Source organism: Triplophysa rosa, linkage group LG9 (genome assembly GCF_024868665.1).
Source record: "Triplophysa rosa linkage group LG9, Trosa_1v2, whole genome shotgun sequence".
Lineage (NCBI taxonomy): Eukaryota > Metazoa > Chordata > Actinopteri > Cypriniformes > Nemacheilidae > Triplophysa > Triplophysa rosa.
This window is the reverse complement of record NC_079898.1, coordinates 23,981,210-24,053,298: the sequence shown is the minus strand read 5'-3', so window position 1 is coordinate 24,053,298 and position 72,089 is coordinate 23,981,210. Positions and strand designations below refer to the sequence as shown.

The following is a 72,089-nucleotide window of genomic DNA, read 5'->3' as shown; positions in this document are numbered from 1 at the left end:
TAGTTGTGGAAGAGCTTTAATCCCCCGACCGGCGGATACCAATTGGAGCTTTACTGCATTAGCATAGCGGCCAAAGTCAGAAGATTAGATTACCGGAGCGTCTTCGCTTCTCTTTGTGGAAGATTACGGCACGCTGTTATTTGTACAATACAATTAGACGCTAATGATCCGGGATGAAAAGGTGCTGTGTAAAAACTTTGTCGGGATTAATTATCCTCAGCGTCTGTTTGAAGCGCGCCCGCCTCTTCGCTTTTAAGAAGTGCGCTCTTTGAAATCCAAAAAAAGGCATTTAATCTGCATTTTGGTAATGAGAGATCAAGTCCGGGTTCCTCGCTCCTCAAAGAGTCAGTTCTCACAAGATCAGTACAGAACGGATATTATTAGCTACTGCTTGAGTCTGTTCTCTATAGATAGTCAAAAGTATTGATTATCTAACAGTACAATATCAGTTACAAAGTCCACCCAAAAATACTTTCATCATTGACTTGACATTGACCCTTATGTCATTCCAAACCTGTATGACTTTCTTTCGCCTGCAGAACACAGAACATGATCTTTAAAGGACATTGATAACCAAACAACACTGGACCTCACTAACTGAAAAAAACAGACATTTCTCAAAGTATCTTATGTGTTACACACAAAAAAGGCACATTTACGGGTTTTAAATCACATGAGGGTGAATACATTTAGTTTTTTTTTTTTTTGCTTAACTGTCCCATTAACGAAACTATGTTGTTTTTGTCAAGAATAAAACTAATTTTAAAAAGCCACATGAAATTCACTTGCAAAAAAAACACATCTGGATATGTGAAACAAGTGCTTTAAGAACATGTGATCTGAAAGCAAGTCCTCCAACTCATACAACCACATTGGTCGTTTTCAACGTTCCCCAATTACGACCCAGTGGAGCGTTTCCTAAAGTAGCGCCTCTACCGGCAGCAGGAGAAGCTTTTGTCTACCGTCATTATAAAAGTGTTATATAGCGCTATCATTTTGCAATGATGACACGTATTGGAGTGTGATTTTCACTTTAAACTGTCAAGATGAACTGTATTTACATTACATATGACACCATTCACGCATTTTGAGCAAGCAACGTAACCCATTTATTTATTGTATAACATAAAACACAGCATATAAAACAGTCACAATTGTTTTTCAAAACGAACAAATAGTCCAAGTGTACCGAGGTCAAACGATCGATTTTATGAGAAAAAGACACTGAAATGAGCGCCAGCTGAAGTTAATCTTCACGTCCTGTGAACATCCGGGTTTAACACACATTTAAAATTACCGCCAGACAAAGTGATAGGTCAGCTGTGATTGTGAAAAAGCATTGGTTCTCGTGTATCTTGAGACCGATTGCATCATTACGTCTGCACTGAATGTGAAGTCTTATTGGCTCTCGATTGCGTCATGACGTCAGTCTGAACGAGCTCTGCCTACATGCGTTGCATACATGGATAATCTTAGTCTAAATTTATTTCTGCCTTCAATTCAGAAGGTTTGCAACGCGATTTGTTTTGTAATAAACTGTTTGTTTGTTAATTTATGCAATAAATACCTGTGACTGTGACTCGTGCGTTTTTTATGGTTGAGTAGTATTTAGGTTTAGGGTGGGGGTTGGGTTAGGGATTCAAAAATATCTTTAAAACTATAAATATTGATGAAATGATTGATACTATAACAAATACGAAGAATTAAATTAAAAAGTGAACAAGCTAAAGCAATGGAATGACTGTACTTCACAACAGCTACGTATCATCCTTAATACGTAACTGTTGGTCATAATAAGGTGCTTGTACAAACGACCGACTGGGTCGTTTTTTTTGGGGAGGACAGTCTGCAAAGAAAACATGAAATATATGTGTTGTTTTTAAGGGCTTTATTTTGAAAATGTACTGAATTGAAAATTTATGTTTATTCATATATCTGAAGTTTCCAGTGTGGCTTGTAATTAGGTTTTAAAACCTGAAATATTCTTGATATAAATAAATTTAAGCTGCACATAAAATTCTTTCATTCCAAAGTGTGTATATTTTCTAAAGTATCTAAGGGTTTGGGCGAAAAGGACAGCTTTAAAATATTACAATCAATAAACTCCTCTGTCTGCGTTGCCACTGAATTTAAGAGCTTGTTAATTCACTTCAGATTCTCCTTGGATCATTATTGGATAAATGTAATAATGTTTAAATTAGGTAATCAGTCCTTTTGTGAAAAATGGTTTTAATTATCTTATTAAACAAAACTGGCTTTCAGCAGTAACACTGAATTATCTCTCTTGTATTCATCATTATCTCTATTTTAAATGCACCACCTTAAAGGTAATATTCATATTTTTATTCAAACACTTTAGAGCATGCTGATAAAGGATTATACATTATTTCTAAAGTGAACTCCAGAATTGATTCTGCTTTTAAAAAGGTGACTCAATCAGTGCAGCTTTTTACTGAAGGCTACATATTGACCTTACAGCTTATCATTTTAAACATGTCCTAAATAAAATACTAAAGTATTTAAAGGGTATCTATACCAGATACAGGAATATTTCCTCATAAATAAGGTTTAGAATCACCTGAAATATGGACATTTCTTGTAATAAAAAAAACTACATTTCTAAATACAGTATACTAAAATGACTATTTCAGTTTTACTAAAAAACTGACGAACATAGATTTAAGCAAAACCTTCACATGGGTTTCTCTTGCTACACAGGTACACATCAGACATGGAAATCTCCAGGTCTGATAAAATCCTCTTCAGATGAAAAGGCTCCGAGCGGAACTTATTGGTTGGATCTTAGTTTGATTCGAGAGGATGGAGACAGAGATATGCATCAATATGAGAAACCATTCAATATCAATATCAACAAACATTCATATCAGAGACTTCAACCTTAGCAGGTGTGTTTGTGGCGCAATCATTATAAAAGTTTACGCTTGGGACAGTGAAAATAACCTGAAGGAAGAAAAAGAAAATCACAGGAGATCTCTTTAATATCTCAATTGTGGGAGTAAGTATCTCCTCGGGAGTTTCAGAGGACAAATGTGCAGGTTAGTGTTTGATGGCTTGCTGTGAAGTTTGGTCAGTTATTAAATGTAAATCTATACAGAATAAGAACAGACTGTTGAGTTTACAGCTTGACAGCTATAGGGGGCGCTACAGTCACTAGTGATGTTTTACGAGATTTAGAGAAATGTCTCAGTGGTTTTGTGTCCATACAATTGAAGTCAAAGGGGTCCAAAGTTGTTTTATCATCAACCTTCTTCAAAATTACTTCTTCTTTGTTCAGAAGACAAAAGAAGGTCATACAGATTTAAAATGAAATGAGGGTGAGTAAATGATGAAAGAATTTTCTTTTTCTGGGTGAAAAATTCCTTTAAAGCTTTCAGAAAAAATGGTGGTCTGAAATTTTGGTCTCAGGTTTGGGATTTTAAGAAAACTCCAAAAAAATGCTTAATGTTATAATAAAAAAAATCGTTGATATGCTCCCGTACTTCAGTATTTCAGCATGGTTTTGTATACCAGTAAAGAGTCTGTGTGGTAATTACAACAGCTCTTTTCATCCTTCAACCTTTCCTTTATGTTCTCTTATACACCTTGGTCAGGGCATCCCTCTGCGTTTGTGATTTTTAAATGATTTTGTAAGCTTGGCTTTCCATTTGTCACTTTAAACAGCTTATTTCATTTGGCTTTTCTATTTGAAATGTGCCTGAAGGAGCTTTGAGGACTGAACAGAAACCTACAGCTGATCAAACTCCTTACAGGAAGTTGTCACAGAAAAAAATCACTGACTGATCGTGTACTGATTTGTTAATATATTGAACATATAAGTTTAAAAGAAAGAGTACAAAAAGAGTAAGCAGTAAGCATACTATAGGTCAAGTAGTCATACTTAGAAAGATAAGTCATGTATACTAGAAAAACTGAGAAGAATATAAGTCACATACAGTATACTATTCTGTTAGTAAGTCAAGCATACCAAAGTGTCATTTTAGATAAAAGTAGACTTAAAGTGTACATTCTTTTTAAAGATAAAGTATACCGGTCGCACATTTGAATGTACAGCACACTGTTTTGTAAAAGTGAACTTTTGTGTCCAAGAATCTCAGGTCATGTTACTGGTGACTGATCAATGTTTATATTTGAACACGGCAGGTGAATGCACTTAATAAAAACTTTCACTGGTATTTACACTGGCAGACTGATGGCTTTGTGTGATATTCTGTACCCACTTGACATCTCTCATTTGGCATCAGTACTTGTGGGCTTTCAAGGCTGTCAAGACTAGATTTTGGAGAGCCCACATGGATGTGCTGTCATGGCAACATTCTTTTGTGCCAGGTGAGTAATGAATATTTACATTTTGATGGATCGTTATTCGCTCTGGAAGTCTGACTGTAGTCCAGAGAGATTACTTCAGAGAACTCACATTCACTTTCAACTTTAAACTAAACGTTTTTCTAAACTTTTACAAGTATTATTGTTATTCACCACAACATAAAAAAACACCAAAAAACCTCTAAAGCAGGGCTTCTCAACCCGCTCACAAAAACTCAATTGATATTAAGTCTTTATTCAATATAAAAATGGACAAATAATAAGAAATATCTTGATATTTAGTTGTTTTAAAATGTATTTCAAAGTCATCCTGAAGCCCCCTTGGAAGTCATCCCTTAAATAAAAGCCACATGAAATTCAAATACGGAAAAACACCAATTGGAAATCAATGGGATCACGTGTCAAAAACATGAAATTGTTGTGGTCGTTCTGTAGGAGATGCTAATCTGTCTCGTTAAATATGACATTATTGAACAACATGGCACGGGTTTTTACTTTATAACCAAAAGAATTGGCGGTGACGGATTGTGGTACCTAGCTTAAAAAAGTTTTAGAACTATTGCAATACTGATGCAAACAGTCCACAGTGTATTTCCAAAGACACCTGAAAACCTTTTATTAAAACAGATCCGACCGGTGAACGGTCTCTGTTCTTCCTCAGACCAGCAGAAGTGTCTCCAGGTGAGAGTCACTGTAGATTGGATCAAACTCATGGAGACACTTTTGAGAAATGCTGTGGGAGCGAGCGGCAAAGAGCCTTATTATTTCGTTCTCAACTCTAATTTACTCCCTTCCATTCAAATCGTTGTCTCTTTAAGAACCTGTGTAATGGAGAACAGTTACGTTGATGCATGTTGAAGAAAGGCATCGACTCGCTCAGAAAAGGTGTGAAATTAGTACGATTTCTCAGAGGGGCCGGGGACCAAGTCGCGTAAATTGCTCAGCTTCCAATGGACGGAAACCAATTTCCAGCATTCCGTGCGGCGCGAGGCCTACAGAGACTCTACCGGGGCACTTTTCATAGCCGGAGAACTGCGAGGGCTGGCAGATTACGTCTGGAGAGCTCTCTGTTGGCATGGAGAGGAAGAAAGAGGTGAAGATTGGCTATCACATGTTGTGTGTCGTCTCAATAGCAGATTACAGTCGGTATAGCAACGGCTTAAATCCGAGACAATTTTCTTGAGGATGCCAAGAACAGAAAGATGCCAAAGCACATAATAAATTCCTTCTGGGTTATTTTTGCTTGGTGGTCAAATGATTTGTTAATGTCTAAAACGATTTTTTGGGAGAAGCAGTTGTTAAAATTTTTACATTTTTATAGTCCGTGTTTATCGCACAATCTCCTTTGTACGTTTAACGCCAATGACGACTAGGTTTAGGGGTGGGGCTTTAGTATTGCTTTTTCAAAAAATTGTACACTTCTGTACAATTCACGTTGAATTTGTATAAGCCAAATTGTTTAATAGCTACAAAAACCGCCATGACATTGGTGTCTCCTAACGGTGTGCCATAAAGAAAAAAATCAGTAGGAGACACAAAAACACAATTTCACGGCAAAAACGTAACTATTTTACGATGTGGCTAATTTGGGCTATTTTGTACGAATTTGTGCGATCTCATTCATACATTTTATTATGATTTGCTTTCATGCCAGTGACGTTAGGTTTAGGATCGGGGTTAGGGGTGGGGCTTCAGTATAACTTTTTTCTAGTAATCGTACGCTTATGAATGATGCACAACGTACGAATTCATACAAAGTAGACACCTCGTAAAATAGTTACGACTTCCTGTGAGATCAGGTACTTATTTTACAAAGTGGCAAATTCGTATGATTTCGTTTGTATGTTTTAGTGTGATCTGCTGTCGTGCCAGCATGGTTAATATACAGTAGTTTACTAAAACCACAACTAATAAAAGACATTTGTAAATTGAAATCAAATAAAATATCAGCCTAAACATAATTAGAAAAAAACATTCGAATTGTATGAATTTGTAAAAACTAGCCACTTAGTAAAATAAAAAAAAATGACACGAGATCAGACCACTGAGTCACATTGTAATGGCTTACCTTAATCTGATTTTGCACATTATAAACTCTGAAAAGATGTAGCATATTACCGTGGAAACAAAATCACACACATCAGTGTTAAAGCGCTGTTCGCAAAGTCCTGTACTCAATTTCACAGTTAATGTCTTTAAAAGTGTCGTAAAACCTTTAGGCCTGTAATTTTCCTGTTAACCAGCTGAATACGCACTCATTTTCCCCATTCATGTTAAATTGAATCTAATGTGTAGCACCCACAGCAATGAATTTTAAACAGTTACAGTACACAACCATTAGACGCCTCTCACAACACGCAGTGTTTACTCGAAACACGTCTGAGTCAGTTCTCCGAGGCATCTGATTCGATCAGGGAAACTCAACCTCAGTCAGAACCGCTGTAACGGTGGTCAAAATGAAGAAAAGTTGCTGTGATATTGCCTGTAATTCAGTGCAAGCACAACATCGATTAGGATATATCGAGCCCTCGGGAAAACAGAGATAGCAGAGGGGTCAGAATGTGTCACGTTCCCCGTCTCTGCTAAATTTGCGGGCAGAACGTTCTGGATTCACTCAGGGAGATTAAAAGGAGAGTTCGGAGAGACCACGAGAAAGAAAGAGAGGCCACGCGAATCAACGTAGCCTCCGTTGACTTTACAAATGCGATTGGATCTGCGGCGAAATTGGATTACAGGGTTCTTATTTCATTTGGCATTCTCCTCTTTATTGTATTATTTCAGAAGGAGTTGGAAACAAGTCTAATAGCTTTTTAAACCGGTTCCTGTCGGTGACGCTTTAAGCTGCTGTTATTTACCATGAGCGTCACCGCTGAGCCAATCGATCAGACGCCTTCATTTCAGCGTTCTGCTGTCACTCTCAGATGAGGCTGTGAAAGAGGTTGAGGACAGGAGGCTGGAAAACAGAACGAAGGTTCGCTGGACACAAGGTAGCGTGCGGTTCTGTTTGAGGCACGTGCCTTCCCTTTGAATAGAAGTGACGGATGCAATAAAGATGTTCTTATTATTTGAAATTCAAAGAGCTGTGAAAAACATAGACTTTAGCTTTCTAATCTAAAACGTGTGCTGCGTTCCTGAACGCTCTGGCAGGTAATGTGTCACTTTCTAAAGTGAGATCTGCAAAGAGTTGTGTATGATCAGTGAACACTGAACACTAAAAATAGCATCATTCATGAATTATGTCATATAATGTAAAGAATGCATTAATATAAAAAAGAAAACAAATAAAGCCATACCTAGGTAGTATTTCAATCCAAAATCAAGTAGGAAAAAGTATTGCAAATCTAAAAAACAATAAATGAAGTCCAACTAGCTTGTTAACCCAAATTTCTCATTTATATTTGTAAAACAGTAGAAAGTATTTTAAATCAGCGTTTAATTCAGTAATACTAAACAACTGTTTATATTGGTTTACATAAAAGGTATACCATTTGTGAGATCACAGACTAACCTCTTTCCTACCTCGGCCCCTCCCCGATGATTGATGAGTGACAAGCAGCTCTTCCTCTTGCATCACAAAGACTGAAGAGAGAGAGTTTGTGTGTGCGTTTCAGATGATGCTGACAGTGATGGAGTTCTCCCAGGAGATGCTCGTGCTTTTGCATTTGAGTTGATGATGAGCTTTTGCTTCGACACAGACTTTCGAACCAGGAAACTTTGAATGTTAATTTGACAGGGTCTGGCCAATAGAGGTTCACAACAGTTCAAATTCTGAAGGTTTGATGCCTTCTGTAACGTGAACACTTAGTAGAGATTTGAAGTTTTGGAGTTACTGTATATACGCAAGCCTTAAGTAGTCCCAAGACGGAAAAGGTGTTTGTTGTGGTTTCCAGTTGATAAGTTGACATGTATACTGAGTGATACTGTAAGCAGAGTTTGATGGACAGGTAGACTTACAATAAGGGACTTTTGGGGTATTTGATCATGCAATATGGAAAACCTACAGTAACTCTCTGCAGTTAGAAAAATGCTATGTGACGGGCTGAAGAATTTGTAACAGCACATCCTGTTATTAATATATTTATCAGAATTTAAGAATTCTTAAAGGGATAGTTTACCCAAAAATAAAAATGATGTCATCATTTATTCACACCTTATGCTGTTCAAAACCTGTATATGACTCTTTTTTCCGTGGAACACAAAAGAAGATATTTTGAGAAATGTCTCATGTGGTTTTCTGTGCATACAATGGAAGTCAAAAGGGTCCAGTGTTGTTCGGTTATCAGCATTCTTCAAAATATCTTCTTTTGTGCTCTGCGCCAAAAGAAAGTCAAACAGGTTTGGAATGATGGGGAAAAATTTTGTTTTTTCATTTAAAGACCCTGTTTCTATGGTTACAGTCTCCATGCTTTATATCCAGCGGTTTAACCCTGCAAAATCACCTGTTGAAAGCATTTCACAAAACCACGAAACATGTCCTTATAAAGAAAAAGAAGGCATTTTTTGGATAAAGAAGATGGAGCCGATTGTAAGAGAAGGCGAACATAATCACAATGCACAAATATTGTATCTGGAGAGAAAAACGTGACCTGTACGTCTGTATAAATGTCTCTCGCCATCTTAACTTCCCGCAGAGTAAAAATAGAGCAGGACACAAACAGGACATGATTTGCAGATTGGCTAGACTGCCGTAAGGAATTCATAATGAACGCCTAGACAGAGAAGATGAGAAACAACAGGGGAGAGCCATTAAACAGGGAACCATCACTGTCATTACACTCATTATAATCAGCGAGTGCATTTAAAAATTGATAAACATCTTTTATCATCATCCTATACCGCTGAGATAATGTCGTGTTAGTAAAAAAGGCAGGTGGTGGACAGACAATAACCAAATTACAGGACTCAATCATTTAAAATCAAACGCTGGCGAGGCTTCGCTGCAAAAGAAGGGTAGTGTTGAACAATAATTGAAAAAAAACGTCATGAAAAACTTCCTTGAAAAAATACTATGCTTGCTTGCAGACATGGAAAGAAACTTGTGGTTGGGGAAACCACTTCAGGTGCATGTAATCATCAAGGCCCATCAGTAATATCTACTGCACGGATCCTTGCATCTCATCTTTATCTTGTTCCTAATAAAAGCACAATCACGAAATCCTCATGCGACAGGGTGGGCGGCCCTCTAACCCCTAAAATGCCTGCTTGTGAATAGACACTTGCGTCTAATTAAAGACTTTATTGCACACAGATTGAATATTGCATGCAGTAATTACGAATAAACTCCCGTTATGAATGCGTTTCACGCCTTAATTTAATTACATTTATTAATCAGAGCGAAAGAGCCGAGCGAGAGAGGCGCACACAGACCGAGAGAGAGAGAGAGAGAAGGGGGAATGGAAAGAGAATGCGATGGCTTGATGGGTTGTTTATTTGCTCTGTCTTAGGTAGAAGGATATTGCATTGTGCTTTGCTGCCCATAATTGGATCTGATAATGATGAATTATGGAACATTTCCAGGAGATAAAACATCACCCAGGCGCTTATTTGAAGCAGAGGCAATATACATCAAGACGAGAGGCGCGGGATAGCCGTCCTCCCTCACCGAGCAGAGGTGGGGGGCCTTGGTGGCCTTTCACCATCAATTTCGTTTATTTCTTCCGAGCAGACAAGGAATTATGTCTATAAACAATACAGCAGTACCTGCAGAAAGCCAGATTAGGGAAGAAATGTGGACTAGATGTGTTTAAAGTAATGAGAGGAAAGGCTGTTAAGTAGATTTAGTGCACAGTCAGCCTATTAGCTCTCTCCTAAAGGCCCTTTCACACCCGACGCATATATCTGATGCACGTGTTCACTACAAACAAGATTTTAAAGAAACAGTGCATTTATATGCGAGTTACCTGACGTTGTTTTAATTCAGTTTGATTTCCAGGAAACACACACACTGATGAAAAACGTATACTTTCATCATCTCATTGCTATGTGACTTTCTGCTGCAGAACACAAGATATTGTCAAGACCAAACGACATCAATTATGTGAACACAAAACTATTTCTCCAAATATCTTCTTTTGTGTTCCACAGAAGCAAGAGTCAGGTTTTGAATGACATGAGGATGAATAAATGATGACAGAATATTTCAGGGGGAACTATCCCTTTAATCAACAGTGTGACTGATTAAAAAAAAGCACTTTCCACAAAAAGCCAAGTGTTAAATCATTAGGCTACGTCAATATTCATATACCCTTGAGGCTCTTCGGGAACTATAGATAGAGAAGATAACGTATGATCTCTGTTGTGTGTGGTTATAAACAAGTTGCTGGTTTAAAGTTCTTGTGAGTTTATATGTGTGTTTGTTTTACTTCTTGCCCTAACATTAAGCGAAGGCTTCACCACGGGAATCTAGCGATAATGAGAGATCACAATGGTTTTAACAGGAGCTATAAAACTGTGTTTGCTAATAAGATCCCTAGAGTAACAAAGGGCCAAATGCAAAGAATGAGAGAGAGAGAGAGAGAGAGAGAGAGTGAGAGAGAGAGAGAGAGAGAGTGAGAGAGAGAGAGAGAGAGAGAGAGTGAGAGAGTGAGAGAGAGTGAGAGAGAGAGGAATAATGGCAGAAAGAGGCATATAGGGATTTTCCTTTCCTAAGGAAAACTGGTAGATATTAGTTTCTTTTAATTTGAAGATAAGTGTTTAAATGCATTTTTATAGGATAGTTTGTGTGGTTTTTATTATTGAGTTTTGTCGATGTAATCCCTCAATAATCCTCAAGAGGGAAGCAGAGAGACACAGAGCTCTTACTGCACAGTGCACACTGCTGGATTTTTCATGGAGCTAGACTCTCCTCTACTGTCCATTTAAAAAACAACTGGATTTGATCCAAAACAGTTTGAGATAAAAAATGAATTTGTTGGTATGTACACCCATGTTTTATGTTAAGAAGACAATGCAGTCAATAGAATGCATAATCATATTTTAGTTTGCCCTTTACACCTAGGTTACAGCATTTAATTTTGCAGTCAGTGTAATACATTGGCTGTGTTCATAATGGAATTCAGCTAAACAATGAATAAAGGCAGGACATAATAATAACATAATGAAAGCTCATTTGTAAAACTTCCTTCTCACAGTCTGAAACTTTGTAATATGTTTATATCAATCCCTTCAAATGGATGACTCTCTTCCCCAGTTCTGGTCCTTCTAAGAAATTTCCACACCTACAGCTAAATAAAATCCTATTTTACATCCCCAAAACCTCACTGGTGTTAAAATGATTACGGCAAGACTATCTCATAATCAGCAATTTAGAGTTTATATCATGTAGACAAACTCAATAAGCGCGGATGGAGAACTGTAGAGAGTCATAGAATTGACATCCATAAACAGCTCAAATCATCCCAAACTCAAAAATTTAGTCTGCAATAACAAGCACACAAAGCACACCATAATGTTCCTCTGTTGGTTCATTTAAACGAATACAAAAAACTAAACTGAAATTACAACATGTACTTATTTATCAGAATTTTTGTGCATGTATTTGCAGTCGCATTAAATAATGAAATGAGAAAAAACGATTACTTTGAATATATTTAGTCCATTGTTTTATTAAAGTCTATTCTGATCGATTATCTTACTAACTAGTTATAGCATTTGAATTCGAAATCTTCAATTAATTATAGAATTATAGAATAGGTTTATCAAATATAAATGTAGTAAAAAAATGATTCAAGAAATATGCTGGTGTTTCTGAGAACAAATGAGTTCAGGCATAAACAGGCCAGTTGTGGATTCAAGATGTTTATTTGGTGTACATTGAAAAATGAAAATTAGCAAACGCAACCAGATTACCCAGAACGAGATTAAATGCGTCCAGGCAACTCAGCTGCCCTAATTTCAGTTTTCTAAAAAAGGGAAATCTTGCCTTGCAGACTCAGACACGGTACTAACAAATGATAGCCCGAAACATCTTTCTGTAGTGTAGGAAAAACAATTCCAAAAGTGTTTCCAACATGTTAAGAAAACAAAAGCACGACATATTGTAAATACTTGGGCAGTAAAAAGTAGATACACAGCATTTTGTGTTAAAATAAGAATATCTGACAAAATATATTTTGTTTACAAAACTTTGTTACGCGAGACTACACTTAAAGCATCTGTTAAATGGCGCGTTTATATATATTATCATACATGTCCATATTGCACGTGAATCATCGGAAAACTTGGTCCTCCCTTTGGCACAGACAGCTGTAGTAAATGTGGTCTGTCTTGACCGGGAGCAGAAGAAAAGGATTGAATAGAAATCATACAAGCATCTTAAGAGTACATGTAAGACTGAATAACACAATACTTGGTTTTGCCACGTTCTCTCCTTCCTTTTGTTCTGTCCGTGCCTCTCTGTGTCCAGCGTTGTGCTTTATCGTGTCATTTCATTGGTCCCTCGACTCATACAACAACTTGGCAGCCTGTGGACGAAAAACACGTAACAAATGAGTAAACAACGCGTGTGCCCTGAAATTCAATAAATCGCATCAGAAAGCACAGCAAGAATTAAAACTGGGCGATATATCAAATTATGTTGAAAATGTATTATTTGCCTTGAAATGTAGCAAATGCATAAATACATTTAAATGATCGGATAAAAATGACACAATGCACACATTCACTGCAACCTACTTTGTGCATGGCTGCGAGCCAGGCGGACGCGACACGCTTGTCATCAGCCGTCTCCATGTGGAGCTCCTGAAGGTTCTGAGTTCCTGGGGGCTTGTACTGTAGTACCATACCGCTGGCACGGAGGGAACCCCCTATAACAGGTCAAAGGTCAGTGGTAGGGTTGCAACATCATAGGATATATTTGTCTGTATAACAAACAAAGTTTAGAATTCAATGGGTAAATGTACGATATGTGAGATATTGATGCTGAAAATAAGTAAATCATGGATATGAATATCTAATGCGACTATTAAAGTGAACAGACACGGTGCTTCATTTTTAAAAATGCCAACATGGATGAGGACAAATCCATCATGGCTATCCATTCACTCACCCTATCATCCACATTTACAATTATAAATTTGTCCAACTTAGACAAAATAGAGAATCAGGTTTATAGCAAGCACAAACTGCATCGAAGAAAAATACACAACGTTCTGAACATCAACAAACTGAGGAACCATCTCAACGGCACAACAGGGCACATGCAGCCTTTCATGAGATTGTAAAGTTCACACGGGTAATGAGTGCATGCCGGGTAACTAACTTCCTATACAAGCATGATACTGATAAACAAGGAAAAGTACTGAAATGGCAAACACACCGGAAATCGAGAGGGAAAAACACAGAGAGGAAAAGGGACGCTGACCTTCAGATAAATGACTGTCCAGCAAACTGGTGTAAGAGCATATATCTTTCTCTTAATGCACAAGAGAAGAGTCAAAATAGAGAAGAAAAAAATAAGACAGAAAGATAAGTGTTCATTTTAAGTTTAGGTGTATGTATGCATCGTATATTGATGTATACAGAGGCTTCAAAAACATTTGAACATTAGTTAAAGGAACAGTTCACCCCTAACAATGAAAATTCTGTCATCATTTACTCACCGTCACGTAGTTCCAAATCTGTATACATTTCTTTGTTCTGACAAACACAGAGAAAGATATTTGGAAGAATGCTTGTTCTTGGCCACCATTGACTACCATAGTAGGAAAAATGACTTAATGATTTCTTTTTGTTGAACACAAAAGAAGACATTTTAAAGAATGTAGGTAAGCAAACAGTTCTGGGGCACTTTTGACTACCATTGTCATTTTTCCTACTATGGGAGTTAATAGTGACCACACTCTAAAAAAAATCCGTAAAAATAGGGCACAATATACTGTATTAATATGAAGGAATTTTCAGTATTCATTTTTTTACAGATTTTTACATGTATTTTACATTTAGCATCTGCATTAAATTAAATTACATTTTAGCATTAACGGAAATGTCCGTAAAATAAATGAAAATGTACTGGTAATTTTCTGCCAGTACTTTATCCCTTTTTTACAGGATTTTTTTTACATCGCAAGAACTGTTTGCTTACAAACATTCTTCCAAATATCTTTCTCTGCGTTTCATCAGAACAAAGAAACTGATACAGATTTGGAACAACTCGAGGGTGAGTAAATGACAGAATTGTTATTATGGGGTGAAGCCTTTAATGTCATTGCATGTTGTAACAAAATATTCAAGGATGTGCTCAAAAACATCTTGAGGCCAGTATTCCAGCTGTATAGAGTCACGTTTGCTCAGTATTAGACTAGAACGTTAATAGCCATCAGAATCGAGTTAAAGCAGAAATCCAACCAACATATGAAAGAAGAAGAACAGAAATATAAACCATCAAACCTCCTTAAGCTTTCAAATAATACACATATTACACCGATCAGATTCATGCTGAATCCTCATATTCTTGTGCAACAAAATAACACTAGTAGAAGTCTATTGATCAAGTACCACAGGAAGTTACAGCATGGCTTCTTGGATCCATCAGGAGTCCATTATAAGTCATCACATTGTGATAAATGCAGATTGCGTTATTCACACACGCAGCACTCTAATAAGACTTCTCTCAGACGGTTGACACTCCATTTGTGCTTGTCTAGATTTTTTTACTAATAGTACTTTATCAGCAATGATAAAGGAGCATTCACTTACAAATTCCCAAATACTACTTGGTTTTGGACATACAGTATGTAGTTTTGCACATTCCCAATACTGCCGTCTGTAAAAACACAAAGGTGTGGTCAATTTTAAGTGCAAACGTGCCAAGATCAGTGCTGGACTTTAAAAGGTTTGAGTTCCTCTAAACATCATTACATTTTGTTAGGCTCTGCCGCACAGTCACAGAAATCAATAGCTCTGTGAATCTGTAGCAATGAAACATCTAATAAGATCCCTTTACTTAAAGGTCCAGTGTGTCATTTTTGGGATGATCTATTGATAGAAATGCAAGACTACGCTTTGAGAGGTGTATAAAGAGCTTATGTTATGTTTTTATGACCTTAGAATGAGCAATTTCTATCTACATACACCGCGGGTCCCCTTGCATGTCATTCGCAACCTTGCCGCTAGATTTCACTGACTGGACCTTTAAAAGCTCACCTCCTGAGGTCGGACCGTCAGTCAACACCTGCATGCTGGAAATGCGAGACAGCTCCACCTCAAAATGACTGTCGCCATCTAAGAAGAGATATCTGAGAAAACAAGGGAATGGTGCATTTACGGTACATCACATTCAGCGTCACTTTGTGTTTCTTTGCGTACCTGTGATTATTGGACAAGCGGCAGACCGTGGTCTCGGATTTCTCCGAGGAATCCACTTTGACCAGGAACGTTCCACCTGCAATGCACAAAAAAAGCGCCAAGGGAGGATTTGAGTTTGGTTACGCTGCTTCACCCGTGGCCCTGATCGCCATTGCCTGGTGTGTCATAGGTCATCCCTACAAAGCTTTCTTAGTTAGTTAATGACGAACAGCATGTGAGAAACTTTTTGCTGAGCAAAATAGTGAAGCGCGTGACTTCACAGTGAATCTTTTTAGCTGATCCTGCGATACACATGTGGTTTTAAATCTGATGATATTTGCTTCTCGCTTAAAGGCAGAATTTTGCAGAACATAAGCTAATACTGTACAATGAGGTTCCATTTGCTGACATTAGACATCAACTAACAACAAACTCAATGTCTAGAACATGTATTTATCTTAATACATGTCATTTCATTATTTACTAATACATTTTACAGTCAATAGTTATGAGTTAATGTACTAATGAACTTACATTAAAAAAAACGTGACCAAGTGTATTGCTTTTAAAGGGAAAATTCACGCAAAATTAAAAATTCTGTAATCATTTACTCACCTTCGAGTTGTTCCAAATCTGTATAAATGTCTTTGTTCTGATGAACACAGAGAAAGATATTTGGAAGAATGCTTATAACCAGACAGATTTTGCCCCCCATTGACTCCCATAGTAGGAAAAAATACAATGGCAGTCAAAAGTGCCCCAGAACTGTTTGCTTTCCTACATTCTTCAAAATGTCTTCTTTTGTGTTAAACAGAACAAAACAAAAAAACGATAAAGCAATTTTTCCTACTATGGGAGTCAATAGGGGGCAAAAACTGTATGGTTACAAGCATTCTTCCAAATATCTTTCTCTGTGTTCATCAGAACAAAAACATTCATACACATTTGGAACAACTCGAAGGAGAGTAAATGATGACAGAATTTTCATTTTTGGGCGAAGTATCCCTTTAACCATGATAAATCCATAAATGTTTGAAAAATCATCCCTCATTGTCAGTTCATCTAATGTGAATGAGACCTTATTATCCAAGCACCCACGCACACACACAGCAGGTCACCACATTATCTTTCAGTAGTAAAGCAGAACGTCAGGTAAAGGTTTATTCGTTAAGACAGGGCACGCTGGAGAGCAGTTATGTAACACACACACTCTTCATGGCCTTATATCATCTTAAAGGTTGTATTAGCCACTAATAGCCACTACTTCATTCTGTGAATGAAATAGAGGGTGTATGTGCGTCAATACACTCGAGTTTCAACACGTGCTTGTCGAACCCTACCGGCAGTGAGCACTTTAAGCTGTTTGTCGTAAAACTCCACCTCTTTCTGCGAGATGAGGCTGCATTCGGGACACTGTCTCACCGGATCCACGAAACACATCCTGGGAAGAGCCACTTTCTGACTGCAGCACTTATCGCAGAAACACCGGCCGCAGCGTCGACAGTGATGCTGATGGACAGAGGAAACACTCATCAGTGTCCACTTACATCCACTACATGAGCACAACCACATAAGCGCTTCGGACACAGTTCACGGCGAAAGAAGGAAGGAAAAGAGGATTAAAAGGAAATAGGAAGTGCTAAAAAGGAAATTGCAAAACTTCAACATACTGAAAAGAAACAAAACTGTTGCCACAGCACAAGACACAAGATTCATTTCCTACACCAATACTACCCCTGACACATTGGGTAAAGATCTCTGCTTACCTTTCTGGTGATGAAGTCAAACTTAGTGTCACACTGCATGCATCTGGGGCACTAGAAAATAAAGGATAAAGAATGGACTTTCAATACCCTTTAAAACACACACATAAGCATAAGTGCACATAACTCAACAAGTCAATAAAGTTTCATTTAGAAAGTGTGGCAGAACACCCTAGAGACTAGCCCAGTTTAGCTCTCATGTCTGGGCTCTGCAGCAAAATAATCAAGGCCAAAATGTAACTTTTGAGGACTGACAGGGCCAACAATAGCAACAGTAACAACGTTTGAGTATCAGTTCGGGTCTGAGAACCTGATACATGTTCTCAATAATAGTGGCCTGTATGTCATCAGCTTTATAACCTAATAGACTCATCTAATATGGTACAGCATCATAAAGATCTGTTCCTCCAAATATTTACTTACGCTATAATTTTGACTCATCTCTCGGTTCACAAAAACAAACATAAAATGTATTTTCGGCACTGCACCAACATAAATATTACAATACACGCGGTTTTGAAATATCGCTAGAGGATATGAACTGAGAAGTGAAGGTAAGTTACATCTAACCTTTCAACTACCTTCATGATCACGTAAAGCATCATTGACTCTAACACAGTAGTTCTCAAACTGGGGGCCCCGAGATGGATCCAGGGGGGCCACAGATTTTGTGGCATTTTATGAAATATAGAAATTGATCATAGATTTTATGCAATCAAACATCAGAAAAATAAGACCACCAGACAAAAGAATTGATGTTTCAGCATTGTATAACCGAATATGTTTTTTTTAAAGAAAAATGTTAAATTTAAGATTATAAGTCTTTATTTGGGGGGCCACAAAGTGGCACTCTACACAAAGGGGGCCTTACAACGAAAAAGTTTGAGAACCACTGACATAATGCAAAGGACCAGAAAAGGTACTAATGTGGAGAAAGCTCCTTCCACTGGTAAACATTACGTATATTGAACTTTTCTTCTGACATATTTCTCGCCATGCAATGTAAGGAAATTCTAAGCGATGTACTTTCGTCGTTAGTTTATTACTATTTTTAATGAAAAGTGCTCAAGTTGCATATTTTGGGGCTATTTTCTTCATTATGCACGAGAGGGCGTGGCATGGTGATTTGACAGTCGTCCAAAAGGATTGGATGCAAATTTTCATTTGCTGCTGGGAAGTTCGTGAAGATCAAGATTTAAACGCAATGTGAACAGCTTTAACTCACATTAAGTGACGTCAACATTCACTCTATAAACATAAGCATAGCAACATGCATTGATTTGCGTATAAGCCTGTTCACCTAAACAGAAGTTTGATTTAAAACACCACTTGAGAAACTCGAGAAGAATTTCTGATGGCTCTTGTTGGCTTGAGCAAACAACGCCCAAACATAGAGACCAATAACAGGACCATCATATGCGACACATTTTCATTACCTCTTTATCCGGAACCCACTGCGGCTCGTCCAGGGCAAACGGGCTGTTGAAAGCTCCGTTCTCGGGTACCATGCGGAGTCCGCTCGGGCTCCGAACCAGCTTCTTTCCGTCAGGCACCTCGGACATGTTTGTGTTTATGAGTGCGCATCTGCTGCCTGCCAGACCGAAGAGAAGCAGAGACATCAACAGCACAACCAGACGCACGGAGAACTTCAACATAAGAGTCCCTCGTTTCACTATAAGAGTCCATTTAAAATGATTATCGTAATGATATAGTATTTTTTTTTGATTGAGTAAATGGTATAATTATTTTAATTTAATTTTGATTTATTTGACCACGTACACTACCGGTCAAAAGTTTGGAATCACTTGACAAAAATGTTTCTCATGCTCTTAAAAATCTTTTAATCTGAAGATGTGTTTCAATGTTTGAAATTACTTGTGTGGACAAAAATATAATCGTTTTTATATTAATTTCTTTCGAGAAAGCTTTTTTTTAATGGATTACTTGGACAAAATAATTAATAAAAAGCAGTCAATAAGAGTCCAGCATAGATCGCTTCAATACTGTTTAAAAAGCGCCCCATGTTGAGACATCAAAAAGCTGGCTTATAAAATGCCAAGAGAACGATTTTGCAAATTCTAGTCAAAGTGACTTTAAATGTTTTAACAGAACGTAGTTCATTCATTTTTGATGCTTTTAGTCAAAACATGATTCCCACAGTGACAACTGTATTATTCCCTTGTTCTGGTGAGTTTACTATTATTCTAAAATGTGGAAAAAATATAAATAAGGAATGAATGAATGGAAAGAATGAATCCCAAACTTTAAAGTCCCCGTGAACCGGAAGTTGCGATCGTTTTTACCTCCGTGTTTTGACGCATTTCCGAGTGAAATGGAATTTCTAATGATGAAAATAGTGGGCGTGGCTTTCGTCTTTCTCTGCGATTTGATTGGATGTATAAAAACAGCCGTTGCATTTTGAAATGGAACTGGCAGCAGACTGACAGTTGAAGGGGAGGAGTTAACAGATGCTCCGCCCAAGCCGTCTAACATACGTCATTTAAGATGGAAAGTCATTACAGCAAGGAGGTGCATTTTCAGATTTTAGCTAAAGATTATGAGAGCACACGAATTTTAAAAAGAGAATGGTCCACATTGATAAACTATTTACAATAAAGGCTGCAATATTTCATGAAAAAATAGGCATTGTAATTTTTTATTTCACTGGGACTTTAATATACAAGTGTTGTGGGCTATATTAATGCCATGTATTTTAAAATTCACCGGTTTTTCTTGATGTCAGAGATGAAAAAAATGTGAAAGCGCTATAGCTATCAATTTGAATTGAAAAATATTATTTGCAGTAGTCAATAATAACAATAACTTATGATAACAATTGCGTAAGAATAGATTTGTTGTTTTCGATCAATTTGTTATTCAAATGTGTCAATGAGTTTTACATTTTTAAGCTTTGCTTAAAATTAAGTATTACTACAATAAGTACTTGAAAATTGTCTGCTGGCTTTCAAAACCTTCCAGGAATCTAATGAATGTTGCCGGTAGTGATCATCAGTGATCTCACTGTGAATCACTGCATGTCTGAAGCGCAATGGAAGTGCCACCGTGGCCTTAAAAAGACAAACCTACATCCATCCCACAGTGAAACAGAACTTGTTTTATGTGTGCATACATTACACTGTGTGTTGCACCTTAAATCCACACGATCGCTGTGTGTGTGGGTATATATATATATATATATATATATATATATTCAAGAGGTTTTTTTATCTGGATCAGTATCCGATAAGTGTTCAATCTGGATCACCGCAGCAGTAACAGCAGGCGCACCAGAGGGAAGCGCGAGGAGACCTCCAGAAGAAAACTCCTTCTGCCCAAAACCAGCATGTTCTCAAAATTCACATCTATCCTACAGCATGCAGTCGAAGCGGTGAGACTTTTAAAAACTATATATCACAGTGTTTATACGACTGTGGGCCTGAAAACTGATTAAGTCGCTCTCAGTCAGTCAGTTTGTGTTGGTGGCCTGCTAGCCAAACACACGATCTAACAGCTAATGTGTAACAACAGATTCCAAATAAAAACCGTTTAAAAGCTTTTAACTATATCGTGACGTGTGTGAGGGTGTGTGTGTCATTTTGAGTATATTTTATTGTGTTTTTATGAACAGTCGCGTCAAAGTGAGCCTTTGTTTGCACTTTAACGTTATTTAGCAAGTGCTAACTATTGCGCAATTTGATTTTATTTCACTAAAATGTCTTCATGAACGCAGACGATTTAGGCTTTTAATGAATATACATTTGTAGTATTGTAGTATTTGTAGTCTTGTGACGTTTCGTGAGATGTAGTGCCAGTAGCATGTGAAATAAACACTATGTGGTTTTGTATTAGCCAGTTAGCATGCTAGCAGCTCATCGTAGGATGTAAACAAACCAGTTTCTATGCTACGTGCATGCAAATCAGAACTATCAAATCTAACGTCATCTTACCATAACTACATTTAAATAAAAAAGTCCTCTTACCACGTCGAAACAGCAAATTATTTTAGATATGCGTACGATATATACAATGTTGGTATTTCATTACATGTTATGACAGTTGTATATTTGTTTGTTATAGAAGTTCTGCTTATTTCAAACGTGCGTCTTGTTTTGCCTCATTTGTTGTATATTTATACACTTCGGTAAAATAAAGTACAAAATTACAGTGGGTTTCGAAAGTCTGACATTTTAAATATAGAAAAAAAACGAACAAATTATGTCATAAAATGAATTTATTGAATAGATGTTTCAGATTGAGCACTCATTTTTGGTCACTCATCGCATGCTCAGAAATGATTACAATTATTATATTACTTTGTTAATATTAACTTCAGGTCCTAACTCCTTGTTTTCAACTAAAGCACATAGCATCTCTAGTTCATGCTGTCATTATTGCGTAATGACATAGCAACCAAATATGAATAAATTCTGTGCATGTTCATTTTTCTGTTTAACTTTGCACTTATATCAAATCAAATCACTTTTATTGTCACATCACCACAGCACAAGTGCCTTAGTGAGTGAAATTCTTGAGAGCGTGCTCCAGAAATTGCAGAAACAATTTACATATAGACAGTACCATTTACATACAGACTTATACAGGTGACAATGTGCAATATACACATACATATACTCAGTACACACAGTGCACTATTAGACATACTTACAGTTATCAATACACATTATACACCGTATGTACACATTCTACATTATGTACACATATATATATACACACAATAATATGTGAAGGTGCAGCAGATTATACATAAACTGGATACGCAAATGTCATGGATGTGCATTGGATGATATCCAGTGGTAGCAGATAGATTGTTGTATTAGTGCAGTGTGTACGTGTAGTCCAGTTTGAACTGTGTTAGAGTTATATACGACTGACGACAGTGTAACTTATGATAAAATTGTATGTCAGCATAAAAAATGAATGTATATACATTTTTTTAAGCTTGCACCATCACTGCCCTTGCAAGAGGACTTTGTCTATCATTGGAAGGCCATCACACATTACTACATAGAGACTTCAGGTAAGAAATCACCGGCATGTGTTTGTAGCCTCTTGTTTCCTGGTGCAGTTCTCAATGAGTAATGATTTAAAAAGCAATACATAGGACAGTCTAATGTTTTATTGATGCCTTTTATTTTGCAATCCCGATAGAGAAACGCTGCATAAACCATTTCCAGTGAAAAGTGGGCGATCACTGCTGCAATCTGTCACCAATACGATCATTTGTTTGTATCTATGTAGATGACAAAGCCCCAGTGACGGATACCAACATTCCCTCCCACCTGGAGCAGATGCTGGATATTCTGACTCAGGAGGAGAGGGAGAGAGAGTCAGGCGAAACGGGACCTTGTATGGAGTATCTTCTTCACCACAAGATCCTGGAGACGCTCTTCACCTTGGGCAAAGCAGATGTGAGTCTTTGGTTGTTGGTGTTGTTCACTGATTTCCTGTCATTTACAGTACATACAAATAAAATCTCAGTTCACAACATAGGCAAATGCTTTGTTCAAAAGAAGCTTTGGCTCAAAAATTAAAATCAAATGTTAAGAGGTATTGAAGCCAAACCACTCCACCATCAAATCTTAGATCTGACTGCAGCAAAAATACTGCTAAAGTTTTAATGTGAGAGTATAGGTGTCTTAAAACTCAGACCTTTTTCTTTTGGCTCTGAAAGTTACAGCCATTTTTGTTGCAACCATAAATCTTGTCCCAGTGTGTTTTGCGCGATCCAGTTGAAATATGAAAGGGTAACTTACAAGCAAGATATATGGCTAAAAGTGCTCTAACAAAAGGCATCTGATGCTTCGACATGAGTTGTAATACTGTCTTTTTAATTTTTGTGTACTAGTGCCCACCTGGAATGAAACAGCAGGTTCTGACTTTCTACACCAAGTTGCTGGGCCGAATTCGCCAACCTCTCCTGCCTCACATAAATGTGCACAGACCTGTACAGGTGAGCCTAATGACCGTCCTCCACTATTCTCACATTAAATACTTACTATGTCTGAAACGCTTGCATTGTGTGGTATACACAAAAACAATGTATTGTGCGAAAATAAATGTTTTAAAGGTGTGTTTTATGTAGTCTTATCTGGTCATTCTCCTCAGAAAATGGTTCGCCTGTGTGGGGAAGTTCTGGCTGCTCCTACAGAGAATGAAGAGATCCAGTTTCTGTGTACAGTCTGTGCCAAACTTAAACAGGACCCCTACCTTGTCAACTTCTTCCTGGAAGTGAGTATTGGGGATGTGTGTGGCCAAAATAGCCTGTGGTGCTTTAAAATGCTGATTGGGTAGACATCTTGCTAGGTTTTGGAACAGCTGATATTCACCTTTGGCACTTTTCCATCTGTTTGTTTTGCAGAATAAGAATAAAAAGTCGGAGTCTGCTAAAGACGGTCGAGGTGAGGTGGTGAGAAAGGATCCGTCTTCTCCAGACACTGGACAGAATCAGAACCAAAATCTCAGATCGGCGCAGGAAAACGCAGCGTGTAAAGCCACCAGCCCATCAGCCGAGTCTAGTCTGTCCTCCGTGCACGCTACACTGGCAAACAGTGATAACTATAATCTAGTCGGCTCTCTACTCAACCTCACCAAGAGTCCGGTGAGTGCAACACAGCATCAACACAGTCGCCCCCTGCTGGCTAAATGAGACGAGATGTGTCCGTGTTGTTGTTGTTGTTCATGTGTGTGATGACTGAACCTGTCTTTCTTTCAGGATGGTCGTATCGTGGTGAAGGCGTGCGAGGGCCTGATGCTCATAGTCAGTTTACCTGAACCAGCTGCAGCCAAATGCCTGACAGAAAACACAGAGCTCATTCAACTCCTCACAGACCGACTGGCACAGTTCTACCGGGCCCTTCCTCAGTCCATGGACCCCCTTGACATTGAAACCGTGGAGTCTGTAAACTGGGGGTAAAAGAATGACACATCCTAAGACTTGCATTACAAAACCTAAAGTTTAACTTGCATGTCATTTTTGAAAAAAGACATCTGCTGAAGGAATACAAAAATGTTCTGTGTAATGACATGAAATGCTCGATTTATTCAAACGGATTGAAATGACAGAAGTAACATGAATATTTGATTCGTCGTGGAGCGGTTTCGTGTGTTTATTTTGAGTGTATGTGTTTGTGCAGGTTGGATGTGTACAATCTAAAGGAAGATGCTGCTGCTTTTGCTGGAAAACGTGCGCTCATCTCCTTCCTGTCGTGGCTGGACTACTGTGATCAGCTTATCAAAGAGGCTCACAAGGTAAAATCCTGCAGGCGATTCATTTGAAAATGTTCATACAGATGGCAGGACGTGTTTAATCTTTGTGTTTTTGCTTCTTTGTAGACGGCTGCCACAGTTCTGGCGCGGGCCGTGAGGGAACGGTTCTTTGTTGCTGTAATGGAGCCTCAGCTAATGCAAACGTAAGTGGCCGGTCATTCTGCAAATGTGTGTGTTGGCAGGAGAATGAGGGTGAACTGAGGTCAACATTAAAAGTATTTAAGCTCTCTTGGGTTTGTGTACCATTTTCACTCCGTTTACGCTAGCGCTCCGATCTCACTCACTCTGTGTTTCTTTGTTACGCCAGGTCAGAGGTCGGCATTCTGACCTCCACAGCTCTGTTAAACCGGATCATCAGACAGGTGACATCAGAGATGTTGTTGCAGGAGACTGTGTACTTTCTGTTGGGAGAGGAGACCGGCCCAGAGACGCTTGCAGGCATTACCAAACATCCCCTGAGATACAGACTTATAGAACACTGTGACCACCTGTCAGATGAGGTCATTCTGCCATCCGTGACCTCATTGGTTGCATTATTACCTAAAATCGAAATTAACACGGATCGTCTTTGGATATGAGAGGTTATCGATGTTACGTTTTGTGTGCTGTGTCCGGTTCTAGATCAGCATCATGACGCTAAGGCTGTTCGAGCATCTGCTGCAGAAACCGTGCCAGCACATTCTGCACAACCTGGTGCTGCGCTGCTTAGAGGAGCGCAACTACATGGAGAACAAACAGCCGGAGGAACGAGAAGAGCGAGAGCACATGGAGAACGGCCAGCCGCACGACGCCGTGTAAGAGTTCCCGTCCGCACTGCTGCTAAAGCGCTCGATCTTTCTGATCGATCGACTGCATGATGCTAAAACCTGATGCTTCGAGATGAATATTTTCAATGAATAAACCTGAAATGCAAGTCCAACCAAAGTGATATTTTTGAAATGTATATTTGTTTACTGAAAGTAAATAGAAATTATTTTGGTGTTAAAGTTTATTTTTCATGCCGCTTGCTTAACGTGGCAACGTTAGCTCAATGTTCAGTGTTTTGGGTGGAACCATGTTATTAGCATTATGACAGTTTTTGCCCAGTATCTTTGTAATTTGGTGTCACTAATGGTGCAGCCAATTCACATGGTCAGTATCTGCTTAATAAAGTCTCTGTGCACATTGTGGTGTAATGTTAAGAGCCAACCTACCATTTTGATTTCCACCCACTGATAATACTGTATATTCAAATATGAATCAAATATTAAAATTGTACGTTTCTACACATTCTACTGATGCACCCACAATGCAAAGTTGAAAGTCATGCATGATGTCAAGTAGCATTTTGCTTTATAAAACAGCTGTCAACTTTGTTAAAAAAACATAGTCATAATACAAACACTAGCACCTTGGTGCATTGCTGTAAAATGTGTGGTTGTATACTATATTTTTCATAAGGATGCATATACAAACATAAGTATTGCACCGCAACGGTTACAGTCATCTTTAACAATTGTGATGTGACTTTGGTGTTTGTTTTTATAAATCATAAATCATGTTCTTGCGTTGTAGCCTAATTCTATTGTCTTGCAATGTTTCCACAGAGACCTGGAAGAAGACCCGCTGTTCTCAGACCTGTCCCCTGATAACAGGCTCTCCAGCCCTGGTTGGTTGAGCTGCTCACCGCCACAGAGCACAGAACACACGAAGTCTGATGGGAAGACGGAGGTTCATAAAATAGTGAACAGGTAGCGCAGAATGGTCATGTACAACTGACAGCACACCTGCTCGATTCATCATTATGTACAGATTTCAGTATTTCGTGTTCTCTGTAGTTTCCTGTGTTTGGTGCCAGATGAGGCAAAATCTTCCTATCAAGTTGAAGGCACAGGCTATGACACCTATCTGAGAGATGCACACAGACAGGTGAGGAATTCATTTCTGCGTGTCCGTGTTGAGCTCATCTTGACAGCAGGGCTGTGTGAAATTTAAATAAATACATCTAATTTCATGTTTTTCATCTAAATGTTTTCTTTTGTAATCTGAAAAAATGCGTAGATTTTTTGTTTCATAATTGTATAAGATAAAACACAGCGTAAATGCACAAAAACAAAGGAAAGGTATGTCCTTATTTCATTGTTATAATATTGTGTGCCTGTATGTTGACAGTTTCGGGACTACTGTGGAGTTTGTCAGAGATGGGACTGGCGCAGCAGTCCTAAACCCTTTGATAAGTGTAATCTGGACGGCAGTTTTTTTGAGGGACACTTTCTCAAAGTTCTGTTTGACCGAATGGGACGAATCCTTGATCAGGTACGTGGGCCTTTTGTTTATTTTTTTGTTGCCCGATTTTAATTAGCAGCATGCAAGATTTTTTGGGTGACATTTTTCTCCCCAAAACAGTTTTTGATCTTTTGATCTTCCCCCGTCTCCATCTAGCCATATGATGTGAACCTGCAGGTGACGTCTGTGCTGTCTAAGCTGTCTCTGTTGCCTCACGCCCATCTTCACGAGTATCTTCTGGACCCGTACATTAACCTGGCGCCAGGCTGCAGATCTCTCTTCTCAGTCATCGTCAGGGTACGATTGCTTTCTTCCAGACTCAATCACTGCTTTAAACACAATAACATGCTTTTAAAATCATCCCAGCTCTGCAATTTTGGACGAATGACCCCTGTCCATTTTAATTCAGGATGCGTTACTGAAAACTGGCCCGGTTTTACCGTACCTAAATCTTTTAGCGTAACGTTGTGCGATGAATCAATATCCCAAATGTATTCTAGATTTGAGCCTATTGTTGTGATTGTTTTGATCAGGTGGTTGGAGATCTGATGTTAAGAACACACTGCATCCCTGAGTTCACCCCTAAACTTCTGCTGGTGAGGAAGAGACTTCTGGGGCTTGAACCAGAAGGCATGAGGTAAGAGCTCTCTGATCTTCCTGTCTATAATGCACTCTGGTACCATGTAAATTCATTTAGCAGAAGTGTCCTAACACTTTTTCTGGTGCCTTGGTTACAGAAGTTCCAAAAAACTTGTTCCTGTAACATATTTCTCTGATTTTAATGCTTTTATTCTACCAATCTCTAAAATAATTTTTTAAAGGGATACTTCACCCCAAAAAATTCTGTCATCATTTACTCACCTTCGAGTTGTTCCAAATCTGTATAAATTTCTTTGTTCTGATTAACGCAGAGAAAGATATTTGGAAGAATGCTTATAACCAGACAGATCTTGCTCCCCATTGACTCCTATAGTAGGAAAAATTAAAAAAAAAATTCTGTTGAATACAAAAGAAGACACTTTGAAGGATGCAAACAGTTCTGGGGCACTTTTGGTATTTTTTCCTACTATGGTAGTCAACATCTGATTGGTTACATCTGATTGGTTACAAGCATTCTTCCAAATATCTTTCTCTGTGTTCATCAGAACAAAGAAATGTATACAGATTTGAATCAACTCGAAGGTGAGTAAATGATGACCGAATTTTCATTTTTCATAAATATATATTTTGAAATAATATGTCTGATGAATAGGTCCTGTTTGTTTTCCAGCATTGATCACACCACGTTGCTTGAGGGGGTCATTGTTCTGGAGGAGTTCTGCAAAGAACTGGCAGCGATCGCGTTTGTAAAGTTCCACGCGTCCACGTCCACTTCTCCTTGATCCTCTCACGACTGTACAGGCAACACAAACTGATACTCAAACAGACGAAGGGGGGAACGACAAAACCAAACCTCCCTCATCCCTCAGCGCAGACTCCTGCCCGTCACAGGACTGCCATTCAAGAACGTTTCACGTCTTCTCTCTGGGAGGTTTCAGTTTGGTGGCCGAGCTCGCTGTTCTGAGACAGACGCAGCGGAGGAGAACTGCTTTTCAAAATAAGAATGAAATATAATCCTCACAGGACAGTCCAGCTAGAGATGGGTGAGAGATTTCTGGAGCATAAAGAGAAATGATATAACTAAAGTAATGTTAAGCCAAAAAATGAGGTCTAGAAGTAGGAAAACAAATCTACTTAATTCGATTCTAGTAATGAAAAAAACAAGAAGTTAAAAAATGACGTGTTAAATTAAATATTTAATTAATATTATTTGTCGTTAACAGTATCTAAGATACTGTCGTCTCTGTTCTTCTGAGATGAAGTCATTAGTACTGACACGAGTGTCAAATGCAACCAATTTATTTGTGATGTAAAATGACAATAACTCAGGATTCAAAACTGTTTTTAAACGATTGGAGAATCAGAAAGCGTTTTAAGCTCGTCCTCTCGGTTTCATTATAGTGTTGATTTCCGCTGTTACTCTTTTAATCCGAATGAAATGCAGTGTGGACTCGGAATTCAATTTCGCAGAGAGCTGTTCATCCTTTATGTTTTTGACAGTATTCCTAAACCATTTTTTGTTTTGTGTGTGCCTTGGTCTCAGCTAGACTGTAGCTGTGCCCTTCATCCTGTATCATCGTGTATTTGTTATTACTTTAAAATTACAAGGAATAGTTCACCAATCTTCACCCTTACGCTTTTTCAAACCTGTATTTTCTTTCTTCTATGAAAGGTGAAAGGTGTTATTCAGAATATCTCGGTGCTGTTTTATATTCAAGGTCAAGCTCGAAAAGCATTATACTGGTATTTTAAAAGTAGTTCCTACTATGAACCTGAAACTATACGATTTGAGAATCAGACTGAAATATATAATCTTTCCCTATTCTTTTTGAGCTTGACAGTATAAATAATGATTTACTTCTTGCTCGGACATTCAGCCTAACATATCGAAATAAAAAACACTGGTTTGGAACAACGTGAGGGTCATTGAAGAATGACAACATTTTTATTTGTGTACACTGTTGCTTTAAAAGTTGATCCATCTCGAGATGGTCAGCTGGAGTTTAGCTGCTTTAGCATTATGCATTTACATTATCGGACCGTGTGGAATTATACCAGCAATAGTGTTATTCATCAAGCGGCTCTCTGCTCTTTGGAAAGGGACAGACTGTTCTAAATGCACACTGTGTACATTTGGCAAAGACGGGGCACAGCTTGAAATATGTGTTCTTGTTCTCTGTTTTTTTTAAGAGAGCTGGCTTCCTGGGCCTTCTCAAAATAACTTGACATTGTGGCTTTTACGTAACGCTCTTTACAGGGTTTAAAATGTTTGGTAACATTTTTCTTAAACTTTCAAACATTAGCTTGCATTTTCCATCCACAACATAAGTGTTTAAAACATGTTATGGTTTGCATTTACAGACGCAGAAGTTGCACAATAGTGTATATTAAATTTGTTCAGTTTGTTCATGTGCAAAAACTAAATGTCTGTCTTTCAGTTTTCTTTATAAACCAAAGGAGCAACGGAGGAGAAGCGTGTTTTTTTTATTCTTGATCATGCACATTTTATACCGAGTTCTGAACTGTGTATATACAGATGTACAGTTATAACCGTAGTCATGTCTGGTGTGAAGTGCATGCGTGAGTTTATATGTTAATATGCAGAAAGAATATGACAGTCTTCTTTTGTTGCCTATTTATGGGGATATTTCTAATGCCTTATATTTAAAGCAGTCCTGTCCTGATTGTATTAGCGCTGCGTTTCTTATTTGGAGCTATGTTGTAAGGAAATGTATTGGTTAGAAAAGATACTGGGCTTTCTCATGTGAAAGTGTCTATAGTTTAGGTTTCTATGAATTTCATCTGCTTTCATTGTTCTGCTAAACTGATTTCTTCTCTTCACTTGTACAGCTGATGCTCACCCATTTGTCAGACGTATTGAATTTATGTACTGTATCACTGCCAGGGTTTCACAATATGACACAATTTAGATGATCAAGGTGTTAAACAGGCATCATTTGAGGGGTGAGATTTGCCATGTGATATCATTTGCTTGGTTTTGTTGAGACTGTAAACCTCCTCCGAGAGATTTGCTCTGTCCTGTGGCTTTCACTCCGTCCCTATTAAAACATTCGCTTTCTTCAGATTTGTTTTGGAGTGGTTTGATTTGGCAGCTGTCTGTTTTGCAAAACTTCAGTGTGTTTGAAACCTCCAAGATACGTTTCCCATCATATGGAGTCAAACTTTAAAAGCATGTGGGGAGTGATGTTGGGAGATTTTGTATTTCAACTGGCTGGATACAAGAACAGGAGATGCTCGGGAAGGTAAAAATATACACAAGAAAAATGAAAAATGTGCTTTAAAAAAACAGCATCCAAAGGTTTTAACAAGTAGGGCTGGATAAGGTATTATGTTATTTTTAACATTTTTATTTTATTGTTTTGTTACATTATTTGTTTTATATACAACTGCACAAAATGTATCATCTAAAAATTGAGAAAGATTTGATTGTCAATGGAATTGAAATCTTTGAAATTAATGTATCACTTTTAATGTCATAATTTCATAAAATCAAAACACACAGATGTATAAAAATATCTTATAAAATTGTACATCTTTGTTGGTATAACCTAGTTTTACAACTAAACTAGTTTTGCTAGCCAGTAATAATTATCAGGTTTCAATTTCGTTTTTCAATTAATGCATTCAATAATGTAAAAAAAATAATAATATACTGAAGCCTATAAACTACCGATGTTGTTAAAGTATCCTATTACAGGGCAGTAAGCAGGAACACCCTTCTTCAGGACACGCCCGAGCCGAGCATCCTGCAACTCAATGGATGTTGAATGCGCACTGCTGGACGACAAGGGTGAGCGTCATCCTCCCACAGCATCCTCCCACAGCATCACTCAGACGCAGCATCAGGACCGGACACGCTGTTCCTAGAAATGTCTGTGCGCGGTGAGTGTGACATCATCACATGAGCACCTGTCATTTCCCGTAACTCCTGTCATCGCAATCGTACCTCGTGTTGAATAATTTATCTTCTGCTTTGCCGGCACGAATTTTGCTGTGAAAAGCTTTTTCCATCCTCTCATCCATAATACAACATAGGCTATCGATTTACTTAATAACCTTTACTTCACTCAGTATCAATTAATCACCTTGAATCGCAATATATATATATATATATTTCATTTTAAACGTAAACCAAAATGATCGGAATGAAAGGGTTTCGTCGCCACAAAAGTGTAGAGGAGTTATTGGAGCTTGCTTTGGTTAACCAGCAGATGGCAGCAGAGTAAAGCGCACACCTGAATGAGCAATTAAACATGGAAACAAACATTTTGTGCTGACCTGACGCAAGTCAAATAGCACTACATTTTTATTTGTTGAAATCCCAATATGTACTTATTTAAAGTTTATTTTTTTCTAAAAAAAAAAAGCTTTCCACTGGATGTTGAAACATGGATGTAGGGATTTTTTCTATTCAAGACCAGCATTGAGGTCATGAGGTGAGGCTGATGTTGGGTATTATGTGGCCTGATTTACAGGTGCCCATCCCAAAGGTGTTCAGGTTGTCTGGGTTTTTGAGAATCAATGTTTGTCCCGTCACATTAGAGACGGCATGGTTTGTATAGCGAGACTGTTCTCTTGTGATGCTTTACCAAACTCAAGAGTCGAATTCCAGAGATGTGCAGGAGAGACAGTGGTTTCATATTGAGCTTGTCTGTGTCTGAATGATTGGAGTTATTAAAACAAACAAACATTAAATACAGATAACAATAAATTCATTGTGCGATGTTAAGTGCGGCAGAGGTTTGCAGAATGTCCAGGCGGGTTTGATTCCCACAACTCAGCATTTTCACGTTTTAATGCTGTTGCTTTTAGGTGAATCAATATATCAGCGTGTTATTGACCAGCGGCCATGTTCTCATGTGGAGCATGTGAACTGCTTGAAGGAGTAAAACACCAACACAACATCAATAACTTTAACCCCTTAGTATATTCTATCATGTCTGCATATTATCCAATTATTTGTTTTTATTTGTTTAATATATATTAAAAAAAATGGGGCAGTAAACGATTAATCTTGATAAATCGCATCCAGAATAAATGTTTGTTCATAATTTTATGTACTTTATGTAAAGTTTATGTACCGTGCATATTAATTTTGTTTTATAGCCACAAAAGCATACACATACATTTAGGAAATATTTAGATGTATTCATTTATATTTATTTACTTATAATTTATTTAAAATTAATAAAAGTAATAGTTTATTCTTTTTAATATTTTTCTTATACAAGTATATATGCATGTATGTTTGTGTTTATAAACACTAAATTTATATGCACAATACACAGACATACAGTATGTTATGGCAACACAAACTTTTATTTTGGATGCGATTAATCCCGATTAATTGTTAAACTAAAAATATGTCCATTTTTATAGGGTTGATTTTTATTGCTTGATTCCAAGTTAAATTATTTAATCATCTACATGTTGCATGAATATCATATATAAATAAAAATATTGTTTTGAATAATTTAACGCATATTAATTTCAGTTTCATTCAATTTTATTTTATATAGCACTTTTTGCAGTTTTGCATTGTTGCAAAGCAGCTTTACATACAATTATAGGCCGTTGTTACTGTACTAAAGAAATATAAAATATATAAATAAATGACACAATATGGTATTCTAAAACATGGTGATATTGCAGTTTTTCTTTATACGATGGATGAAACTGAAATAAATACTTAAAGATCATTGTCTCAACAATTTAGTAGTTTATTTTAAGTTCTTTTTTATCTTTATTGCACAGCTTTGTTACAACTATTAAAAACTGTACATAATAATATAATAATCTTAAAGCAACATTCTGTCAGCTAACAACTAATTGTGCTGTAAAACAAATCAGAAAACAGAATGTCTGAATTTGCTATCTTTAAACCAGCATCATACATTTGCATCATATCAGCCGTTCTGTAATCTAGATATCACATTGGGCCAATAAGACCACGTCTTTGTCTGCCAGATTGACAATAAACCAGATAGTATATCAGGATAAAAGAATAGTTATTATCTTTGTGTTTGTTTTTGTCTTTGTTTTTGTGTTCTTGCATCTGTCTGTGTGGTCCATTAGAGAGACAGTAGCCCTGCTCATCCCGTAACTGCCCCGCCCTGCCTCTGCACCAGGGCTGCTCCCCATCTACCTGTTAGACTGCGGCATCAATGGCCTATCCTTGACAACCGGTACCGCGGTAACCCGAGTCTCCTCCTCCACTTCCTCCCAGTCCGGACACCAGAACGCACACAGCGAGGGCACACTGGCTCAGCACTTTTGCGTATGTGTGCTCAAGGCTGGTGCGTGCGTGTGCACGTGGCCACGTGTGAAATATTGATGAGGACACAGCCTCAGTCTGTCCTGCCGGGCCGTCCTGAGAGTGTGTAAGAGTGTGTCGGGTGTGTTTGTCAGCAGTGATGGGAGACAGGAGCGTTGTGCAGCCGCAGAAACAGCCTCCTTACGATGGACTGTGCAACTACGCCCAAAAAATTACTTCCTGCTTCGGGCTGGATGGTAAGCGAGGGCTCGGGCTGCGAGAGATGTGTATTGTTGTCTTCTGGCGTTTGATTTATGTGTGTATCTCTGGAAGGAGCGTATTTTCTTTGTGCCCGTCTTTGATCTGCATGCGTGTGTCATTGTGTTCCTTTGTGAGGGAGTTGGCTCTTGTTTCGGCACTGGAACTGATCCTGCATCAGTGGTGTGGGGTGAATCGGGGTAATTTGCTTTGCAGCAGAGAGCTTTCTTAGTGTGGCGTGTGTGTTTGTGCTAAGCCAATATTAATGTATGCTTCACTTCACAGAGGAATATACTGTATGCATCACTCCATCAGTGGAAAAAACGGGGAATTGAAATGAAAATGTGTTCAACAAAAAGATGAATGTACAGAAGCTGGTGTGGAATGGATATTTTGTCCGAATTATCATTTACTTAATCATCATGTTCGTCTTGTTGTCCAGTGGAGAATACCTTAAAACGGAGAGATAAAACTTCTGACGTGTTGTTCAAAACATCTATGTGACTGTTCTGTGGAACACAAAAGAAGATATTTTTCGAAATTTGTCAATGAAAGTTAGTGAGGTCCAGAGTTGTTTGATTATACATGTTCTTCAAAATATCATCTTTTGTGTTCTGCAGAGAAAAAGTCTTACAGGTTTAGTATGACATGAGGGTCAGTTTCATTTTTGGGTGAACTATCCCTTTAAGAAGACAAAGTATGTTTAATATTAAAAACAATATTAAGTTTTTAGAGACTATGTTAAAGGATATCTCGTTGGCAAACATTTTTTTTTTTTTTGAGAATGATTTTTCAGAATTTTTGTTTAAAACTAGTTGGAGTAAAAAATAACTCTTAAAAATGTTTTTGTTATGCAGTATTTTATTTAAGTCGTGGTTAGATTTAGTTTTACTGGAAAAGAAGGTAAAAATACTGGTTAAAGTGGCCATATCTCAGACAGTTTCTGCATATCTCATGTTAACCTTGAGTCCTTACAGAATAGTATCGCACCCTTCAAATATCTGTAGAGTTTTTAATTTGATCACATTTATAAAAAACTAAAGCACGTGCGCACCCATTGCCAACAAAACACAGAAATATGACTCAGTTTCACTTTCCGTGTGCGGTTCATGTCCGGCATCTTTTAGCGCTGGGACTGCGCCATCTATCAGTTTCAAACCATCTCCAAATCCAGCGATATATCCACCGTTTATATAACATCCATCACTGAAATGCTGTGAACAAACAAACACACCTCAACTTCTCTCACTATAGCAAGAGTAACGAGTTGCAGCTGCAGGCCCACAGCGCAGCCAATCTTGACGCAGCGCAGCCAATCCTGATTGGTTGATGCGTGGGCAGGCTATTTCTTTCGCCTTGCCATGGGCGTGGTATTCTGGGAGAATTGCCCAATAAGGGACTAAGAAAAGTTGTTACGAAACGGATTTTCATGTTCGAAAAAAACTTTCCGAAACCTGTACGAACGCTGGGGGAGTGAATGGAGCACAGAAATACTACACCATACGTCTAACTCGTTTTTTGTCAAACATGAGAAGACAGCACGTTTAACATGGTAAAGAAGTCAGAATGCATGAAACACCGTTGCATGCCTCCTTTAAGAAATAGGTTTGTATGCAATTTTTGGATACCTCATTGGCCAACAGTTTCTTCTGGCAAATAGTTTTTTCTTCTATTCTTTCCTAAAACAGACATTTTTTGTTGAGTAAAAAAAGTTTTAGATATGCAATATTGTATTTTAGTTGTGGTTAGATGTTTTCACTAAACCGTCCAAAAATACTGGATATGAAATGAATGTAGGGTTGAATATTTATTTTAGTTTAAAACATGAAATGGACACATCAGTTCATTGTTCTGTCATATGATTTAAAAACAGTGTTAATCACAGCAAATGCTGATCTCAGATCAGTAGATCAATGGCTTCAGTTCTTAAGAGCGTTATCGATCTTCAGTCGGTTTTGCTGTTGTGCCATATTCATTTCAAGATCTTATTTAAGATGTTCCGTAGCGCCTAAGTCAGCGCATTTTCTGGTATTTGATTTAGTTGCCGTTGAGCACAAAAATCAGAAGTTAAGATAACATGAGGATTATACCCCATCTCTGGTTAAAATCCATGTCAACCTGTCCCAGCATGTGGTTGTGTGGACAGTGCTCCAGACTTCGTGTCCCGGCTCGGTGTCCTTTCCCGTTCCTCTCTCCTTTCAATCACTTCCTTTCTCTCTCAACTATCCTCTAATTAATAAAACAAAAGGCAAAGAGCCTCAAAAATATTTTTAAATTGTTAACCTAACTTTTGAATAAAACACTGTCCATTGAAAAAGCCACACTGGTCAACCACTACTTCGTATAACCCTCACTTGTACATAAGAGAGAGAGAGAGAGAGAGAGAGAGAGCATATTATCTATTATTAATCAAACTCTAAATCACAGATTACGAACCACGGTGGTGGCTTTAGAAATGCAAGTACATTTGCAGGATTTAAAATGGCCTTTTCTCTTCACTTGTCAAGGAATAATATGCACATGTGACTTCTGGCACCATAGACTGTCTCGGACCTTCCATTTCCCTGCCTCCCTTACCTTCAAAATCTAATCTTCAGTCTGCATGTACATGCTTTTGCCAGTTTAAAGATTACACGCATAAACACGAAGACTCATGATATAGTTCATATTTCCTGTAATCCTCCTCAGGCTGTTATAAAATCTGTCTAATGTCAGCATCTGCTGTGTGTCTGATAGGTATAAACTGCGGAGCCGTGGGCTCTCTGATGGAAAATAGACCCTTCACAGGGTTTATAACAGCAGCTCACGTCTGTTTAATGTGATTCTGAACAATCTGTTATCATTAGGTGAATGGTTTTAGTCAGTGAATGACACTAGCTCGAGACTGTGAAGTGTTTTTTAGGGCTAATGGTGGTTTGTAATAGTTAATGGTGAAAATGGAAAATATTCAATAAACGTTCAAGCTTTGGCTGAAATGTTTTAAACGAAACGTTTTACTGTTACTATTGCATTGCATAAAATATCATATGCCTAATTGTAAATATTGTGTTACATAATTCTATTTTAGAGGCGATTCTTAATACCCTGAACTATCAGCCAGGAGCAAACTGGACACATTTAGACTGATTATTTTTAGGGGGGTGGATGTAAAAGTGTTGCTGATGTTGTGATGGTTTGGTCCCTGGTTTCATCCTCACAGGACATTTCTAGCGTCAATGTGTAGCATAGAGCTTTGAATCTTTACATATTGATTCAATTGCGATTCAGATAGTCATGATTTGATGCATCTTGTCCTTTAAATTGTAATTTATTATTAATAATACAAAAGCTCATTCAGATTTAAATTCATTAGGGCTGCACAAGGATGAGTCACGACTAATCGAAAGCAAAATAAAAGTTTTTGTTTATATAATATATATGTGTGTACTGTGTATAATAATTATGAATACACAACATGCATGTATATATTTAAGAAATATTTACGTGCATATATAATATATTTATGTGTATATACATTTTTATATTTATATATAATTTACATTATATACTGTGTATATATATATATATATATATATATATATATATATACACAGTATATATGTATATAAATATTTAATATATAAATATATATTTTTCTTAAAATTATACATGCATGTGTGTGTATTTATATATACATAATTAATAATGCACAGTACACACATATACAGTATATTATGTAAACAAAAACTTTTATTTTGCTTAAGATTAGTCGCGACCAATTGTTGTGCCGCCCTAAAATGTATGTTAAAAGGTGGTGATCAGAGTATCTCTCTCTTCAATTTCTATTAGACTCACAGTTTTACTGTATTTACCGTATTTTGTTACTAAAATAGGAATATTTGTTACATTAGATCTCTCTTAGCTTTCCCTTGACTGAATAAGAAAATCTCGAGATTAAAAAGAAATTTGTTAGATTATTACTGATCTAAATCTTCTTATACGTATGTTGTAGGCAAAATATTACTCTCGGCTAATCTTAGCAAGGAAACCTGTTCTAAGTGCATTACGGTTAAACTGTATTTATAGCAACAGACAGATTTAAGGAGTACGAACAAGGACATGGTAATTGTCTCACAGATGCCCATTCTTGTTTCGGAGTATTTTTAGTCGTGTTGTTAAACATTTCTCACCAAGCTTGTATCATCATCTATCTCCATCCATAAGTAGACGTCAGGGTTAATCCTCTTACCAGGAGGAAAGGAGCTCATCGAGTCTTCTTTTTGATTTCCACTATCGCACGGGGTTCATCTGTGGTCATCACCTGAAGCATTCCGGGCCTTGAACGAATGTCTCTGAAAAATTCACTCTCCTAAAAGAGGAGGAGATGCTTTCAACCTGGCAACCTCACCATTGGTTCTAAGGACAAGTGAGCATTTGGTTGCAGATTAAAGATTTGTTCGTCAGAAGATCAAAGGTTCTCACACCTGCCGGTACCTGTGCGATCTTGGATTTTAAGTTAGTGGCAAGTTGGTGCAGTTCATTAGGTGTGGACCCCAGCCATGCCCTCTCTGAACAGCCTGGGGAAACTCTGCGGTTCGGGACGCAGTCAGCAGGTGGACCGCAGTCGCATCAACCGCAGGAACTCCATCAAGCGCATGTCTATTATAGAGGATGGCCATGTGGCGGAAGTTCTGTACCTCATCCCCAAACAGTCGGTGAAGAAACAGCTGCCGTTCATCAATCCTGATGACTTCTACCTGACCGAGAGCCTGACAGCGGGTATGGAGGCCGGTGGAGGGTTATATTTTCAATCTGTGGCTAAATTCGGTCCTGGACGAACCAATGTTCTTTGCAGCCGAATACACACATCTTCACGCCATAATGTGGTTAATGGATTGGATTACATTTGGGTGTGCTCCAGGTCTGAATTTAAGACCTGTTGTCAGTTTAAACTGTACTTTTTAAAGAATCTTAGTACATTCTTTAGTTGTCTGTTTCTCTAAAGGAGGTCTCTAAAATGATCCTGAAGTTGATATTTGTTAATTGTGCTCATACGTATAATATCATATGTGTCATATTGTGATATGCACATAATGTATAGACGGCTTCTAAAATTGAAACGTCTTTGTATATGTCAAACGCATCTTCTAAATCTAGTCTCTATAGAATATGAGGTTGGTTTTGTTTGATTTTACAATATTAATGTTCATTAATGTCGTGTACCTGCCCCGAGTTGTGCATTACTGTGTCATTACGTTATTTTAGGTATTTATATACATGGTCAGCTTTGATGGTAATTAAATCCAGCTATATAGGAAGCTCAAATTATTTTACTTACGAATAGGAAAACAGGTCTTTAATGGATAAATAACACTTTTTATTCGGTATGAATAAAATGGATGTGTATGAAGAGTTCATTTGCAATAACAGATAACTGCGTTTTTTATTGTGTGTTAGTTAGCTGTATTTTTGAGTTATTATTACTTAATCGAAACAACCCAAATGCAGTTTGGTTTATATACTTGTAATGCACAATAAAAAAACATGCTATCTGTTTTTGCAAATGAGCTCTTCATATTAATGAACTCGTGTGAGTGTGTGTGTGTTTTAAAAATTAAAAAATTGAGAAAATGAGTTTAGGTTGATTTATCATCTTATATAAGTGTAAACTTTTAAAAGAGATGCTTCAGGCTTTACTGTAGTATTACATAGATCCAGGAGACAAATCCAGCATGTTTGATCGCCTCCATCTACAGTCTGTTTACTTGGACATGGTCTTCAGATTATCTGGGATTTGCTTGTGAACTCCTGATAATCCCAGAAGGGGTTTGTCGAAATGAAACGTTATTTGGTTTTAGTGCTGAAGGACATTTTTGACATGTGTTCCAATTGTTCATAAAGATATCTCTACCACGTTGACAGGTGCATATATGTCTCAGTGGTTTTGTGTCCATACAAGGGAAGTCAATGGGGTTGTGTTGTTTGGCTACCAACATTCTTCAAAATATCTTCTTCTGTGTTCTGCAGAGTCATGCAAAGTCATGCATGTTTGGAATGACATGAGGATAAACAAATTAATTTTCCTTATCGGATGAAGTAGCAGATTTAGGTTTTCTTTGGGGGTGGGGGGCTCTTGCATTTCAACTAGAGCTCCACCAGAATTTATTTTTCAGAATTTATAAGCAAACACGAGTTAGGTTACATTTGTTGATTCAACTCAACATCCTATAGCATTCATTTCTGTTTAGCTGTTTTTGAATGCAACAACATGTGTCGTGTGGATGGCCTGTAATAGCACATTGAAGGATTTATTTACAAATTTCATTTCCCCAACCTTGCATTGATTCCAGTATAGATCCACCTGTCCAATCAGAGGAGTTGATTTGCCAACCAATACAGCTTTTACAGGGTTATCTGAGAAGGGCAGGACAAATCAATGGAGGAGCACTTATGTAAATAATGAGTCATAATTATTTGAGTCTGGAGTATTCTGTATGTTTCACAGTGACTCAAATGAGTTTTTAATGGAGAAGTGTGACGCAGGTCAAGGGACCCTGACTGCTGACCCATAGGGCTTTAGATACATATCCTGTAGTGTTGATCCCTAAAGTTGCCATTTTTTGTGGGTCTTACAGATGATAATATGATTTCTGTATGATTTAATTGTATTAAATTAATTTAAAACTACTCGACAGTTATTGATTCTTTGCGGAGGTCTACCGGAAGTTAAGTTTGGGCCCCATAAGGTTTGTTTATGCAGTTGACGCTGAAACAGTCTATACTATATTTTTGTTGTGTACTGTTTAAGATACAGAAATTATTCATCTGCAAGTATAATACTGTAATGGCTCACATTGAATATAATGATCAAAATATATTGCGTTTCATATTATCCTAAAACATCATGTTATTTTATTGAACACCACTTTTTAATATATGCACTTGACAGATGCTTGAATCTAAAGAAATTTAGAGTGCATTCATTCAAGTGAATTAAACCCATCGTTTTGGCATTGTGAGCGTCATGTTCTCCCATTTGAGCTATAGAAACACAATATAACTTCAATATACAGTACTTACGGATTAGGGTGTCTGTTGTTGACCTCTCTGGGTGTGATGCGTCCCAGGGTCAAGCTATCATCTTAGTTTCACTCTCGTGTTACTTCAGGTCTAGTCTTCACCTCAGACCGCACACAGTCTCTTGGCACAAGATGGCTGTAAATGCTAGTTCTAATCTGATTGGATGGAACTACTTTACTTCCAGGGGTTTAGTTTGGCAGCCATGATGTCTGTCTGGAAACAGTTGTGTTTATAAAGTACAGGGTTGGTAGATTGAGGAAGAATTACTGGATTTGACGAGATCTAAGGAGCATTGCATTTTTCAAGGATGTTTGGAGTTTTGTTCGAGGTTCATCAAGTAAACCGGAAATTGACAAACAGAACTGTATTTTCGTCTTATGTCTGTGGAATTTGATCACAAAGTCAGGATGCATTTCTGCAATTTGTTTTCTGTACCGCCTCTCATGGCCCAATGCTTCTGTGCAATTTAAAAAATCTGTAATTTTACAGATTTTTAGTTATTTTTTTTGTTTACAGATTTTTCACGTATAAAGCCAAAAATAGTGCTATTTACGAACTTTTACTTTTTTTTTACAGATTTTCACATATTTTTGAAACCGTCAAATTACAAAAAAGACTACAAATTTACAATAAAAAAAAGAAAAGCGTTTAATTTACGAGGACAACTATTATTTTACGGTATATTTCTGTTGCCCCCAGCTGCCAGAAAATTTCCGTTTTACAGGGTTTTTTTTTTACAGCGAATGTTATTTTCAATGCCAGTCTGGCTTCTCTCATGACGTGTCTGATCTGGATTCCTCAGGTGAAATGGACATTTGGTTATTTTAGCACCACATATGATGAGCACATGTCTTTGTAGTTTGTAACTTGGCCTATTCAGTATTTTAGCAACTGGGAATTGCAGTTTTTAGATCATTTCTGACTTCAGTTTTGCTTTGTTGTTGTCTTTATACAGTGAGAACTTGAAAGATTTTAATCGAATTAAAAAAATCTTGGATACTATAAAAATTGGGAAATGAGCCAATAACACTAATATTTAATATTATTATTCATATTTCATTTTTTAAATAGGCTTTTCATAGACATCATCAGACATTTTCATTTAATAATAATAATTATCATTATAATCAGGCGATATCTCCATACACCTTGACTTTCACTCAGAGAGGCTTTCTTACCCAAGTGCACAATGGCTTTGTTTCAAAACCTTGTTAGCTGCCTACCTTGGGAGTACTGTAGGCTCCTGTGGGCTCCAGCAAACCCCCAGAAACTCTAGCAATTAACCCCGGGCTGTGAGTTTTGCACGAGTGGACACCTCTGATGTTTGTTTTAGAAACTGTACCATCAATGTTTGAGTTTTTGTCACAGGCTTCAGAGTGCAGGGGAAGATGGGAGAATCCACAGAGAGATTGGAGAGAAAGGGGGATGGGACCAGCGGGGTGGGGGTGAGTCTGGGGTGGTACAGGAGGAGGAGACAGTGATTCAGGGGAGCAGGCACACGCCGGACTGTTTCTGTCATCACAGGAGCTCTCATATATGATATCCGGTTTCTTCGGACTTATTCACTGGATTTAACGTCCGCCTTTTTGAATGCAGCGGCTCTCGGCTCACTGGATACGACATCAGTGGTGATTGTTTGGTGATTCATCCTCATTTATCACTAATGGTCATGGTCAAGAAGAAAGGTAATTGATTACGTGTTGTAGTCAAAGTTATTGACTCATGTTTATTGAATCTTCCTTAGATCTGTGTGTGGTCACGTTTAACACTTTTAAGAGTAAATTTTATATCTTTGTTATATATATATATACTGTATATATATATATATATGAACAAGTGCATCATAACATTGTGTTGTTTTTACTTTAAATACAGAAGTCTTGCTTCCCACAATGTACAGAGAGAGCGAATTAAACGAAAGGTTTGTTCAGTACATGCTGCACTGACTTGACTCCCGGAAAGCCTTCTGTGTTTTATCTGCAGAGATGCTGGTTTGATCTGATATTTTCTCTATGCTGTTAGACAGGAGAATATATTCTCAGTGTTTGGATTCAGTCACTGTGTGTGATGTATGTGGTTTGTTATGTAATAGAGATAAACCTAAACATCCGTTTGCTGCGCTCTTACCTCTCAGGTCCACCGGTTACAGATTAAGTCGGGTTAAAGCCACGTCTCCTGGTAATGTTGTTGTTTCGACCGTCTTGCAGTTTTAAATGGGATGCAAACCCGTGAGGTAGACACGGGAAGCCCGCAGCCGTGACCATAGCAACGCTGGAAGGAAGGTAGAGTCCATTGTTGGGGCTCATCTGCAGTGGCCTCCTTCAAGTTAAGTGTTTTGTTAAGCATCTCGTTCCCGCTGCAGTAGCTTTTCAAAGATACAGAGTTCATTCTCGCACTGTAGTGAATGTAAAGGGGGCATTTATTAGGGTCTTTGTCTACTATGGACAAAAGACTACTGGATGAATGTTTAGGCACATTACTTTTCATAAATTTGAATGGCCTTACATTTGACAAACATTTGGGTGGAGTTAAAAAACAGCGGTGCATGGTATGTAATGGAAAGGTGGGTGTGTCACAATATCCTTATAAACTATTTAACATTGTGGATTTGAGCATATGGTTCGCTTTGTCTGCTTTACTTGATTTGTACATTAAAGCAGCCTTTTACTTTTTTAACCAAATGAAATGCCAAAATAAAGGCCAAAGAGTGAATGCATTAAGTGATAAGTTCAGTGGGAGAAATGTCAATCAAACTTTGTTTTTTGTTTTGTTGTGTTGTGTTGTGTTGTGTTGTGTTGTGTTGTGTTTGTTTTGTTATTTCGTTACGTTACGTTACATTACATAACAACGTTTGGTTATTTTGGTTGTTTTGTTACGTTTTGTTTTATTTTGTTTTGTTTTGTTTATTCATTTTATTATTTTGTGCAGTATCATTTGTTTATGCCTTTTATGTTTATTCGTATTAGTGTATTGTGTTGTTAAGTTTAGGAGGCAGTGTATACAGTAGTAAAGGAGCTCAGTAGGCTGTCGACCAGCGTCGCCCTGGTCTCAGTGATGTAATACTTGGCTCTGAAAGCTAGAGGTCAACCGTTCTGACCGACTCGCTTAATCTTGTTGTGACACTTCAGGACTTAATCAGCATAAATGAGTGCTTGTTTAGAGAAAGTGTCTGCAAAAGAGGTTTGAAATCAATCAAAAGAGGCTTCAGCAACAATCATAAAGTTATATGTTTCTGTATATTGAAGTCATACATACAGTGAAATGTGAATGAGATGAGAAGTGGATTTAAAGGGATAGTTCACCCAAAAATGTAAACGATTTCATCATTTACTCAACCTTATGTCATTCCAAACCTGCATGACTTTATTCTGCAGAACACAAAAGAAGATATTTTGAAAAATGTTGACAACCAAACACTGGCCCCCATTGACTTTCATTGAATGGATACTAAATCACTGAGGTATTTCTTAAAATATCTTCTTTTGTGTTCCACATAAGATGCATATAACGATTTTCAACAACATGAAGATGAATAAATGAGACAAAAAAGTATTTTTGGGTGAACTATCCCTTTAAGACACTGTCACAACTATTGTAGACCAGAGAGAGAACTGGGTTCTTTTCAGTCTGTTCACTTTTAGCTCAAAGCTTCTTTGATTCAAGTTGGAACATTTTTGAATGCAACTTGTTCTTTTGGCATGAGAGTGTGTACAAAACCTCAGTTTGGAGGAAAGTTAGTGTTTTTCACACCTTTTGCTTAAACGTGAGAGCTGATTGTAAAGTTATTTTACGCGTTTAATGTCCAAGCAGCGGTATGATTTCAAATGTTTACCCTACTGTACATGAGTCGGCAGCTTTAATGGCCTTTGAACAATGAGAGCTTTGTTATTCATCCCTGTGAATCCATCCTGCTGTGAGACCAGAAAGAAGCAAAACTGTATTGAGTGTCTGTCTGTTCTGCAGGATGATCATATCCCGACCTGCGGTAAACAGTTTACTGTCCATGAGAATGAGAAAAGATGTGTTTTTTACCTTCTATCTTTATTTATGTTATTTGGTATTCTATTCTTATAAAATGCAGAAATTACTAATTTCAGACTTAAGAAAATGTCACATTGTTTTTAATTATACAAGAGAGCACATCATTTATTTGGGTTGGTTTTGATATTCTTTTCTAAATGCCACATGATGATGTTGAATGTGGAGGATAGTGATGCTTTAGTTCTGGATCTGCTCTGATCTGTCTTTAGTGCTTTGTTTTGGCTGGGACGGGACGGGACGGGGGAGTGAAGGGTGGAGTGAGTGTGGAAACGGGGCAGGGAAGAGAGTCTTCTCATTAATATTTATGAATGTCAGCTTTAAAGAAGTCTGCACCCCATGAGGCACGTATAATCCAATACACACACAACACATGCAGACAGTCATTCCTGTGATGGTGACTCAAGAACGCAGGGATTACACTGGCTGTGTTTGATATTCAACACTCCGGGACAGAATGATGTATTCCTACTGTAGTAGGCTTGACATAGTTGAAAAGTGACAGTGATGGATTGGGATCGAGCGGCAACCATCCGGCTCTCTCTCGTGAAACCAACACGGAAGTGATTTAAACTGCAATTCATTGACTGGCCGCTGGAGACTGGCTCCAAAACAGAGCAGAATCTCATTGAGCCCCGTGTTAAAATGCCCAACTTTACAGCAGAAAAAAACATGTTTACAGCCTGCTACAAAAATTATTTTCCTCTATATAGCTAATTTTGCCCTTCATGACAACTGTGAAGGCGTGGATTTTTTTCTATAACTCATCCGTTTAAATCCAGTACCTCAGAGATGGTTCATAGAATAAAACCTGAAAATATTTAGAGGTTTTGTTAACCACAGACCTTATTTCAGGCGATTTACCAAAAGCCCATTAAAAGAACCCATAGACTTTGGGGCGATGGAACCGGAAGTCCTAAAATGCTTACTCACTTCCGGGGTTTGCATACAAAAATACGTAATCTCTGAGGTACACAATTATATTAAGCACAATTAAGGGCGTGTCCACTTAAGTGACAGCTCCACCCACGTCCCGCTTTTCTCTCCATTTTCGGGAGTGGCGCTCTATGACGTGCCACCAAGATGGCGACCGCAGGCTCCGCCCACTTTCAGCTTCAGAATTGCTCTTCACAAACCTACGGGTGCATCACAGACGCTATACGTCCATGTTTTATACAGTCTATGGTTGGGATGAAGAACATTTCTCGTTATATCACAGTGATGCCAATCACACAGAGAATTGGAAAGGGGAGAATTTTTGGGTGTACTGTTTCTTTAATTCACCTGCTCTCACATCCATTAAGCACATTGTAAATACTTCTTATAAAGTCTCAGAGGTGAAGCCAAATGTACATCAATAAAAGGAAGAGGTGTGTGTGTAACGGAGGCCAGCGAGAGAAGCTGTGCGAGTAAACCTCACTCCCCGACCTCAGAGGTGCTCTAGCAACAGACACTAGAGGCACTTTAGCCTCCTCGTTAGAGCGCCCGTCTCCCATGCCGGACCGATGCTGGTTCAAAGCCCGGTAAGGGCGAGTAGGACCAGTTACATGTTACATCCTGCTTTAAAACTCAGAGAAATACAAATTTTCATACAAATGTTCTTGGTGCCTTAATGTTAATCTGGTTTGTAGACATCTGATCTGTGGTGATATTTCTAAAAAGGGGACATAAAGGTACAGTGTCTGGGGTATCCCAAAGGGATTCTTTTGGTTTTCTGTGTTGCGGATTTGTGCTGAATTGATTTAAACAAGGTCATCAAACTTAACTTTCTTTCTGTTCACTATACAGTGGCCCACACACAAGAAACTCACCATCAGACGGAGAAGCCTTTAATACGGTGTGCTAAATGTGGAGATGTGTGTAAAGGAGAGGTGCTACGAGTGCAGGCCAAACATTTCCACATCAAGTGCTTCACATGCAAAGGTGAGCAAATAAATATTGGTCATGTTTGTTTATAAACCATGTGCCATGAAGCCCATTATACTATTATGCTCCTATAAATTATATACATTTTTTATTATAAAAATGGCATGCATTATATTTGAAATATTGGAGAACATTGAAGAATTATAAGTAATAAGAGAATTATTATTATAATGATACAGGCTAACTTTAATGCTAAATATAATTTTACCAGCTGTGTTGCTTACTTTAAAATCAGTCTGGTGGAATTCTTTTTCCTATAAACGTTTATGAAGCCGCATGTTCAAAACCTCTCATGACTCATCTTTTCTGCTGGGCTTCAGGTTGACTGTGAGGTTGTTAAGGTTGTTAAAGATGAGTTCCAGCTTGACCTATTTAGCTTGTGTTTCTTACAATCAAGAGCTAAAATTAATCTTAAAATGAAACCCCTCTTGCTTGTATTTGTTGCGTGTCTATAGGGGCAGGTGAGGATACCAACAACAAGCGGGTCACTGTTTAACTCACTGGGTATTTGACATGAAGGGCCCTGTCATGCATTACACTCGGCACAATGCGACGACAGGCATGATGCAAGTGTTTCTTGCTAGTTTCAGCGCAGTTCCAGCGCCACATTGTTTAAATAGCAAATGCACTTCTCCGTTTGCCCCTGGTCTAAAAACGAGGTGCATTCATGCGCATTGTGGGCACGTTGCTTTTTTAAAGCAAATTGAAAACCAAAGTCAATCGCACAGTTTTTTTTATTTGTTTAAAAGACATTTTAATAATATGCTCCTATAGGCGGGTGTCAACGCACGTACACAGCAGAACACAAACCTGCCAAATATTGAAAATGAAAGGATGAACTCTGATTGGTTTAGTGCACGTTACTCCCAAAACACACACACGACTCATTAAGAGAGTAGGTACAACCCTTTTGGACCATGCGGCTGGCGTGCCGACCATTTTTCGCGTCTTTAAACTACCAAAAGTGGATTTGGACACACCCTAAGTGCACCTGCGCCATGCGCTTTAGACCATGCACTTAGATTGTTAAAATAGAGCGCGTTAAGTTTATATTTCATACGTTTCAGGTGTGGTGTGACATGCTGTAATTTATCTTAAAATATATTAAACCACATTGCAGCTGAGTATTCACTTCAACTAATAGCACAAAGCAAGCTCAATTCAGTTGACTGAGTTATACTGTAATAGGACTAACAAATAATTATATGGATTATACTTTAATAGGATCATATACGATAATAGTAGTTTATGTTAAGCATCTCTATGAGGTTTTTTGCATAGCTCAATCAGTTGACAAGGGTTTGATTCCCAGGAAATGCATGTACTATTAGTTTTTCTCAATTGCTTAAACACATTTCTTGAAATTATGGCTCCTTTTCTCAAAACACTAAACACAAATCCATAACCCTCAACATCTTATTTTCGGGTCAAAATGAAGCTCTCCGCTCAAAACCATTCAAACTTGCTGAAAAAACAAACTTTACCCCCACATGACAAACAAACCCTCAGAAACACTTACACTACAACATAGTCTTAGACACTGAGATCAATTCAAAACACTGTTACTACAAGCTCTTATTGATTCAAGAGTAATTTATTAATAAATAGAGCTGGCTTTATTACAATATACAACAGAAAACAGTGCAGATAGACATAATGCAACAATGAGATTTAGGAAAAAATTACACTACTGTTACTGTAAGTAATCTTAGATGAAAGTCGATAAAAGACAAGAAAAGTTTAAAAAAAACAAAGAACAATATAAACTGGGTATTTATCACAATACAGAATACAATTGCATAAATATATATACTGTATAAACATGGCATCCTATGCACCTATGCAGAGAAAGATATTTGGAAGAATGCTTATAACCAGACAGATTTTGCCCCCCATTGACTCCCATAGTAGGAAAACATACAATGGTGGTCAAAAGTGCCCCAGTTTGCTGTCCTACATTCTTCAAAATGTCTTCTTTTGTGTTCAACAGAACAAAAAATGATCAAGTAATTTTTCTCACAATGGTAGTCAATGTGGGGAAAATCTGTCTGGTTATAAGCATTCTTCCAAATATCTTTCTCTGTGTTCATCAGAACAAAGAAATGTGTACAGATTTGGAACAACTCGAAGGATGAGTAAATCACAGAATTTTCATTTTTGAGTTAAGTATCCCTTTAACTTCCAATTTAAACCCACCAAATCCATCTGCCTTTACTGGAACACTCAATATCACCCAGGCCATTTTGTCAATAACACTTGAGTCATGTGAAGAGGACTTAATAATACAAACCTATGCTAAGAAGTGAAACTCTTGACACTCTGAGATTTTATTCAATTAACCCTTCTCTCGATGTTCAAAACCATTGTGTTATCATTACTGTTTTATAATCTGAATGATAATCTAAACATGAATTGGCTTGGCATGTCTTGTGTTTTACTATTACAAACACCACTTAGGAATGTACTTAATGAATATTTCTCTCCTGTAATTCTTACTCGGATCTGAATGTCTTCTTTAAGAGAAAAATTACAACAGAATTATTTGTAACAGTTTCTTAATTTTAATGTTGTAAAATTGTAGCAGATATTACAAAAGAATTTGAACACAACCTTTGTCGACCTGAGCAGGTAATCATGTAAGAGCTACTGTAAGCACCCTTAAGGATGATATCACTCTTACGGTAACTGTGTAAGAATCCCACCTTATCCCATCATACCAGCGTAGTACTGCCAAAAAGATCAGTGTTCTGTTTATATACAGCCATGGAAAAAATTAAGAGACAATTTCAAAGACCCTTTTCAGTTATTCTCAATTTACTATTTATAAGTAGGTGTTTAGGTAAAATTATTATTTTTGTTTCATTCTGAGAACTACTAACAATATTTCTCCCAAATTTCAAATAAAAATATTGTTTCTATTTGCATTCATTTGCCGAAAAAGAAAACTGGAGAAACAGGTTAAAATAACAGAAAAGATGCTCTGTATTTTTTCACACCTCAAATACTGCAAACAAGTTCATATTCACTTTTAAGCAATACAACAGTAATATTTGTACATGTATTTAGTAAAAGTTCACAAATATTTTTTATTTGTAATAACCTTGATTCACATTGCTGTTGGATGACTTTGTCACTCCTGAGGTTTGACCACACACACACACACGCACACACACACACACACACACACACACACACACACACACACACACACACATTTTGTCCCCATACCGTAGGGTTTACCCTTCCCACATGCACACACACACACACACACGCACGCACGCACACACACACACACACACACGCACACACACAGGGTGGTTCATTTGGGGTGGTTGAAGTAGGAGTTTGGTTTAGTGTGCTGGAGTTTATTGTAGAGAGTCTTCACAGATGCTTCACGGATTTTCGACCGTCATAAAAAAAATTCTGAAAAAGAGAAAAGATTTTCTGCGTTTTTCGCATCCGTAGCAAGCATTTTGAGAGGCGTTTGACAGTTCAGAGACACTGTACAAACGAGCGCCAAATACGAAAAAACGCATACGCAATTTTTGGACTGTATGTGACAAGACCCTGAATGAATGTCCTAGAGCTGAATCATGAAGATAATGAATTCTTTTGTGTCTGGGTTGTTCAGAGATCAAAGTCAGTTTGTAGGAAATGTGTCGTAGGACATTGTTACCAAGTCGATTACTTATTCATTTATGCAGCAGACAAAATTATTCAGTGCTAATTTCGCATTTTCAAAAGAGAAACTCATGTGCATGCCATGTTGTATTTGTGTTGATGTTCCCTGAACTGACCGTGACATATGCTATGTCAAAACCAACAATAACATGTCCCTCTCCACACAAAGCATAAGGGTTCTGCCATGATCCTGCCACAAGACCAAGAAAGACATGACATGATGAGGCAGAATCATGACATTTTGAAGAATGTTGGTAACACAAAAACCGTTGGTCCCCATTGACTTACATTGTTTTTTTGTGTCCATACAATAGAAGTCAATGGGGACCAACGGTTTTTGGTTACCAGCACTGTTCAAGATTTCTTCTTTTGTGTCATACAAGAAAGTAAGTTATACAGATTTAAAATGACATGAGAGTGAATAAATGATGACAGATGTTTTTGGGTGAACTACCCCTTTAAGAGCTTAAAATGAAACACAATGGACACTAAATGTGGCTCAGAAAAGCTGTTGTTTCAGAGAGCTGAGATTAGACACCTCAAGGTTTCTGACCATTATGTTTTCTCCGGATCATTCTTGAGTCATTGTCCTCCACAAGGGTTTATATTTAACTCTTACTATTTCTAGTACATCAATAATGTTACATGATCCCGCTACAATGGCAAAAGTACAACAATTAAGATGTTATTTTCTATAGTCATTTGCAGTTATTGAGCTGTTTTGATTTACAGAATATACTATTTAAAACTATTTTTAGAAAGGACTAAAATGTGATGGTCAGTGTACATATCTATCCAGGACTGTGTAAGCTGATGGTTTTCTGTGTGTACACTCTTAAAAAAGGTGCTTCAAAAGGTTCTTCGATGCCATAGAAGAACCTTTTGGTTCCATAAAGAATCTTCAACATCTGAAGAAACTTTTTGTTTCACAAAAGGTTCTGCAAGGTGAAAAAAGGTTCTTTAGATTATAAGAAAGTAAGAAAGAGATGGTTCTTTTAGGAACCTTTAGCTGAATGGTTCTTTGTGGAACCAAAAATGGTTCTTCTATGGCATCGCTGTGAAGAACCTTTTAAGCACCTTTTTTTTAAAGTGTGTCAACATGTGAACCAATAAACCCATTTTGCGCCGACGTCACGCTTACATCACGTTTTTAGCTGGAGGCAAAACAAAGGGAAAACAGGAGGCGGCCAATTCAAACCAGCACAGATTCGGCTACATAATGAGTTTAAAATATCATCTTGTTGTGTTGTTTAGTGCCACACTCGACAGAATACAGTCTCCAATTTGATATTTTAACACATCCCTGCTGCCACTGCCAAACACAAACACTGACGACAGCTGTAGTTAAACACAATAAAACGAGCAGACTGAACAGAAACGATCATCAAAATGCTCGAGTTTCACTTCATAACACTTAAGATTAAAAACGACTGTCTTTTGTTGGTGTGGATTATGATTTGGGTATGCGTTTAAAAATATCTCACGTATGCCCAAATCAGAAACTGGGGAACAAGGTTATTTTTCACGTACCGTTACTTTTGAACGCATAGGATATGCTAGCTAACTTTGTTAGTTATACAACTAGCAGTTAACTATCGGCCAGAAACTAAACATAAAGGAAACTGTTCATCATCTCTTCTTCAGTCACAAGTGCATTAGTATAAAGGGAGAGGGAACAGTGAGAAGGCTCATGTTGTGTGTTGGGTTTGTGTCCAAGTAAATGCAAGTGCTAACGTTTGCCACTGTTAGTACACGCAGGCATCTATAGATGTATACGCTCTCAGTTTATCTTTACTATACACGCTTGGTTTCTCTGTCTGGTAGGTGTAGATGTCAGGCCACTTAACTGGAGGTAATCCTGTCAGTTCGTCTCTGGATCCAATGAGTGAGCACGTACAGGTCGGCCAGGTTCCTTGCGTTAAAGTTAACTTGTTCAAAAACAATCGGGGTCCTAGACTGTGAGTGACCTTACATGTTAAAATTCAACATGTCAAAAAGTAAGCAAACAAAACGTGCTACCTCGCATTAGTAATGCGGTCTGGGATCTTTCTGCCTCCACCTAAGCTCCGCCCACAAAAACGCGTCACTCGTTTACTAACAGAAAAGGCGTCTATAGATCAATGTATTTACTAGTTACATGTTATTTATATGTGTGAGCAACACATATACAGTAAGTACCCACCCCTGAATTTACTGAAAAGGTAAAGGTGTGTGTTGTTGTTGTAGTATGCGGCTGCGATCTGGCTCAGGGAGGTTTCTTCACGAAGAACGGAGAATACATGTGCACTCTAGACTATCAGCGCATCCATGGCACCCGCTGTAACATCTGCGGAGAGTTCGTGGAGGGGGAGGTGGTGACCGCGCTCGGAAAGACCTACCACCCAGCGTGCTTTGTGTGCACGATCTGCAAGTAAGAGCTCAAGGACACGCTGTCATTGACACCGTGGTTTACGGTACGTCCAGCACTGGGGGGAGTTTAAAGATGGTTGTTTATTTTATGACCCACAGGAGGCCATTCCCTGCTGGAGACAGAGTGACTTACAATGGCAAGGACTGTTTGTGTCAGTATTGTGCTCAGCCCACGTCTCCGGGCCCCTCCAAAGAAATCACAGGACCCAGCAGTGAGTCAAGCCACTCATACCTCTGAACTACTATAGATGGACATACGCCGTCTGAAAAGATTTGTGAAAAGCACATGACACTGATCAAGTTGATGTTATTGTTTTAAAGTTAATGGATTTTAATAGTGCCCAAATGTGTGATGTATGGAATACCTGCTGTCTCCAAGAGTTGTGATGGGAAAGTTTAATTCTTCTCCGTGTACTTCCGAGTATTGTTGTTTCGTCACATCAGTTTTTCGCACGTTTATCTGTTTTTGCTTTTGTGTGCGTGTTTTAGATTGTGCAGGCTGTGGCAGGGATATTAAGAACGGTCAGGCTCTGTTGGCTCTGGAGCGTCAGTGGCACTTGGGCTGTTTTAAATGTAAAGCTTGTGCCAAAGTACTGACTGGAGAGTACATCAGCAAGTAAGACACTCGCACACTTTCCAACGCACGCACACACACCCCAGCAGATACATTCAAAACATAAGAACCAAATCTTATCCTTCCACAAAAGCATGCACACAAACACATGCTTTGTTAAAACAGGGATGCATTTTTAGGGAATCACAGGCATATAAAGAATATTAAAGTTTTATTAAATTGTAAGACAGCATGACAGTCACTTACAATATGTGGATGACTGTTAAAATGCAACCCTAGACGGTAGCTGCTTATTTACAAAGTACAACTTGATTTGGAACAGATGCGACCCCTACTTAAAAAAACAATAGAAACCCAATAGAAACCATCACAGTAATTCTAATGATTTCCTATAAAATACCATTATGAACCATCCGCTTTTTCTATTAAAACCATTACAACATTTATTTTTGTAGTGTGTTTGATGGTTACTGGACTTTTTTACATTCCATTTCTAGATAAATTGCAGTAACCTTGATATTCTGTTATTGATACAACCAAACAGATTTGTGATAAAGTGGCGGAATATTTATTAATTATTATTGAAGTAATGAAATCTTAAATATTTTGCTGTAGTGGTCCAGTATATATTTCTCATTTGTTCTCATTTGTGTGCAGGGATGGCGCCCCCTACTGTGAGAGAGACTACCAGACACTGTTTGGAGTACAGTGTGAGGCATGCCAGCAGTTCATCACTGGTAAAGTGTTGGAGGTACAAAAACAAACAAACATGAGTTTACTTATCTGTCTAGATGAGGATGTTCCATGGACTTTAATTGTTTTGGGTTACACTATATTTTACAATGTACTTACTATAGGGTTAGGATGAGGGTTTGGTTCAGGGTAAGTTGCATGTAATTATGCATAATTTATAGTAAATACTATAAGTAAATACATGTAACATGTGTAACAAGGGCACCGTAAAATAAAGTGTTACCTTGTTTTTTTTACACAGCTGGTCATAAATACTATAACCAAAATATCCCCAACCAAATGAGGATGCCCCCAAAAGAAGGTTTTGTCAGGTTTTACTCATGTTTGGGTACAACTGTTTCACCAATATATGGTTGAGTGATACACACGTTTGTTGTGATAGATTGTATAAAAAGGACTACTTTGATACGTCCCACCTCAACTTCCTGTTTCAGCAGCAACCCAGGAAATGAAATTGAACAGTTTATTTTATTGGGTCTGTTTAAAAGCATTCTGTAAAATAGAGGACAGCTGAGTTGGTGATAATGTAAGCAGCAAGATGTACACATCATCATGTTCCAAACCCCAAAACACTGTTTGTGAAACGGTTACAAACATCAGATTTCATAAAGATAACTGTTCAGAGTTTCTCAACAGACCCACAACAGTATTGCAACAAGAGGATATTCAGGAAGTTTCATCAAGCGGTTTGACTCTGATTGGTTAAAAGAAGGGTTGCTGTTTCTCTGTCTGTTATGATGGGATGTTTATGTATCAGTTGATCTGGACTATAATCAACCTCAAGAACTGTAGTTTAGGGCTCAAAGATACAACACGAAGTCTGATGTTTTGTAAGTATTTTGTTGCCCAAATTATACAGTAGTACCGCAGATATTAGGTGAAGTCATGTGTCACACAGAAGTGACATTATTAAGCCTTTTCTTTTTGCTGCTGAAAGTGTTTTGGAAATGCATGTAAATGCATAATAGTTCTGAAACGCTTTTAAATGTCTTCAGCTGTGTAAAGAGGAGCTCTGAACACAGAATATTTCTGTATGAAGTATCTGATAAGCTCAGTCTTTATGGTTCTTTGAATAAATGATGTCGTCTTACATGATACACATGCAAAACATGGAACTATCAGTTTCTTTATAACAGGCTGTTTGTGCTCTCTGTAAGTTATTGTAGAGTTGAACTTACACTGTAGACATAATATAAGTGTGTGTGTTTGGTCGGCAGGCAGGGGACAAGCACTATCACCCCAGCTGTGCCCGCTGCAGCAGGTGTAACCAGATGTTCACAGAAGGAGAGGAGATGTATCTTCAAGGTGAGTCTGACAGTTGTAACTATTTTAACCATAGAATTTTAACTCTGTCTTTTAAAAAACCTTCATGTTCAGCAGTTTCAAATATTGAATTTAGATACATGGACAAAGTTTGAAGTGTCTTATCTTCTTAAGAGCGAATCGATTGAAAAAATCTTTTGTAAAAATCTTTTGACACAACATTGCTTTGTCATTTGAGTTGACTAGTGGCCGGAGCAATTCCTCTTTCTGTAATGCATTTTAAACCATATGCATTATGTATATAACAATAAACATAATGTATAACGAAAACAATGGGATTAAGTATTATTTTGGGGTAACGCTTTACATTAAGGTACCTTTTATAAAGCATTTATAAATTTGTTCATTAATGATTAATAAGTCATTTACAAATGCATTATTAAGCAGTTATAACTGCATGAATAAAAAGAGGGATTCTAACGAAATACCTGCCAAATAGTGAGACTTTTTTTAACTTGCTTGTTATAAATGCTTAATAAATGTATTTATTGTTTATTTGACTCGAAAGCAGATTCATTATTATCTTGATGTTGTTTGCAATATAGGCTGTCAGACTGGACACTGTAGGGTGTTATGTTGTTTTTCTTATACCTGCTCACTATTTGGCAGGTATTTTGTTAGAATCCCCCTTTTTATTCATGCAGTTATAACTGCTTTATAATGCATTTGTAAATTACTTATTAATCATTATACCATGGTCTTTTTGAATACTCGATTCTGATTGGCTGGAAGGTGTGCATTAAAACCCTTTAACGCACAGGTAGCTCCTGTAAGTTTGTTTACATTTGAAATTTAACTGACAGAATCACTGTAATTTTCACCTGTTTGATCTAAAATTTCACTGTAAACATCAATAAAAGATTTAACTTGGCAAATGACCATGGTATAAGCGGGATAATCCACAGCTAGCCGTGCGTTAAAGGATTTTAATGCACTTCGCAGATGGTGGTTCTTGGCCTCCACGTCGTGCATTAAAACCCTTTATACCATGGTCTGTTTGAATACTGGATTCTGATTGGCTGGAAGGTGTGCATTTAAACCCTTTAATGCACGGGTAGCTGCAGTCAGTTTGATTACATTTAAAATTGACAAAATAACCGTCATTTTCACCTGTTTGATCTAAAATGACACTGTAAACATCAATAAAAGCTTTAACTTGGCAAATAACCATGGTATAAGCGGGATAATCCACAGCTTCGACTTCGTGGAGGCAACCACCCTCCGCTTCACGTCAGGTGGTTCTTCGCCTCCACGTCGTGCATTAAAATCCTTTAATGCATGGCTAGCCGTGGATTATCCCTTGCTTAATGAATACATTTATAAATGCTTCATAAAGGGTACCTTAATGTAAAGTGTTACCTATTTTGGTAATATAACCTAGTAGAATGTGTTAACTTGGATGCTCTGCCATCTCCCTCAATGTTTCCACAGGATCGACGGTTTGGCATCCAAGCTGTAAACACTCACCTAGAGCTGAGGATAGACGGAGGGTAAGATGCTTTGTTTCCCTCTCATGTTCAGTGTTTAAATCTTTGTCCTGTGGTTCCCTTTTCTAAAAGAAAACATAATGTCTCATTGTCAACATTGCCAGTGTATTTTATAATTGAAAGTTGAAAATCAGGAACACGCTACAGGATATTCCTATTTGATGTCCAACCCGTTCCATGTGTCTTCTTCCACAGCTATTGCCCGCATCTCTAGCTTTCATCAGCAAAACAGAAAGGCAGGTACCGTACTCGCTGTTAGTCGAGCCATGGCATCTCATGACCATGTGCTGCCCCCTGCAGGCAGCAGTCTGCAGTACTCCCTCACTGACAGTATACTGCAGTGTTCAGACCGCACTGGTGCCTCATTTATAAAATGTTGCGTAGAAACCGTCCTAAATTTGATTTTACGATCATTTCTCAAAGTGCGTATGTGTGATTCATGGAACGAACGTACGCACAGAAAACGCGTGTACGCCTCTCTATCAGATGTGAAATCTATAAATCGCAAATGATGGTGAAATTGCGCGCAGCTGAACAGTTTCAGATTTCCGCCTTTTAATGATGTCTAAATAATGTCATTGATATACACTGACCAAAATTATAAACGTAACATTTTTTTTGCCCCCATTTTTCATGAGTTGAACTCAAAGATCTAAAACTTTTTCTATGTACACAAAAGGCCTATTTCTCTCAAATATTGTTCACAAATCTGTCTAAATCTGTGTTAGTGAGCACTTCTCCTTTGCCGAGATAATCCATCCACCTCACAGGTGTGGCATATCAAGATGCTGATTAGACAGCATGATTATTGCACAGGTGTGCCTTAGGCTGGCCACAATAAAAGGCCACTCTAAAATGAGCAGGGAGCGTGCAATTGGCATGCTGACTGCAGGAATGTCCACCAGAGCTGTTGCCCGTGAATTGAATGTTCATTTCTCTACCATAAGCCATCTCCAAAGGCGTTTCAGAGAATTTGGCAGTACATCCAACCGGCCTCACAACCGCAGACCACGTGTAACCACACCAGCCCAGGACATCCATATCCAGCATCTTCACCTTCAAGATCGTCTGAGACCAGCCACCCGGACAGCTGCTGCAATAATCGGTTTGCATAACGAAAGAATTTCTGCACAAACTGTCAGAAACTGTCTCAGGGAAGCTCATCTGCATGCTCGTCGTCCTCATCGGGGTCTTGACCTGACTGCAGTTCATCGTTGTAACCGACTTGAGTGGGCAAATGCTCACATTCGATGGCGTCTGGCACTTTGGAGAGGCGTTCTCTTCACGGATTAATCCCGGTTTTCACTGTACAGTGCAGATGGCAGACAGCATGTATGGCGTTGTGTGGGTGAGCTTTTTGCTGATGTCAACGTTGTGGATCGAGTGGCCCATGGTGGCGGTGGGGTTATGGTATGGGCAGGCGTATGTTATGGACAACGAACACAGGTGCATTTTATTGATGGCATTTTGAATGCACAGAGATACCGTGACGAGATCGTGAGGCCCATTGTTGTGCCATTCATCCACGACCATCACCTCATGTTGCAGCATGATAATACACGGCCCCATGTTGCAAGGATCTGTACACAATTCCTGGAAGCTGAAAACATCCCAATTCTTGCATGGCCAGCATACTCACCAGACATGTCACCCATTGAGCATGTTTGAGATGCTCTGGATTGGTGTATATGACAGCGTGTTCCAGTTCCTGCCAATATCCAGCATCTTCGCACAGCCATTGAAGAGGAGTGGACCAACATTCCACAGGCCACAATCAACAACCTGATCAACTCTATGCAAAGGAGATGTATTGCACTGCGTGAGGCAAATGGTGGTCACACCAGATACTGACTGGTTTTCGGACCCCCCGGACCCCCCCAATACAGTAAAACTGCACATTTTAGAGTGGCCTTTTATTGTGGCCAGCCTAAGGCACACCTGTGCAATAATCATGCAGTCTAATCAGCATCTTGATATGCCACACCTGTGAGGTGGATGGATTATCTGGCAAAGGAGAAGTGCTCACTAACACAGATTTAGACAGATTTGTGAACAGTATTTGAGAGACATAGGCCTTTTGTGTACATAGAAAAAGTCTTAGATCTTTGAGTTCAGCTCATGAAAAATGGGGGCAAAAACAAAAGTATTGCGTATATAATTTTGGTCAGTGTATGAAAGAGCACCTGTCAATGTCCAAATCCTACAAGCGGCAAGAATGATTTATATTTCCAAAAACCTCCAGCACTTGGACAAGCACTTTTTTTTCCACGTCAAAGACCGTTTTTATAAATATGAACGTTGCCGTGGATTTTTGCGTACGCCCGCTTTACGATCAAATCTGTGCATACACACATTTTATAAATGAGGCCCCTGCTCTCAGTTTTAGCCATAGCATCATTAACATCTGATTTGTTCAATACAATCACAGACTGAGTCTTTACGACCAGATTTGTGCTGTCACCCGCCATTGGCTGGATTCGTCCTGAGATGAGAGTACAGACATTTACATGCATTTATAGCAAAATCCAAAGCAATACACAGTGCTTTGAAGGTATACATTTATTATACGTTCGTGTGTGTTTTCACAGGGATTTGAACCCATGACCTTTGAGCAGCTAACAGCTCATTTAACTACATGTTTGATTGGTTGCTGTTAGTTAGTTAGTCTGTTCGATTAGAACTAATTGTCGTAACTGAAGGAAAATCTTTTTTGTTTTGTATTTTGGGTGTATCAACACATGGGTCTCAAATCAAGCCAAGTATCTGATCACGCATGCTGCACGCCAGCATTTCAAAACGCTGTGTGATATCAGACTTTCATTAACTTACATTATGATATTTAACATTTCCTGTCGTTAAACATAAATTTCCCACGTCAAGTCTCATTCATTGTGTGGGAGGCAAATGAATGATTTCATGGTGGAACATTTGATTTTAGACTTTTTAGTCTGTCATCATTCAGTCTGTGTCCGTTATTGTTTACAGATTTATGTTGTTTTTTATAGACGGTTTCAGCGGCAACAACGCAAACAAACATGAAATCGTCTATATATATATAAAAAATATATATATATTTAGATTTTTTAGATTTATCACTGAATGTCACAATAATAAACATGCAAGATACTGTTTTTGTGCACACTTTAAAATACAGTGAATAATCAGAATTACCTTTTAAGAAGTTTTAAGAAAGCACATCAACGCCTTTTTTATTTTACAACTCTGTGTGTTTGTGTGCGTGCGTGCATGCTGAACACAAGAGTGTGAATGAAAATGCTTTTAGCTTTTATTTTAGAAAAACAGTGAAATGTGCATTTTTATCAAGACTAAAACATGCCAGTCCAGAAAATACTGGTTGAAAATGTACTGATTCTTTATTTTGTGTTCATTTGAATCTGTTTGAAACAGTCACATTTACATTTTAAGGGTTTTTGGAAAAATATTGTCAACCTTGTTATTAATAGGACTGAAGTTTTTTTTTCTGTTTTGGTTAAAAAAATTCAATAGCGTGATAACACCGTGTACCGCTATAAAAGTTTCATATATTATCATTATTTGAAAAATGTATGTTCTGCAATTATGTTTCTATTTTGTATTATTTTCTAATGAGATATTTTCTAACTTTTATTGAAATGTTTTACTGTGCTTGCCTTTTCCTTAAATGCTGCCTGCAGGTGAATGTCTGTCGGTTCAAAATTTCTGCTTGTTTCACAGCCGACACGCTCATCGTCTGAGAGTATTTGTTCCAGACCTGGCTCAAGCCTACCTAGCTCACCAGGTCACACCATATATGTAAGTACATCAGCATAAATACATGCCCACGTGAGCGCATGTTTTACAGCTTGTTTAAATTTCTGTTATTTCCTATAGAAACTCCACAGCTGCATTTTGAGAGGATCTGTGTTGTAGCTGCGTAAGCTCCTTTCTGTGTTTGTTTCCCGCTAGGCAAAAGTAGACAATGAGATCCTTGATTACAGAGATTTAGCAGCCATTCCCAAAGTCAAAGCCATTTATGACATTGAGCGTCCAGATCTAATCAACTATGAGCCTCTTTATACCACATCACTGGATGAGTCGGAGGAGAGAGAGAGTGTGGGAGAGGTAACAGGAAGTCAAATATAAGCTCTGTTCCAAACCCTAGTGAGCTGTCTATGTAGACGACATCTTTAGGCATCACACTGTAGGAGCGGAACATTCTTTTTATTTTCACGACATCTTCTGTCGACAGCTCCAGAGCACCAGGAGAGAGTGTTCCCCCATGCCAGACGACAGAGTGAGTTAGTCACATGACCTTTCACCTGTGCATTGATAGGCTTGTTCAGTTGCTTGTTCCGCCTGTATGTTTTTTCTCAGTGTATATTCTCGTTAACTTGTCGTTTTTGGTATTGAAATTGAACATGATTTGTTTCCTTTTGGTTGAGTGGTGAAGCATGACCATGGTTTGTGTATTAGATTTTTTTCTTGTTGTTTCAGACCAGGTCGCCTACACCAACCACTGAGGTACGTCCAATGTAAAGTTCAGTGTTAAGTCGGTAATGTCTTACACATTTTAAAAAACACTTAATTGTTAATAATTGTTACTAAAGAGATATGCATTTGAAGTTTCATTCATTTTATTGATGAAAATAAAGAATCGGTTACAGAACAGCCGTTTGACACTTAATTTTGTGTTAAAAACATTTATTCATCATATGTACGGATAGGTTGAGTTGTCAATGCGTTCCATCAAATGTGTTAAAGCTTTGAGTGTATGAAATTGCTTTGACAGTACAACACATATTGGAAATGACGTCATGTTTATGATACTGCTGTTAAAGTGATTAATCGATTCTAAATAAATTTATAGTTTATTTGTAAAAACAGCTAACTCCGTTTTTAAACGTAAAAAACACGTGCTTTTATTTTGCATTCCAATTAATATCATTCAAACTGCAGTTGGGTTGTTTTGATTAAGTAATAATAACTCAAACAATACAGGTAACTAACACAACAAAACATAATAAAATACATGTTTTTTGTTTTTGCAAATAAATTCTTCATATGTGTGTCATATGTTTATACAGTATAAATACACACACAATATATTTATATTTATACACAATGTAAATTATATTTGAATATAAATTTATATATATTTATGTAAGTTTGTACACATGCATTTGTGTGCATTTATATATACATAAACATACAAGCCACACGCATATATTACATAAATGCAAACATTTATTTTGTACAGATTAATCGCCTGTCGTCACTCAAGTCAAAGATACTCCATGCACCCATGTCTACAGACACGCTCTCGCCAGATTTTTGAGCAATTCCAAGTGCTCAAAATCATTTCATACACATTAAAACACCTTTCATACAGACACACAGTTTTTACAGAGCTCTCTCCGTATATATATATCCTATAAAATGAAAATGAAACAAAATATAGGATAAAATGTATATTTCATTTCATTTTCATTATATATATATATGTTAAAATGTATATTTTATTTCATATCCACACAAAAAATTATACATATACACATACATACATATACATATATAATTATAATATGTATATGTCAATTATCCTAAGATAAAATATACATTTTGTCTTACTATATAGAGAGAGAGGGAGAGAGTTTATAGATTATTAAGAATGTGATTTTTGCGTACGTGTGCTTTCGGCTTAAATTTAGAATAAATTATCGTACGAAAGTTTTAGTGAATCACATTTTCTGTGTTTTCTTTTACATTCAGGGTTATTATGACATGAGGGAACGCATTCTTCAGAGATCCACGAGTCAGGGCTCCATCGGCTCACCCATTTACAGCCGCTACAATTACACACCCACCCTGTTACGCTCACCACAACACTTCCACAGACCTGGTGAGCTATGATCAAACAGCACTGAAGTTTTTCTGACCGGTCTGTCTGATGAGTACAAAAGGCTACGTTTTATCCGATCGGTCTCCAGTTCTTCCAGATTTAGTTTCAGAAAGCCTATCCCAAATCCTCAGCAAGCAAAAGCATTTGAACTCCTCACTAACCTCTGACCCTGTTTCTGATTGGAGGCACTGAGCCGTCCAGCGGTCGGAGTTCTCCGGGGGCCAGCACCCCTCCTCTCCCCCTGACCCCTAAACATTTTCACCTGCCAGGTATTGTCGGAGTCTTCTGGCGGCCGAGTCAATGTCACGCTTTGTGTCAATCCCAGCATGCTCCTGTCTCCAAGCACATTTTCACAAAACACACTCACTCTCTCTCTCTCTCTCTATGTCTGTTTGTCTTTTCCACAGTGTCTCTGTCTGGAATAGTTCAACAAAAAATTAAATTCTTTCATCGTTTAGTTTTCAAATCACTTAGACATCAAACCTGATGTGATGCTTCTGAAAGCTGTTTGCAGTCTCAGTGGTTCCATGATGGTCCTCACAGCAGAATATGTCTTTTTATAATGTCTTTTTTTATTTCACTTTAACGCCAAGTGCTAAAAAAGTGAAAATGGTTGTGTTCTATCATTTCAGTGAAGTTTGTGTGTAGTTTGTTAATGTTTTGGTACTCTTTGGTTTCAATGGATGAATTATGTGTTTCATTTCTGGATGAATGTTGAGAACTTTTTACTTTCATCAGTTTGCTATTTATTATCGAATCCAGCTATTCGTTTTCTATGTTTGTGGGTTGATTATTTGAAACATGTATTTTTCTTATCAATGTAACTCGATGTACAGTAACTGAAAACTTGTTTCTTTCTTCTAGATCAAGGGTTGAACATCTACAGAAAACTGCCCATCTACAAACAGCATGGTACAGTCATTCAGACCTGAGTTATTATAGTTTTGATTTTAGCTTTATTAATATTTTAAATTAGCTTTTATTTTTAGATTTTTAGTTTTATGTTAATTTTAGATTAAGTTAGCAATTTTGGTATATGCTTTTGTCATTTTATAATTTATTGGTTTATTTTAAATGTTTCTATATAAGATTAATTCATTTTCTATTTATTTTTTTACTTTAGTTTTTGTTTATTATTATAATTTTACTGCTTTAAACTTACTTCTGTTTATTTTTGAGGCAACATTTCAATTTTTCCTTGAGTTAAGTTTTTCCAATAATTTTTAGGTCAATATTTGATTTGATTTCAATGAACAGGAACGTTTTCCAAGTTTTAATTTTAGTGAACTTAAATAACCTTGATTCAGACTCAATACATTGACATTTACATTAAAGAATGATTGCATAGTGGATTTTGAGACATCTGTGCACATTTTTTATGGCATAGATGCTTGAGTGCTTAAATACTTGCCAATATTTATTACAGAAACAACCTGCATACAACTTTTTTAATGGATCGGGTTTAAATGACAAAGCACATTTGCAAGCATTAAAGCACTTTAATGCACTATTGTGCTCCTTTGTTTAATGCTGTAAGTCACTTACTATACATTTATTTTCTGCAGATGCATGATATTTATATAACCAACATAATATATCACAATATACAAGTGAAATTGACAGCATACAGTATATTATGCAAAGGGTGCATGATCTCTGACTGGCACAAACCAAACTGGTTACCAGCTTTTCATAGCATAAAATCTGAGAAAGAGGTTTTTATCAGAATTTCAAAGCAATTTCAGTCCATGACTATGTATAGTATGTATGTCACCATGTTTCTGTTTTGTTTGTTTGTTTTTATTTGGAAACTGTGAGTCGCTCCACTTCATTAATATCTGCTTGTGTGCTATTGAACCACGTCAATGTAAACATGTAAGTACTGTTTGAAGTCTTCTCAACTGAGCTCATTTCACTTTACGCATGAATCGATCTTCATTAATGCTCTTTGACGAGCTCTAACCCATAATCACCAATAATATCAAAACTTGCAAATACTTGTTGCAAGATAGACCTCTTCATATCTGCATCTTACATACTTAAAGACTTAAAAATCTGGGAACTTAAGTCTTTGACAGGTTTATAAACATACTTCTTTCCAATGTGCATCTTCAATATTTCATCTTCTAGACGTCTGTAAATAGAGTCAGCCATAGAGATCACATCTGTTTTAAAGCCGGTGATGGTTTGTCACATTGCATGGCTTATTTTGGCTGAGAGGAGGAATCAGATGTGGCTGTGCATGTGTATCAGCATCCAGGGAAAAAACTATAATCTCCACTAACCATAAATTTATTGTATTTACGTATATTTTCTCATAATTTTCGCAGTAAAATATAAATGTGGGGTGGGTGGTATGATCAAAACTCATGATCATTTGCTACATATGGTACTTTGTAGTAGCATTTCTGTTGGTTAGATGTTGGTCTGACCACAAAGTTCTGATGGTCCGGATCCCCCGTTTATTGATGTAGATTCAGCTGCTTTTGCAGCCCAGAGCAAGTCGGCTGATGACATCATCAAATCGGCCAAATTCCCCTCCGCGTACGCCCCCGGTCCAGTCAACCCAGCAAAGACAGAGACCGACAGCTGGTCATCCACGGTCTCCCATGCTGTCCTAGGTACCGTGGTCACCCATGATACATGTTTTCTTAAAGAAACAGTTCACCTAAAAATGAACCTTGACCCATCATTTTAATGAGTAAATGATGACAAATGTTTTTGGATTTTTGGGCAAACTTCTCTTAAACCAAACCCAGACAAAACAGACAGAAGTGTGAGTGTGAACAGTTATGCTTAGATTATACTTAGTATACTGATGATATTCCCCAATTGCCTCTTTTATTGACTTTGTAGTTTATTTACTTCTACAAACAAAACTAGAGTAAGGATATAATACGAAATTAAAAGTTTTGAACCATAATCTGAGATGGACTTCAAACATTTGTGTTGTCTTTCTGTCTTTATGTGAATGTTTGTCTGAGCTTTCTGTAATACACAAACTGCCTGCATGTTTGTTTCAGTGAATGTGTTTTGAGACACAAAAGTATCAGAAGAACCTGACTTCAGCATTTTCACAGAATAGACTGGCTTTCTTTGCCCTTTGTTTTGTTTGAACGTGTCCTACTCGTGTGGTTTTGTTGTTCTACTCAGTGACAGACGGGAGGAGAAGATCACGAGAAGAGGATGAGGTCGAGCAGCAGAAGCGAAGACAACTTCAGGAAGAGCATCTCAACAAGGTTAATAACTTAATAATAACACAGATGTTCAATAACATTGTTTAATACTATAGTTATCAGAAATTGTGACGATAAGCAATCCTTCCACCAAATAACATTGTTATAATTGTGGTTGCCAAGCAACTTGTCACATCAGCGTCTGATCTTAATGTGTAGTTTACAATGGCTTTGAATGTGGCTCATGCATTTGAGAAAGCCTAGCTGTGCAACAAAAACTATTCTTAAAATGTCCTGTGCTTGTGATTGTAGATCCAGTCTGGTTTAGGGAAGATGATTCTGAAGGAGGAAATGGAGAAGGAGCAGATCCGAGAGCGTCACGCGCGGAGCCTGTCAGCACAACGCTGTGATCCGGACCATTCCGGTGCTAATGCAGGTCAACTGGACCTCAGACATTCCACATTTTCATCATGATAGGCTAATCATGGTCAATGAGGACCAATTGAAGAGTTTGGTTCCAAAATGAGATAGCTCGATTGATAATTTTTTCAAAAATCATGTTTTTATTGTGTTTTATTGTTTTTGTTAGCTATATTTTTTGAGTTATTAGGGCTTATCAAAACAAACCAACTGCAGTTTGATTGATATTAACTGTAATGCACAATAAAAAACATTATTTTAGTTTGTTTCCATATCGAGACAACTCCGTCTTAAAATAAATTCAAAAATCATGTTTTTGTATTATGTTATCATGAATTTTATTTTATTAAAATTCTATTTTAATAGAATTCTAATTTGATTGTGTTTTATTGTGTTAGTTAGCTGTATTTTTTGTGATTATGGCTTAAATAAAAAAAAACTGCAGTTTGATTGATATTAATTGGAATGCACTATAAAAAACATTATTTAAAAAAAAGAGTTATCTCATTTTGGAACCAAACTCATTGATTCAACTCTGTTTGAGTTGCAAGCTAGGTGCAGAATTGTAATAGTATATTTTATGCATAACTAAAATGCAATTACATTTAAAAAGATAAATTGTGTCTAATGCTGTGTTCTCACCAAACGCGAATTAAGCGTTTGGCGCTAGTAAATTACATACAAAGTCAATGCAAAGACTCGCATAGACGCGAACTCGCGGCAGGCGGTGCGAATGACGCGAATCGGGCGGCGCCTTTGAGGCGTTCTTCCGCACAAGTTGAAAATTTTTCAACTCGAGCTATGAATTCGCGCGAAGAATTTTCTGGTGTGAACACAGTATTAGAGTTGTCCTCTTCACTGCATTCCTGTTCAAACTGAACACCCTGTACAGTGCGGCCAATTCTAATTAAACACATGAATCTGAAGACCATTTTGCACAAATTTTGATGGCCCACCCGCATCTGTTTTCCATCTGCTTCTGTCTTCCTACATAGTAAACGTGTGCTTTGTTGTAAACATTGCAGATCAAAGGTCACCTTCTAAAATGGGATCATTGCCTGGACGAAATGGACGAAATGGACTTCATCGGGTGAGACAGCGGTGTTTGAAACATGCTTCGTTTTCATTAATATTAGCACTTGTTGAATATTGTCTGGTTATTCTGTTGCAGCCTCAGTCCACTGACTTCACTCAGTATTACAGTTATGGGGATGTGTGTGGTGGAATAAGAGGTACGCCTGTTTTTCTATATTGTACGAAATCATATGAAATCTTTGTAATGATAGCTGATATCAATTACATGTACGCGCCTATGGAAATGATAAATGAATGATCATTGTTTGTTTTTCTTGTTTTTTTTTTTTTTTCTATTTTGCAGAATTTCAGGTATGTATCTATACACGATGTACCATCCTCTTTTGAAATGCCTTATGTGTGTTTGATCTATTTTGCTAATTAAAGTCAAATATTTTAAATAAAGCCAAATACTATAATGCAAAAATCACTCTCACGTACCTTCTCTGTTCCACGATAGTGGAATGATCTGCCTGTTGCTACTTTTTACTTTGTGAGTAAATTGACCAAAGTGCGACGTTATTATATCTAATATGTTCTTTGAGGAACAATTTACATCTCTCACAGGACGCTATAGTGCAATGTTCTCTCTGTGTTTTTGGTTTCTAGCACATGCAGGACGGCCATCGCTCAGCTACCAGAATGGACAGAGGAGTTTCTATGCCTAACATGCTGGAACCAAAAGTAAGTATCTAATCTCTTTCATGCGAGTCTACTGTACCATTTAAAAAGATTTAGATTTTGCCATAAGACTAACAACCACACATGCTTACATGTTTTGCTTATTTTTACTTCATAAACCATGACATGGACATGTCAAGCATCCCTACATATTTTGACTCAAAAATAGAGTAAAATGTTATATCTATAAATAAACTACATTATGACTTTACGTTACATTATTAAATCAACATTATGACTTTACAATACCTGACTTGTGTTAAAGAATCCGGCTGTTCAGTATCTAGGGAATTTGGATGTCGTCTAATGAAGTTTCATTCTTATCGACCTGACTGTTTTACTCCAGGCTGTACAGTATTTCGATTAAAGGTGCTTTTGCAGATCACGTAATTTTCATAGTGGATTTAACTATGATTGACATGTGTTCTTTGAAGGTATATCCATACGAAATGCTCGTGGTAACCAGCCGCAGCCGCTCAAAGCTTCCCAGAGATGTGGACAGAACTCGACTAGAGGTAACAGCATTTCATGTGGATGACTTTTTTCCTGTGGTCCTATATTTTCCTGATTCCTGTAGTATTTAATCATCCTTCTTTAGATTTAGTTTGACCTTGTTTAACTTTCTAGCGTCATCTGGCTCCAGAAAAGTTCTTCGAAAGCTTTGGGATGGAAATTCAGGAATTCAACCGCTTACCTCTCTGGAAACGTAATGAACTGAAGAAGAAAGCCAAACTCTTCTAAGCAGGAATTAACATGTCTATGAGTGCTCACGTTATGTATCATACCGCTTTATTCTCCTGTTTTTGATTTTTAATTGCTCTTTATGGAGGTCGAAGCTGTAATGCAAAACTATAGCCGCAAGATACCTTAATGTTGCAGTCTCATCATAGGACGTCGTTTTTTTTTAATTCAAGGGTCTATATATTTACTCCACACACTTCTCAACTCTGTACTTTAATGCTTTTGTTTCATTTTCTCTCTCTAAAAACAAATCTTCCTCGTGTTCTTTGTTCTTGTAAATTTTGCTCATGCTGGTAAGAATGTTATCTTTGTAAGTTGTATCTGTTTAATTCACTGTCCCACTAAAGAATCTTTACTTTGCTTCATTTTTCGTTCAGGGAAGGATTGTAGAAGTCTCACTATGTGTGTGCCTGTGTCTCTTTGTTCCTGTTTATGTAAAACACTTCAGATACTTTTCAATTTAATCCATATTGACATGTATCCATATATTCACCCTTTACTCCTGTACCAGCCTCCAAATATATAAAAAAATAGTTCACACCGAAATGAAAAATCTGTCATTGTTTATTCACCCTCATGTTGTTTTAAATGGACACGAGGGTGAATAAATGACACAAATTAGATTTCTGGGTGAACTGTTGCTTTAATTAAAGGTACGGTGTGCATTTTCTACACCACTGGTTTCCATCTGATGCCACTGGAGGTGCAGACGTTACACACTTCATCTTTCTGATTCTATATAAACTGTAGAATCAACGCTGATGTTCACTCTCTAGTATACTGTATATTAAAAAAATAGAATACAAAGGTCAAAATTTAAAAAATGAACTGCGTGACTTTTATATAGAGTTGATACTCACACTGCCAATTGTATTTCTGAGAAACAGGAAATGTTTCAACTCGACAAAACCAAAACGTGAAAAGTTTTAGTCTCCAGCCGTTTTTAAATTCATCCACATGAATCACATCAGACTGATGACGCATTGTGTTTAGTTGTTCATGCACACTACACTGGACTTACTGGAATTACGGGCATTGATACTTTAGCAGGACCAAATCAAAACATAAACTCGAATGAAAACATTCCCATTGAACACAATCAAGTACAGTGACAGGTCTGAATAAAAGAAATACATCTACTTCATCTGCATCTCTCCATCTTTCTCACACACATGTAAAGCACATGCATTTCCTAGGTCTCCAATATCAATTTTCAACCTGAAGGTCTCTTGTAATGTTCCTAACAGGGGCCTAAATGACATCATCCTAGGTGACGTAATTTTGCTGAAAAAAATGAAATTACAAACAGTACCCTAAGTATCAGCCATACCTAGTTTTTTATGAAATGGAGATACTGTTTTTCTTCACTAGAGGGCAGCGCGTCCTTGTCACGTAAAGGTGTCTAATCATTTTTTACAAAGATCGAGCTCTGCCTGTCTTTTGGGTGTGCCACCATAAAACCCTACTGCTCTCGGTGTTTGTTTTAAAGGGACAGTTCACCTAAAAATGAAAACTTGCATCAATTACTCACCATCGTGTCATCTGACTTTCTTCTGTGGAAAACAGAAGAAGATATTTTGAGAAATGTCTCCGTGGTTTTGTGTCCATACAATCAAATTTAATACAGGCTAATGTGGTTTATATACTTTTATATACCTTCTACAAAATATCATCCTTTGTGTATCTGCAGACAAAAAAATGAAAAAAAAAATACAGGGATGGAATGACATGAGGGTTAGTAAATAATATTAGATGAACTATGCCTTTAAATAAGTGCATCTCCCTAGGGACCTGTTGACCTTGGTTTAAAATACAAACATTTCAATAATGCATAAATGGTGGTAAATCACAACTCATAAAACTGCCATTAAGGTCAGGATAGACATTCCAGTAAATTAGTAAAAATGCCATACATAAATCACCATTAACCAGTCAGAACCTAAAAAACACTAGTCAAATCATTAGTGTTGGGAAATGTATGAATGTAAGTTTATTGGGTGCTTTTATGGTTATTTTTTTAATTGGTCACTGTGTTGTTCGAAAAAGGATGAATAAAAATGTCACGTGTAGAACATGCCTAACGATGGACTTGTACGGGTCAACAATTTCTTTGAGGATATTTCTCTTATACAGTGCAACGTCACGGATGCACACCGATATACAAACAATTTAACAGGCAAAGCTTTATGGGATTTTGGCTGATTTGCTTTGGCCTCCTCTCCTATCGGCTCTCCATACACACGTCAAACAGATGTCATGAGTGCGTGAAGTGGGTGTGTGTAGTGCCAGACGGTGATCAATTCTGTGACTCCTGTGTGTCCTTGCAGGTTGTGTTATTAACATTCTCGTGCTGACACAACGCTAATGTTACATGAGTCATATTTTACATCATTTAGTCTATTTTGTTTTTCTTGACACTAAACTATGAATGCATATCCTTTGTACTCCACAGAAACATGCCATACTTATTTGAAAACAACTTGAGAGGCCGTAAATGACGTCGTTTTCATTTTGGGTTTCAACTATTTCTTTAAAGATCGGGTGACACACTCAGTTTCTGCCAATCTCATATTTATCTTGAGCACTTATACAGTAGTATTGCATACGTCATATCTTCGAAGAGTATTTAGTTTGATCAAATTTATAAAAGAGAGATACAGCTGTACGATTATTTCCGCAAAAAGACGAGCTGCTGGAGGCGGGCAGAGGGGACGGAACTACAACACGAGCACACAACACATCATCGCATTATCCCTTCGTGTTGTTTACATTATGCACGTACACGCCGATTGCGA

At 37.6% G+C, this 72,089-nt stretch overlaps 3 protein-coding genes across 5 annotated transcripts; 2 read left to right on the top strand and 1 right to left on the bottom strand.

Moving 5' to 3' along the window:
* Window positions 1-12,101: 12,101 nt before the first annotated feature.
* Window positions 12,102-19,035, bottom strand: zfyve21 (zinc finger, FYVE domain containing 21). 2 transcript variants are annotated; one of them, XM_057342795.1, is made up of 8 exons: window positions 18,827-19,035; window positions 17,394-17,444; window positions 16,968-17,136; window positions 15,649-15,724; window positions 15,487-15,578; window positions 13,706-13,756; window positions 13,018-13,148; window positions 12,102-12,806 (listed from the first exon to the last, which is right to left on the bottom strand). In XM_057342795.1, exons 1-8 carry the CDS (start codon window positions 19,007-19,009, stop codon window positions 12,771-12,773), a joined length of 789 nt encoding a protein of 262 aa, XP_057198778.1. In that variant the 5' UTR covers window positions 19,010-19,035; the 3' UTR covers window positions 12,102-12,770. The 2 variants fall into 2 exon arrangements, with proteins under 2 accessions (XP_057198778.1, XP_057198779.1); XM_057342796.1 differs by lacking the exon at window positions 13,706-13,756 and having other exon boundaries at window positions 18,827-19,033.
* Window positions 19,036-20,447: 1,412 nt separating this feature from the next.
* fhip2a (FHF complex subunit HOOK interacting protein 2) lies at window positions 20,448-30,627 on the top strand. The gene is made up of 17 exons (XM_057341288.1): window positions 20,448-20,778; window positions 22,350-22,428; window positions 22,650-22,819; window positions 23,257-23,361; window positions 23,517-23,639; window positions 23,770-24,009; window positions 24,124-24,320; window positions 24,545-24,659; window positions 24,744-24,820; window positions 24,985-25,177; window positions 25,299-25,471; window positions 26,264-26,407; window positions 26,495-26,585; window positions 26,829-26,972; window positions 27,099-27,239; window positions 27,476-27,579; window positions 28,213-30,627. The coding sequence occupies exons 1-17, from the start codon at window positions 20,734-20,736 to the stop codon at window positions 28,322-28,324; spliced, it is 2,253 nt and encodes a 750-aa protein (XP_057197271.1). The 5' UTR covers window positions 20,448-20,733; the 3' UTR covers window positions 28,325-30,627.
* A 3,139-nt stretch (window positions 30,628-33,766) lies between these two features.
* ablim1a (actin binding LIM protein 1a) lies at window positions 33,767-71,378 on the top strand. 2 transcript variants are annotated; one of them, XM_057341289.1, is made up of 25 exons: window positions 38,604-38,832; window positions 46,960-47,094; window positions 53,005-53,188; window positions 53,287-53,399; window positions 53,677-53,803; window positions 54,419-54,512; window positions 55,732-55,819; window positions 57,269-57,327; window positions 57,520-57,564; window positions 61,039-61,116; window positions 61,270-61,425; window positions 61,553-61,597; window positions 61,798-61,824; window positions 63,073-63,202; window positions 63,388-63,471; window positions 64,067-64,114; window positions 65,695-65,823; window positions 66,356-66,441; window positions 66,691-66,814; window positions 67,824-67,888; window positions 67,970-68,030; window positions 68,177-68,184; window positions 68,482-68,556; window positions 68,988-69,068; window positions 69,181-71,378. In XM_057341289.1, the coding sequence occupies exons 1-25, from the start codon at window positions 38,613-38,615 to the stop codon at window positions 69,292-69,294; spliced, it is 2,376 nt and encodes a 791-aa protein (XP_057197272.1). In that variant the 5' UTR covers window positions 38,604-38,612; the 3' UTR covers window positions 69,295-71,378. The 2 variants fall into 2 exon arrangements, 1 of the variants encoding a protein (XP_057197272.1); XR_008963479.1 differs by lacking the exons at window positions 38,604-38,832; window positions 57,520-57,564 and adding an exon at window positions 33,767-34,073 and having other exon boundaries at window positions 68,177-68,556.
* The last annotated feature ends 711 nt before the right edge of the window (window positions 71,379-72,089 follow it).

Excerpts from the sequence above, each read along its gene's own strand:
- ablim1a (XM_057341289.1), top strand. The coding sequence starts at position 38,613 with ATGCCCTCTCTGAACAGCCTGGGGAAACTCTGCGGTTCGGGACGCAGT. Across the intron at positions 64,115-65,694 it reads GCCCATCTACAAACAGCATG|CCCAGAGCAAGTCGGCTGAT; the intron begins GTACAGTCATTC and ends CTGCTTTTGCAG. Across the intron at positions 65,824-66,355 it reads GGTCTCCCATGCTGTCCTAG|TGACAGACGGGAGGAGAAGA; the intron begins GTACCGTGGTCA and ends TGTTCTACTCAG.
- fhip2a (XM_057341288.1), top strand. The coding sequence starts at position 20,734 with ATGTTCTCAAAATTCACATCTATCCTACAGCATGCAGTCGAAGCG. Across the intron at positions 24,821-24,984 it reads GAGCCTCAGCTAATGCAAAC|GTCAGAGGTCGGCATTCTGA; the intron begins GTAAGTGGCCGG and ends TTGTTACGCCAG. Across the intron at positions 25,472-26,263 it reads GGCCAGCCGCACGACGCCGT|AGACCTGGAAGAAGACCCGC; the intron begins GTAAGAGTTCCC and ends ATGTTTCCACAG.
- zfyve21 (XM_057342795.1), bottom strand. The coding sequence starts at position 19,009 with ATGTCTCTGCTTCTCTTCGGTCTGGCAGGCAGCAGATGCGCACTCATA. Across the intron at positions 15,579-15,648 it reads CGCTTGTCCAATAATCACAG|ATATCTCTTCTTAGATGGCG; the intron begins GTACGCAAAGAA and ends TTGTTTTCTCAG. Across the intron at positions 12,807-13,017 it reads GGCTCGCAGCCATGCACAAA|GCTGCCAAGTTGTTGTATGA; the intron begins GTAGGTTGCAGT and ends TTTCGTCCACAG.